Source organism: Notamacropus eugenii, chromosome 1 (genome assembly GCF_028372415.1).
Source record: "Notamacropus eugenii isolate mMacEug1 chromosome 1, mMacEug1.pri_v2, whole genome shotgun sequence".
Taxonomy (NCBI): Eukaryota; Metazoa; Chordata; class Mammalia; order Diprotodontia; family Macropodidae; genus Notamacropus; species Notamacropus eugenii.
In genome coordinates this window covers 246621429-246688689 of record NC_092872.1, presented here as the reverse complement: position 1 = coordinate 246688689, position 67261 = coordinate 246621429, and the positions used below count along the sequence as shown (strand labels likewise).

The window sequence follows — 67261 nt, the reverse complement described above, 5'->3', positions numbered from 1 at the left end:
TGAACACCCTGAACTTTGGATTCCCTTATTCATCTGTTTCCTATTCTTGTATACGGTGGCCCTCACTGGCAATGTCCTGATCATCATAGCCATCATATCCAACTCAAGCCTCCATAGCCCCATGTACTTTTTCCTATTTAACTTGGCTACAATGGATATCATCTGCACCTCTTCCATTCTTCCCAAAGTGCTGGTGGGGCTGCTCTCAGAGGAGAACACCATCTCCTATGGGGGCTGCATGGCCCAGCTCTACTTTCTCACTTGGTCTGCATCATCTGAGTTGCTTCTGCTCACTGTCATGGCTTATGACCGCTATGTGGCCATCTGCTATCCTCTACATTATGGCACCATGATGAGCAAGACACTCTGTAGTGCATTAGCATCTGGAGTGTGGGGCCTCTGTGCCATCAATACTGCAATACACACAGGTCTGATGACTCGCTTGTCTTTCTGTGGACCCAAAATTGTTACTCATTTCTTTTGTGAGGTTCCCCCCCTTTTGCTTCTCTCTTGCAGTCCTACATATGTGAACACAATCATGATTGTCCTAGCAGATGCCTTCTATGGAATATTGAACTTTGTGCTAACATTGGTGTCCTACTCTTTAATTATCTCTAGCATTCTGAAAATAAGAACATCAGAAGGAAAGAAGAAAGCGTTCTCTACCTGCTCTTCCCATCTTATAGTGGTGTCCATGTATTATACCGCTGTGTTCTATGCCTACATAAGCCCAGTCTCAAGCTACAACCCAGAAAAGAGTAAACTGGCTGGTGTGCTATACACGATGTTGAGCCCCACCTTGAATCCTCTGATCTATACTCTGAGAAACAAGGAGGTGAAACAGGCCCTCAGAAAAATCCTCCTTTTTTAAAAAATTAAATGAAGCTGTAAGAAATGAGAAAAGGGATGGTTTTAGAGAAACATTGGAAGGCTTGTATCAACTAATGCAGAGTGGAATAAGCAGAACCAGGAGGATACTTTAGATAATAAAAACATTTCAGAGACAAAAGTCTGTAATTGATTTAAGAATTTTAATGGAGGCCATGACCAACTATAATTCCAAAAGATTAATAAAGGAACTATGCTACCTACATTCTGTAAAAAGAGATGATGGAGTCAAGATACAAAACAAGACCTACAGTTTTAGGAAGGAACAATGAAGGAATTGATTTTGTTTGGTTAGGAATATTTTCTACAAATATTTTGCTTTGTTTCCTTTAAATAGGGGTGGGTTAGAGGAAGAGCAAATAAATTTATTACTTGAAAAATTCAACAAAAGAGTAAAAAAAATGAAATAAGTATAAAGTTCTTCTTGTTTGGTAAATATGAACTCCTTGAAGGTAGACCACCTTCATTCTTGTCTTTCTATACCTAGTCCCTTGCATAGAGTGTAGCAGTTTAAAGGTGCTTTATGGAATTGTATTGAATTGAACAGAGATGAAGGGACTAATATGAAAGCTGATATTCCTATGCAAGTCCTTACATAGATAAGTCTGTCTCCCACTTCCTGACCAAAAAAAGAAATATGCACAAATATAAATTGAATTCTGGGATAGAACAGATAAGGAGTGAAAGGAGAAACTTGTAGCAGATTGGAGCCTGGAAAGACAACACTAAGTTTCAGGAAATTGGGAGTGACTAATCTCCAAAGATTAGATTTGCTTGAAACAAAGGAATAAGTGCTTCAGAGAGAAAATAAAGTAAGGATAAAGAATCTGAAGAGACAAAGGGGAAATCACAAACCATGTTAAAATACCGAAGGTGGAAAAATATGATGAAAATAAAAGATTCAAGGACCATTGAATCTTTAGAGAATCGTTGTAGAAAGGGAAGATCTAGGACCTTCGGTAAGTCAGTAAATCAGTCAAACAATATTTACATTTCCTACTATATGTTAGGCACTATTCAAAGTATTGAGGAGGAGTTTCTTGTTCTCTAAGGAGTTATGATGTATTCTTTTATTTAAGGACAATGTTGAAAATGAAACTTTAAGTAAATCAGACCTCCATTCAACAGTCTTTCACCCATTTTCCAAACTACCATAGTCCAAAAATCATAATCGCAGAGACACATGGCTTATTGCTTTAAATAAGGAGCGAAAGCCTACTTAGGGAAAAAACTATCTAGAACTCGGTAATCTGTTCAGCATCATTTCCCTGTGTCTTCATTTCATTCCCAGAAAACTTTCTATCAAGGAGTCAGTGACCTTGTAGTCACAGAATCCAAATGATTAAGCTTCTAAATTACAACTTAAACTCAGAGGAGACATAACTGAATCTTTTGGGTCTAGAGATAGAACACACTATGGCAAAGTATCTCCTATTATGTCAGCTCCCCAGGAGTAGTAATCAACTATTTTTGCATATAGTGCAAACGGAATGGTAAAACTCCTCTCCACCCTAGTCTTTTCAAACCTACTCCTACCCAGTTAAATTACAAACATTGACTAAGCCATAACCTTGCCTATTATGCGTATAGTGAACTATTATCTTTATCCTCAAACTTTTCAGCCAATAATCCCTCCATATACCCAACCTGGGAAAACCTTTCATTCTATATGTTGATGAAAGGAGAAGACAGTCTCTGGGAATCTTAACCCATTCCTTAGAACCTGATCCCAGGCCAGTTGATGTTTTTATTTACTCAAAATATGTTTTCCTTGTTCTACATACCCATGGATCAATCTGGAAAGAAAGGGGATATCTGACAGAAAAAAACTCCCCTATCAAACATGCCCTTCTATGTTTTGACCTTGCCACAGTCATCTTTAATTCTCTCCAGAGAAATTATCTTTTATGCCAGGGAAATTGTCTTTTCTTTATACTCCTTTTGTACCTGCTTAGTGTGTGTTTGCCTAACCTCCTTGCCAGGTTTGTCTTTTCTAGAGTGCAAGCCATCAACTTCCAGATGACAGCTCATGCTGCATACCAACCTCCATCTGAATAAAGGGCTCCAGCACACTGGACCTGGCACTACCCAGGTTCTGAAGTCTGACCCCTTGAACAGGACCCATCAAGGCAGGGACAGCTCTGTGCCCCTTGCCAGCAGGAAGAAGTTTCAGAAGCTGAGACCTTCACCCTTTACTCCAAAAGAATTTGGGTTCAATCTTTTTGAGGGGGGAGATGAGGTTCAGACTCTGAGAGCCTCCTTGAGCTCCCCTTGAATCTTCCCACTTAATCTGGCCTTTCTTACTCAAATCTAATCTTCCCATTTGTTCAGGCAGTCTCTGGAAGCTCATCAAGATCTGTATTCATTCCCATACTGCCCCTATCAAGATCTCTGGATTGCCCCACCTGCTTCCCACCCACACCCTCCATTGTCTGATATCTCCTGATAGCCTCCAGCTGTTTCCAGCCTTTGACCCTCCTTGGATTCCCTCCTTGGACTTCTCCTCAAGACCCTTCCTAAACCCCTCCTCCCATCACCCTGGACTACCAGACCACCCCACGCCCCCCCCCCCCCCCGATCCCTCCGATACTCTTTTCTGTATTTAAGTTCCATCTTGCCCGCATGCGGGAGCTCAGATTCAATCCAGCTCAGACTCTGTCTAGCTGGGATTCTATCTGGCCTGCTTGTGAATACAAGCGTTACAAATGCTTAGGCTCCTTAAGAGGCAACCTAATTTGATGAATCTTTAATAAACTGTTTTCTTTGGCTTTAAAAAAAAAATAATAATCCCTCCATATTCCACCTTGACAGAAATGTAGCTCTGTTACTAAGGACTCTACATCTTTTTCAACCCATTACACAAGTAGTCACTTCCCATTCCTCTAAACTGATGGAGTCAAGAGGAACATGAGGTTATATCTTTAGTCCTGGAAGGGATACTGAAGGTCACATATTCCATCTACTAATTTTGAAGATAATAGTGAAATAACTGATGGCCAAAGTCAAAAATCTATTAAGCAACAGAGCTAGAGCATAGATATTCAACAATTTTTTCCACTACAGAAGAACACACCTAGTCTCTGCTCCCCAATTTCTTTTTCAGACCATATGACACCATGATTCTTAACGACTTTTCTTCTATTGAAGTTCTGTTGAGGTTCATTAAAATATGTTTTACCCCTCTTCCTTTTTGATTCTCGTTGTTAGCTACTAACTTCACATTCATTCTTTATTTTTTTTTTAATTTTGTTTGTGGTTCATATCCTCCCTCTCTATAACTACCAAAGCAATATCAAGGCAGATTAAGTTCCCACCGTATGCCACCTTGGCAGCATTCCCTATCTTTTCTGTCATCCAGTATAACATCTCTCTCACCAGGATGTGCATCATGGTACAGAAGATGAAATGGGGTAGCAAAGAGGTACTGTCTTTTTTTAACCTTGTCAAATATCCCAATGTAATTTTTCATAGTTCCAACTGAAGTTTTTTTCCCCTTTGATATATCAAGCCTAAATTTATCTTTTGGTAACTTCCAGTCATTGATCCTTTGTCTGTCCTCTGAGGTCACAAAGATGACCTCCTTGATTTCCTTCTCAGGGAAATCAAATCACATAACTGAACTGGAACTCATATTCACCAGTATCTTGAATTGAGTGTAGAGGAAATATTCAACAGAAAACCTGCCTGATCATACCTAAGCAGAAAACATGAGTTATGTACTATAAAAGGTTTCCTTTTGTTCGAGAATCATTGTTTTTTCTATACAAAGTCTGATATACCCACATGAAGTAAATGTTTAAAGAGATTGAATTAATTATAGAGAATAAGAACTAAGAATACTTCTCTCCTGGGAGACTGAATTTAATTCTAATCTTGTGAAGAAATATTATGAAGAGAATTCTTTAGAAGAAATTTTGAGTGCTATACTGAGAGAGAAGTAAATAGTTGTACTTTTTGCAGGATTGAGGAGAATTAACAATATCAGGATAATTAGAAATTATCTTTCTCAGATATAATACACTGTATTTCATTATAAATAGATTTGATTTATTGGTTATTAGACAATAAGTTTTGTAGTCCATTACCTTGGCAAGGTATGTCAAGACATATGTGCCCTGGCCACAATGTGTTCCACGTAGGTGTGTCACTATATGTGTGCCACACATATAAGCAAAAGCTACGCATGTTACCTAAGTGAGTGACTGGTTGCTTCATGTTTCCTATATGAACATATTTCCCAATTATGGTGTATGTGTTTGTAAGACAATGTGCCCCAGGTTTATATTGAAAATGCTTTATTCCTACTTTTGTTACTAAATTATTTCAATAAATTCTTTATCATTGATGAAAGGGTGTCTTCTGAATGACTAGTATAGATAAGCACATTTGTGGAGGCTCATAAACTATCTTTTTGAGTAGATACACATCTACAAAGTACCTCCAATCAAAAGTAGCATTTTCTGGTGGATTTTTGTGTAACATGGGGAGGGTAAGTTGGAAAGACCCAAGTAGTACTGGGCTAATAATAGCACTATCCACTTCAGAAGAGAGTTATGAAGATTAAGAACAATAAAATATGAAAAAGGGGAAGTCAGTGCCAAGAGAGTGGAGTGAAGGCAGCTGAGCTCTCTCAAATTCCATTCAAACAACTTTAAATAATGTTACAGAATGAATTCTGTAGCAACATAACTCACTAAAGGATGGGGTGAAGAAATTTTCATCCCAAGACAACTTAAAAAGTCAACAGGAAAGGTCTGTCACACCAAGCTGAGAATGGAGCACAATTCAGTGTAGGCTGCAGCAGAGCAGGCTGCACCCCAGCAAGCTTGCAACAGGCTTTAGAGACAGATATCTTCATAGCAGTAGCTTTCAGAATAAATATATGGTACACCTGGTCAGAGGGAGATTTCATAAGACTGTTTGCTAGAATTTAGTGGACTCTGTTACATTTCCGATACACAGTTCTAGGTCACAGTTCCAGGGTAAGAAGAGACACTTATAAAAGTGAGGGCCTTGGTCTCAATTCCAGGAGAGAAAAGAGTGTCTGAGGTCATTCACAGCTAAGAGGACAGGCCAGGAGAATAATAACCAACCACACATCTCTTTCGATAATACCACCTTGAAAGAATTGAAAACTTACGCACTTGGAGAACTAGCTCTGAAAAGTAGCTGCACATGCACATAAAAAAAACTTGAAGCTTGGGAGAGTGCTCCTTTACCCTAGGAGAAGTCAATGTTAGCATTAAGTTAAAAGTTATAAGTCAAAAAATAAGCTGCAAAAATGACCAAACAACCAAAACAAAGCAAAACCTGAACACAGAAAGTTAGCATGGTGATAAGGAGGTAAAAACACAGACTCAGAAGAAGAAAACAATGTTAAAACAGCCACAGATAAACAAAAAATGTAAACTTTTCTCCACTTCCCAAAAAATATTCTTGGAAGAGCTCAGAAAAGAACTGTAAAAATCAATTAAGAGAGGTGGGAGCAAAATTCACCAAAAAAATGATAGAGATGCAAAAAATCATGAAAAGAGAGTCAAAAGCTTGGTAACAGGCACAAAAAAATAGTGAAGGGAAAACAACTTAAAAAACAGAATAGGCCAAATGGTAAAAAAAGCACAAAAATCCGATGAAGAGAAGAACTGTTTTAAAAGCTGGATTTTTCATGTGGAAAAAGATGGTCAAAAGTTCATTGAATAAAATAATTCCTCAAAAAGTAGAATTAGTCAAATGGAGAAGGCACCAAAGCTAACTGAAGAAAATAATACCTAAAAATTGGAATTGGGCAAGTGGAAGCTAATGAGTCCATGAAATATCAAGAAATAATAAAACAAAATGTAAAGAATGAAAAATAGAAGTAAACTTTGAAATATCTTATCAGAAAAAAGAACAACTGACTTGGAAAATAGATCCAGGAAAAGTAATTAAGAATTATTGGATTATCTGAAAGCCATGATAAAAAAAAAAAAGAGTCTAGGAATATTTTAGCCAAATTCCAGGGTTCCTAGTCAAGGAGAAAATATTGCAAGCATGCAGAAAGATACAATTCAAGTATCATACAGCCACAGTCAGGATAACAGAAGCTATTTCTACATTAAAAGACTGGAGAGCTTAGAATATGATATTCCAGAGGGCAAAGGAGCTGCATTTAAATCCAAGAATGACTTACCCAGCAAAACTGAGCATTATTCTTCATGGAAAAAATGGGTATTTAATGAAACAGAGGACCCAAATATTCCTGATGAAAAGACCAGAGCTGAATAAGAAAACTGACTTTCAAATTCAAGACTCAAGAGAAGCATTAAAAGGAAAAAGAAATTATAAGGGATTCAAAAAGCTATTTATGTCCTACATGGGAAGATGATACTTGTACCTTCTAAGAACTTTAGCATTACTAGGATATGCTGAAGTACTATACATAGAGGGCCTGGATGTGAGTCAAACACTGTGGGATGATATCCTCAAAAAAATTAAATTAAGGGGTTGAGAAAGAGGGATACCTTGGGAGAAGGGGGAAAGGAGAAGTAAAATGGGAGTGAATTATCTCACACAAAAGAGGCACAAAAGAATTTTATAGTGGAGGGGAAGATAGGGGTGAGAGGTAATGCTTGCACCTTACTCTCATCAAAATTGGATCAAAGAAAGAATAAAATATATTATAAAGGAATAAAATATATAATAAAATATATCACTTGAGTGGATGTAGAAATTTACCTCATCCAACAGGGATGTGGTGGGGTGACAAAAGTATGATGTTTGATAGAAGTGTGGGTGGATTGGGGGAGGCGGTGGTCAGAAGCAGAATACTTTTGAAGATGGACAGAGTGAAAAGAGAGAGAGAGACAGAGACAGAGAGAGACACACAGAGACAGAGAGACCCACAAAGACAGAGACAGAGAGAAAGAGAGAACATCATTCCCTAATTGACAAATGGTCAAATGATTTGAACAGGAAGTTGTCAGATGAAGAAACAATAACTAACTATAGCCTTATTAAAAATGTTCTAAATCACTATTGATTAGAGAAATGTAGACTAGAACAACCCTAAAGTACCAATTCACATCATCAGATTTGCCAACATGACAGAAAAGGAAAACGACAGATGTTGCAAAGGATATGGAAAAATGGGGACACTAATGCACTACTGATGAAGTTCTCAAGAATGGTAGATTCTTGAGAAAATTGGAAACATTCCCAAGATATCTGGGGATAAAACAGGCTATAAAACTTCAGTCAGTAATACCATTATTAAGTCTGTATCCCAAAGAGATCAAAGAAAAAGACCTATATGTACAGCTCTTTTTGTGATGGCAAAGTATTTTAAAATTGAGGGAATGCCCATTAATTGAGGAATGGCTGAACAAGATATGATTGTGATGGAATACTATTTTTCTATAAGAAATGTAAGCAAGATGTTTTCAGGAAAACCTGGAAGACTTAAATGAACTGGTGGAAAGTGAAATGAACAGAGCCAGGAGAACACTCCATACAGTAATAGCAATAGTGTATGAAGATCAATTGTCAATGACTTAGCTACACTAAGCAATACAATGAGCTAAGATAATTCCAAAGGACTGCCACACATCTGCAGAGAAAACTGATGGAGTGTGTATACCAAAGCATACTTTAAAAAAAAACAAACTTGTTTTGCTTTTAATTTTTTTTAGTCTGTCTTCTTTCAAAACATGATTAATATGGAAATATGTTTTACAAAACTGCACATATTACCTATATCAAGTTGCTTGCCTTCACTATGGGGGGAAGGGAAAATGAAGGAGAATTTTAAATATGAAACTTTAAGAAACAAATGTAAAAATAGTTTTTATATAAAATTGGGAAAAGTCAAATTTATATAGTATGAAGTATTTTTGTATAATGTTAAAACTGTATAAATACCAGCTTCTTGAAGTAATAATATTTTAACTTTCCACCAAGTAGAGAAATTGGAAATATTTATTTATAGTGTAACAAATGCTATGTTGGAAATCTTATTTCTGGACTGTGAACTTCATACAAGTGACACATTACATTAGCACCTTTAAATATTCCCAGGAAACCACACCTATTTCATTTCATTAAGATCTTGTTGGGGATCATTTTGGACTTGGAGAGGAAATTAAAACATAATAAAAGGATAAATATAGTCTTGGCAGATGTCCAAAAGTGACCAATTAACTGCTTTAAAATAATTCCTCACTGACCATACTTTGTTTTAACTCATTCTAATTAGTTAAGAGTGTACCTGGGGTTTCCTATGGGTATTTTCTGCTTTGTCATTATAAATAATCAAATGGGTAACATATCAAAAAATGCTGTTGATCTTCAAAGTGGAAAAATCATCATCTTTAGAAACAATGGGGTAAGGCCCTAATTGTAGATACATGGGAAATGAGATCAGAGATTGTAATGTGATGGTTTGGGTCAATACTGTAACAGTCTAGCTGAGGCAAAAAGAGTCTCATGGTAAATACATGGTGCATAAGGTCTCTTCCTCATTTCAGTCCCATGCAAGAGATTCATAGAGCATTGCCCTAAGCAGGCAGGTCAGGAAGGCAGTCAGGGTTTGAAGAAGCAAAGCCAGTCATTTCTGCCAAATCTCCGAAAACATCTTGAATTTGTTAGTGCCAGCCTGGAAATTCAAAAGCCAAGACTATCCTGGAGCAAAAATCCTGAGATCTGACCTTTATCAATGAAAAGATCAGGCATTGTTGGGAATAAAATCAAATGCAAAACAGAAAAGAAAAACTAAGCAAAGGATCAAAGCCATATTAGATTCTGACTGTCTGAAAAATGATTTGTGTATTTTTGTCCTCTTGTCTGTACTTCAGTCAGAAGAAAGCCCTTGACTTGGCAGAAATTCAACACTGCCCAAGGAGAAAAGCAGCACTTCTGAAAATAGCCATTGTGAGAATGTTTTCCCTTGGCCTGTTTTGCTCATTAAAGGTTCCCTGGCCCATCCATCAGCCCCACTTCTGCCTATCCTGAAGGAGAATAGAGGTAAAGTAAAGGAACTTGGGAGCTAGGGCTCCATTTTGTTCAATCATTTCAGTTGTGTCTGACTTCATGATGCCAGTTAGGATTTTCTTGGTAGAGATACTAGAATGGTTTGCCATTGCCTTCTCCAGCTCATTTTAGAGATGAGGAAATTGAGGAAAAAGGGTTAAGTGACTTGACCAGGGCCACACAGCTAGCAAGGTCAGATTTGAACTCTGAAAGATTTGTCTTCTTGACCACAGGTCATTATACCACTTAGCTACTCCAAGGGCTTCATAGACAAGGAATGATGGATTTAATGAATGATAGTATTATTCAGCTGGTACAGAGAATGAAGCCCAAACCAATTTATTCCAAATGGTTTTGTTACTACACAGTGGACAAAAGTGTAGTGGGGAAAGTCAAAGGTTACTTTTGCTTGGTGGAGAAGAGAAAAATGTAAAGGAAAATTAAAAACTATTAGTCAAGCTAAATTAGAAGATAAATACCACAAGACATCTCAATCAACTCTAATATAAGATTTTTTAAAATTTTTCTAGTAATTCATTCAGTCAACAAATATTTAATAAGTACTTATTATGTATGATGCATGGTGCTAAATACTGGGGGTAAAAGGAAAGGCAAAAAACAGTCTCTCCAGGGGCTCATATCCTAAAGAGGGAGACAATGTGAATAAAGCTATAGATATACAGTATGGATAACATGTAAATGTAAAGAAATCTCAGAGGGAAGACACTAGTAGTTATCTACTTACACTCTGTACTCTCAAAGTTGCACTTTCATTTGGTGCGATACTGAAAACCAGAATCATTACAATCAAGCTATCTTCAGTCATGATGAATATTAGCTGTCAAATGTAATTGGGGCAGGGAGAGTGAGGGACAGTAGACTGGGAGTCAGATTGGGTTCTTCTGGTGGCTCTGCAATAAACAAGCTGTGTGCCATTGAACAAGTCACTTATTTGTTGAATTTCCCATCCTGTAATATGGAAGGCTTTGATAAGTTAAGCTCTACTGCTCAGTGGTTATTCCCTATATGTAATAATGACTATCCACTTCTGCATTTTTCCAGACAGTAAAAGCCAGATTATGAAAAGGTTTTCCAATCATACATCTGACGAACTTAATAACTGCAGAGACTAAAGATATGCCAAAGAAAAATTCTCTGTGGACTTAAGAAGTTCCATCCCCTGAAGGAGGTATGGTCATTTAGGTTTTGTGATCTGAATTCCTCTTGCTTAGGATGTAAATGAAATAATAATAATGAAATTTATATAGTGGTTTAATTGCGAAGTGTTTTATACTCATAATAGAACTGAGAGACAGATTTCTTATTTTTCCCCTATTGCACATAAGAAAACTGAGGCAGAGTTTTAGTGACTTGCACAGGGTTACACAGCCAGCAAGTATCTGTGGGCAAATTTGAACTGAGCGTTCCCAACTCTGTGTCTAATGTTCTGTACACAGCACCACCCAGAATTGCAATTTGAGCCAGAAACTATTTTAGAATAAAAATCATTGCATTGAAGAGCGAGTATTTATGTAAAGAGACAATGAGTAGTGCTGCAAAGTCATTCAGAAAACCTAACTCTACACATTAGCTACTTGATCCTAGGCAAATAAGTTATTCAGTCTGAGCTCCAGCTTATAATTTAATCACAACAACCCTAGGAGAGAGGTACTATTATTATTCCAATTTACAGGTAAGGAAATTGAGATAGAGGTTAAGTTACTCATTCAGGGGCACACATCTATTAAGCTTTTAAGATCACATTTGTATTCAGGTCTTCCTGACCAAAGGTTCAGTAATCAATCTACTAGGATACCTAGCAGTCAATCACAGTCCCTTAAAGTTTCATTGCCATACTTAATGAATTCTGGTAATGAGCTTCACCATTAGCTAAGCTAATCCTCAGATGACAGACGCATGGTTGTAATGAGATGTCAGATTCATTATCCAAATATCAATGGAAGAAATATTTTAAAATATGAATTTACCATCAATCAAGTCTGCTAAGGATATAGATTATTTTAGAAACTAAATATTGAAACATTGAAATTTAAGATAACATTATACTCATTTTCATCGTTTTGGTTTAGGTAATTGATCAGTATATGTATATAGTGTCCCCTAAGCAGAAGATAATCTCCCTGAGGGCAGGAACTGTTTTATATTTTAGCTTTATAGCTTCAGTGCATTGCATAGTGAGTGCTTAATAAATGTTTGTTGGATTAAATCACATTAGATTTATTAAAAATACATGAGACAAACTATTGCCATGTATTTAAAAGTATCCAGTTTAAAGATAAAATGGATTTAATAAATTGTGAATTATTTGTTTAGATTAATAAGTTGTGATTTTGCTCTAATAAACCTTTATACTGTGATTTCATAACATGACCCTTTGCACACTCTACACACTAAAGACGTTATTAATTATTATATTCCTGGCACCCAAGGACTGTCTTTTGCCTTTTTGTGTCCTCAATGTTTACTACAGTGCCCAGAACATAATAAATGCTTAATTAATGCTTATTAATTTATTGGTTAATCCCTATGTTATACCATTAATTTCATACTATATCTTGCTAGAGTTAGGCTTATTCATTCTGTCCTCCATAGCGAAAATATCTTCATCCCATATACTCTCTTTTTTGCCCTAGTGCAGAGATTCTTCGTGTGTGTGTGTGTATGTGTGTGTGTGTGTGTGTGTGAGATGGCCTCCTTTGGCAGTATAATGGAGTCCATGGATTCTTCTAAATAATGCCTTTAAGTGCATAAAATAAAATATGTAGGCTGGGCATAGTAGTAGATGCCTATGGTCCCTGCTCCTGGACAGGCTGGGACGGCGATTCATCTGAATTCTTGGGGTTATTAGCTACAGAAGGGCTAAAACTGATTGCTAGATCCAACATCAAGGAGCCTAATACCCAGAATGTGACACACCTGCCTTGGTCAGAAAGAGAGCAGCTAAGTAGCAGTGGAATTGAGCTGTGAGTGATTGCTGAACTTCCATCCTGGGGCAAGATATGGAGGTTCAGTCTAAAAATAACAATTAAGTGAAAAAGAAAATGTATAAGATTGCAAAAGGAAAATAATTATGTTGAAATATTATTGAAATTTACAAACTAAGTTCATGAATACTAGGTTAAGAATACCTAGTAGTGGCATCTTTCTTACTCCTTCAAGGTTCACCTCAATTGAAATGCTACTTCATCCATGTTGGCAAACTTATCCCATTCTCCCACTCCCTTTCTCCAAATATAAAAGGTAATCCCTACATTGAATCTCTCAGGATATGCCATTAGACCACTCCTGAAAACTTAAAAATTGTTCAGCTATATCAATTATTAGAGCATATTTCTCACCCCATCACCCAATTTAAGTAACCCAGCTATCCTCAGGCATGATGGATATTTAGCTGTCCACTGGAATGGAAATGTGATGTTAAAGATCCCTCTTCAATTATAAGCTTTCTGATGCCAAAGACTGAATTGCAACAAGCTTATGCACCCCTATATCTATCATGGTACAATGCACATAATTAGGGAAAATTAAGTGCAAGTTGAATTAAAAGATCTTTTCTGTTTTATAGGTTCCATAATAAGATGGTGAAAATGGGAAATGAGACAAATGTTGAAGAATTCATTTTAGAGGGATTTCCTGCTGACCAGCACCTCGGGAATCTCCTCTTCGTGGTCTTTCTACCGCTATACCTCGTGTCTATCATTGGAAATACAGTCATCATCACAACTGTGTGCATGGACCATCGCCTCCAAATACCAATGTACCTTTTCCTCGGTGGTTTCTCTTTCCTGGAATGCTGTTTTACAACAAGTGTTATTCCCAAATTGCTGGCAATCTTTCTATCAGGTATGCAAACCATTTCCTTTGCTGCCTGCCTGACTCAAGCCTTTGTCTTTCTTTCTCTTGGGGTCTCAGGTTTCTTCCTCATGGCTGTGATGTCTATGGATCGATACATGGCAATTTGTAACCCTCTGCATTACCATACTATCATGACAATGAGGGTCTGCTTCCTTTTGATCCTGTTCTGTTACAGCATGGGAATCGTTATAACAACTAGTGTGGTTGTAAAGGTGTCTCAGCAATCCTACTGTGGCCCCAATATCATCAAACATTTCTTATGTGATCTTGGTCCTCTGACACAACTCTCATGCTCTGACACAAGATTTGTTGAATCATTGGCTTTTTTTCTTGCTCTGTTTATCATTCTGTTCTCCCTTGTTGTCACAATCATTTGTTATATTAAAATCACAGTTACAATAATGCATCTCCCATCAGCCAAGGAACGCCAGAAAGCTTTCTCCACCTGTTCTTCTCACCTCATTGTCCTCTTTCTAATGTATGGCAGTTGCATTTTTATATATATAAAGCCCAATCAAGACAACAAATTGGACACCAACAGAGAAGCAGCTCTCATGAACACTGTGGTTACCCCTGTACTGAACCCCTTCATTTATACTTTACGAAATAAGCAGTTCAGACTGGCTTTGAGAGATGTCATTTACAAGATCAAATTGCTAAGATAGTCAACACTTTATAGCTGAAAGACAAATTATTTCAGGTAACCTTCCATATACTCCATTAAAATGTCAAATGATAAGAGATTCATTTCCTCATTAAACAGCCCACTGTGAGTCAGTTCTAATGAGATAAAGGTACCTTAATCTTTATGGAAAGTGTTTCTGACAAAGAACTCATTTCTCACATATATAGAAAACTGAATCAAATTTATAAGAATACAAGCCTTTCTCCAGTTGATAAATGGTCAAAGGATATGAACAGGCAGTTTTCAGATGAAGAAATCAAAGCTATCCATAGCAATATGAAGAAGAACTCTACCTTACTTTTGATTAGAAAAATACAAATTAAAACAACTCTAAGGCACCACTTCACAACTATCAGGTGGGTTAAGAAGACAAAAACGGAAAATGATAAATGTTGTGACATCAATGCACTATTGGTTGAATTGTGAACTGATCCAACCATTCTAGAGAGCACTTTGAAAGGGCAACCAAATTGTGCAAACCCTTTGATCCAGTAATACCATTATTAAGTCTGTATCCCAAAGAGATCATAAAAGAGGGAAAGGACCTACATGTGCAAAAATATTAACAGCAGCCCTTTTCATGGTGACAAAATGGTGACAAAATATTAGAAAATGAGGGGTTGCCTCATCAACTGAGGGATATTTGAACAAGTTGTGGTATATGAAACTAACGGAATGCTACTGTACAATAAGAAGTGAGGAGGAGGCAGATTTGGAAAAAAGCTGGAAAGACTTGTACCAACTGATTCAAAGTGAAATGAACAGAACCAGGAAAATATTGTACACAGTATCAAGAACATTGTGTGATGATCAACTATGAATGACTTAGCTTTTCCTAGCAACACAGTGTTCTAAGACAGTTACAAAGGACCCATGATCTATATCCAGATAAAGAAGTGATGGACTCTAAATGTAAATCAAAGCATGCCTTTTTATTTACTTTATTTTTTGTGTGTTTTTCCTTTTTGATCTATTCCTTCTTTCACAACTGTGACTAATATTGAAATATGTCTTACATAATTGCACATATATAACTTTTATCAAATTGTTTACCCATTTAGGAAGAGTGAAGGGAGGAAGAGAAAAAATTGGAACTAAAAATATTATAAAATAAATGCCAAAAATTGTCTGTACATATAATTAGGAAAAATAAAAATACTATTTGAAAAAATATAAAAGTTAAATATTAAATGGAAAATGTTAAATGTTATGTTAATGGAAATCCCAGCATCATATATTTTTAGCTGGAATGGACCTCAGAAGTTACCAAGTCCAACTCCCTTATTTTATAGTGAAACTGACATAAACTCATACAACATTACAAAGATTTATAGAGCACATTAATATTTGCAAAGCACAATGCATAAATTATCTCTTTTAAGTCTTAAATTAGCTCTATGGTTGCTTTAATGGGCTAATTATCCCCATTTTTGCAGGTGAGGAAATTGAGGTAGATACAGGCTTAGTGACTTGTTTACAACAGCTAGCCAGGGTCAGAGGCAAGATTTGAACACAGATAATCCCCATGCCACAATCAACACTCCATCCATTGCACCATTCAGACTTCATACTCACTACATAAAGGCCTACTAGTCTTTGGACTTCTTTCCTAAAATAGAGGTGACTTAGATTATATATGTCTTCTTTATCAATCAGAGTAATTTTACTGTTATGTATTTGCTATCAAGTGGATAACCTAGTAAGACACATATGGTTGACAAAAGGCCTGGAAGCATGCTCTGATCTTAGAATTAGAGATCAAGCTATAGAAAAACTTTAAGAGTACAAATCCAAAAGAAACATTAGTATATTTTGTGATACTAGACTGAGAGACTTTGATTAATTGTTTTTCAGATTAAATAAAGACATGAGAGAATGAATTTTTTCTGAAACCACTTAGAACTCCTCTTATAATGTTGTTCTACTAAATAGAGGGTTTATTCAAAAGTTTAATAAGTGAATAAAAAAACCATCTCCCCAGAAAAGGAAAAAAGTTAAACAAACAATAACCATAAAGCATCATACAATGGCGATGTGCCTGAAGGGATTACAAAAAGGACGAATGTGGGTTTAAGTAAAAAATGTATCATTATCCCCCACCAACGTGGTTAACCAGTCTATCAGGTAGTTCAGTACAATTCAGTTCAGATTTAGAAATAATTTGGTAATAGTCTCATTTGAAACTTCCATCTGATTTTGCTTTTTAGAGCCAGGCAAAACATGTCTACCTTTTGAATACCCAAATAAAGAGGCAACAAGATATAATGGAAAGCATGTTCGATTTTGAGACAGAAGAACTGGTTCAAATCCTGCTTTATGAATTAGTTCCTGTGTGATTTTGGGCAAGTCGTTATCTCTCTGAGTCACTGTTTCCCTCTCTCCAAAAACAAACAATACACATCTTATTAAGTGTCAGGCATTGTGGCAAACACTGGGGATACTAAAAGATGCAAAAGATAGGCCCTTCCCTGAAGGAGTTTACAACCTAATGGATGAGACAAAATGCATATAAATATGTACAAAACAATTTATATAAAATATAAATATGAAATAACAAAGATATTGCAGATAAGATGGATTAAGGAAGACTTCATGTAGAAGGTAGGATTTAAGTTGCTAGTTAAAAGACACCAGGAAGGTTAATAGTTGGAGCAGAGGAGGGAAAGCGATTTAAGCATGGGAGACAACCAAAGAAAATGCCCAGAGCTGAAAGATATTGTGTCTTGTTCATGTAACAGTCAGGAGGTCAGTGTCACTGGACTGAAGCATACATGTGGAGGAGTAAGGTGTAGGATAACGTGAAAAGGTAGGAGGGAGCTAGATTATGAGCTTTAAATGACACAGAGCATTTCCCATTTGGTCTTGAAGTCAATGGGAAGCCCCTGGTTTATTAACTGTGATATAGGTGTGGCATTATTGGACCTATTTGGGGTCCAAAACACTTTAGTGGCTGAATGGAAGATGGATCAGAGTAGGGTGAGATTTGTGACAGTCCCACCACCAGAAATTGGTAGTAATCATGGTTTCAGGTGATAAGAGCCTGCACTAGAGTGATGGCAGTGTCAGTGGAGAGAAGGGTCATGTTTGAAAGGGAGTTATATTAAACTACTTCCACATTTTGAAACAATTGTAAATTTGTGGTGTGGATGATGAAGAAAGGAAGATCTATAAAAACAATCATAGTCTCCCTAAATTTTCTCTTTTTTCAACAAAATCATTCCTGGGACCTTTCTTCATATTGCAATTTGCAGATCATTGATTATGCTCATATGTCAATGTCATTCCTCAGATCCAGGCCTAAACACTGTCCAGATGTGGACAGTATACAGTACAACTATCACTGCCCTTAAGCTGGACATTTTTACTTCTCTCAATCTAAATAGAGTTTGCATTGTCTGTTGGGAAGCTACATTGTACTGTTGAACCTCTGACTCCATTCACGCTCATTTACTTGCTTATTTCAGTCTACTGTCTTCTTCTCTACTCTCCTCTATACTGTTGACTCATGTTTAGTAAACTAAAAACCCTTCGAAAACTCTAGGCTGTTAGACAAATTAACTTTTCACACTATAATTATGCAGCCTTTTAAACTTAGAAAAAGTCACCCTCTGGATAGCCATCTTATCATTTATGGCTGTAGAAAGGTATTGCTCTGATACCTGTTCATTGGGTTATCAAAAATTATGACAGTCAAGAATAACTCTGGAAGTTCCTACAAAGATCTTCAGGAAGATCTTCAAGGATGGGCTTAGTCATGTTTTGGGAATCTGCTGTCCAAGACCTAGCCTAGTTTAGTTGGAAGAAATGCATCGCCAGAAGACTAGTCATGAGGTAATGACATTTTTTTGGTCCACAACAAAGTATGTATCAATTAACTATGACAATGAAGGAACTGCATCATCCGTAGATAAGATATCCCACACTAAGGAAAGAATAGGCTTTTGGCAATACTGAAGTATTTTTAGCTCATTGTTCTGTCTTAAATTTACTGTAGCAAATTGAAGAATATTTAAAGCATAGAAGGTAGTAGGATATATATGTGTGTGTTAACAAGTGTGTATAGAGGAGGATGTTAAGCAATTATCAATTATGTGCATGTTGACACATTTTAAGCTCCACAGAAGAATTGTGCTGCAACAGAACTATTATGGATATATTTTTCATGACTACACCTATATTGAATGGCTTGCCTTCTCACATGGGAAGAGAGAAAGGGAGAGGATTTGGAACTTATGTTTTTAAAAATAAATATTAAAAATTGTTTTCACATGTAATTGAGGAAAATAAAATACTAAAGCTAAAAAAAAAGAAGTGTTGTATGCCATTTATTGTCCTTCAAGACAAAGTCAATGTGACATTGTTCACCAAGCCATTTTCAATGATTCCTGTAAAATTAATCTTCTCTCCTTACTCAAAATATTTTGTATTTGCTTATTTTTGTACATGATAGAGCTTCCATCTTCCATTAGAATTAAGCTTCTTGAGATCAGGGACACTTTGATCTGTTGTCTTTGTATGCCTAATGCCTGGTAAGTACTTTTTCATACAGTAGGTTAATAATGTTTAATAAACTTTTATCAAATTGAATGGAAAATTTAACTTCATCTTCATTTGGAAACCAGAAGGCTTCTACAGGGAGAAATGACATTCCACAAAGCTAAATGATAAGAAACCTCTTTGTATTAATTATAATGAAGAAAAATATAATTATTGTATCCTTCTCCCACCCAGAAAATCCCTTTCTGTCATCATCATTGCCACCATCTTCATCACTGTCATCACTAATATTCACATAGCATTTACTGCATGTCAAACACTGTGTTCAGTGCTTTACAACTAGTTACCTCATTTGATATGCTCAAATGACAAACACCTAAATGCCTCTATAGTAGATAACACTTGCCAAAAAGGAGAAAAATATGATACGTGTGTGTGCTTATTTGTGTGTCTGTGGAGAGAACAATTTTGCCAAGTGAATAATTCTGCTGGCAAGGATTATAGAGAACATCAGGTTGAAGTCAATATCTAAGAAGTTCTTCACTTGTAAACTTTCATAGACTCATCTTCTTTCTCTAATTCTGAATTAGTTTATATTTATTCTAGAAGAGGAATTTCAATTCCCAAAACAGCAGATGCAATTTCAGTGTTAGTTCAAGCAGCTTTGCCTATGGGATCCAGGCTATGAAGAAATGCTTTGCTTTTGAACCTTCCAAATGAGGCACAGCCACCTTTGAGTAATAACACTTTTATATTGATATCTACCTCCTCCATCATCTTCTATATTCATCTACGAAAGTGTGTGTACCATACTTACAATATAGAAGCATCTGTTTAGTGATAGATCTGTATGATTTGAATTTGAAGGGCACCAAAAGTGATTAACCCAAACGAGCAGAACCGGGAGAAAATTGTACACAGAAATAGCAATACTGTATGATGCTCAACTAAGAATAGCTATTCTCAGCAATACAGTGATTCACAATGTGAGAAATGAATATTTTTCTCTTGCATTTAATAAATAATTATTGAATAAGGACTAAGGTTTCCCCCCTTTTCTACTTCCTTATCCAGAAGTCAACCAGTGTGGGAAATCTCTCTTAAAAATTTACCAAGGTTAAGATCTCATCAGACAGTAAATAAATTCCAATTCTAGGCTAATGGGTACATTCTCCCTCCTTGTGTTTGCTGAGAGAGTTCTGGGAAGTATTGATTCTTCCTTTTGTCAGACAGATGGTATGGAAATTGCTAAGTCTCCTTGAGTCAAGATTTGGGTGATCAAAGTCAAGACCTTCCTTCTAATATATAGCCCACCTCCCATTATAATATTCACTGTCTTGGTGACTAGTTAGAGCTGATTTTCACCCTTAGCACATCCCTTCTTCCACAAGATTTTGTAAATATCAAAGGTTCAAAAGCTTTGGTCTATTTGTCTATCAATGGGCAAAATGATTCTGGTTTTGTTGATTGTTTTCAAGATGCAGTGAATAAAACTGATTTTAATTTATCCAGAAACTTGATCTCTTGGAATTGTTTTAATCATCACACAGAAAATTTCTGAAAGAAAATTTATGTTGAAAAATGTCATCCATCTTCAAGAAAGAACTGATGGAGTCCGAATGCAGATCACAGAATAATTTTTTTAAAACTTTCTTTATTTTTATATTTTTGTCCATATTTTCTTTTACATCATTGCTAATATGGAAAAATTTTGTGCACAGCTACATAAATACAACCTATATCAAATTGCCTGCCTTCTCAATGAGAGGGGAAGGAATGGAAAAATGAAAAGAGAGAATTTAGAGTTCAAAAATTTTAAAAACTAAGTGTTAAAAATGTTTACATCTAATTGAGGAAAATTATACATACACATATACATATATGTGTGTATATAAAGCATTTATCCTTTTTTGCCTAAAAAAAGAGAAAGGTTCTATAAGCTTCTCCAGACTGCTATAGGTCTGCTATAGGTTTGGTGAGTCATAGACATGACATACCAAAAAGTCATTAAGAACCCGTGATGTAGAGCATATCATTAAATTATTCCCTTTACATTTTTAAAAAGATCAAAAATAAAGTAGAAAGTATCCAGATGGTAGTAAATAAGGTGGTGTGAGTATCATTGAAGTTGGTATAAGTAAGGATTGATTGAAGGAACTAGAGATGTTTGCCTGAAGTTTAGGGAGGATATGACCACTTCCTTCAATTACTTAAAGAGCTGAAATATTGAAAAGAGATGAGATTTGCTTTGTATGGTCCCAGAAGGCCGAATGGGATTGATAGCAATGACTTGCAGAGTAAGAATTGTATTTTCATTATTAAATTTTGATATAAATGAGAAAAAATTACAAAGTGAAAGACAAATTGATTTTCAAGATTACTATGCTTCCAAAAACATCTTCAGTACATTTTTTTCTTTTTTCGTTTCATTTTTCATTTTTAACACAGTTCATATTGCATAAAACAATTCCAACTTTTGGTCAGGTGTACTTCTTTTTAAAGTGTTTAAAACAGATCAAAAAAGAATTTTTTTAAACATTAACCAACTGAGACACAAATAATATTTATGTATGCTAACTTCAAAAGCCCTTGACCTATTGTCTCCACAATATTACTAAGAATTAAAGGATCCTAACTTATTGTTGTTGGTCTAAAATCCTAGGCCTAATAGCTTAATTTTAGACTTAACCTCGGATGTTCCCCTACCAACAATTTATCATTTAATAGATCTGTTATTAAGCTTACAAACCTTTTGACTATAGAAAATTGCCACTAAGAGTAGGGACATTGCAGGGAAACAATATCTCAACAACTTCATGTCAATTTCAGGTAGGAGTAGATTGTCAGCTTGCATTCAGTCAGGCTTAAAGTCTGCCAGGTGTCAGTGGGGAAACTGGGTCAGGAGAATCCTTCCTCAGTCCAGGCTGAACAGCCGCTCTCCCACCCTTTCCATGAGATCACCTTTTTCAGTTCATTCCAGCATCTCACAGGTTTACTGGCATCATGGATTGGAGGCTCAGACTGCCTTTGATGCTATCCATACCTGGAGTTAGACTCAGAAGAACAGTCACATAATAGTCCCATAGTATCTTAAAATAGCAAGTTCCAATATCCAGGTTTCAAATATGACTATAGTTTCACTTTGGCTAATAAACATCTTTTGAGGCAAGTCTTAAGTGGCTTACATGCCTTCCTATACAAGTTCTAGTTCCTGAATCTTTAATACATTTTATAACATTTCATATACATTTAATCACTGTAAGAAAAAAAATCCAATGGATACTGGAAGATGATATCCCAGTAGCTGCTTCAGACTCACAATGCAAAGGGATGAAGGACAGTATTAACATGGAAAATGTGATTCAAGGTTTCCTTTTCTTTAAGGCAGTATGTCAACCTGGCATAGGTGGACATTTGCCACTTTCTGCTCCAGTAACCACCATTTCCTCTCACTTTTTCCTTCTCATTTGCAGTAATGACCACTGTAACATCAGAAATACATTTGTCACTGTCCACTGTCAGGCATCTGTAGGCAAAAGAAGAGCTGAATAAGGTCTTGACAAAGATAGTATAACATAGAGACCAGCTAGTTATTGGAGAAGGAAGACCAGATAAAGCTGGAGATGTCTGGGGACTATGATGACAGAGAAGTGCATAAGTAACTAGATGACAGAAATGGCCTTAAAGTAGCTTGAAGAAATGAACAACCAAGGTTCAAAGACTAAAGGTTAGTACTATCAGTTAATTAGTTTTATCTAATACCCTGTCCACCAAGAAGAGTTGAAAGCACTAGTTTTTAAAGTCAAAGAGATAATTTATTGGACAACTAGTTGGTACAGTGGATAGCATGCAAGGCCTAAAATGAGGAAGACCTGAGTTCAAACCCAGCCTCAGATATTTACTAGTTGTGTGATTCTGGGCAAGTCACTTCATGCTGTTTGCTTTAGTTTTTCTCATCTATAAAATGAGCTATAAAAGTAAATGACAAAACACTCCAGTATCTTTACCAAACCCCCCCAAAAAAGTGGGTCATGAAGAGTTGGACATGACTGAAAAATTATTAAAACAGATAAATTTATTAGAAACTTTTCCCCCTAGACTTTCAACTTCATTTTGGGTCTTAACAGATCTCCTGGGCTATCATGTATATTCCACTATACATCTTGTCAGAAAAACATGGAAACTAGAACAAATATAACCACAAATAATAAATAATAAAAGTGCAAAGCCTTCCGTAGTATTGCTATTTCCCATTCAAAAAGTGATCTTCTAACCACTTCTGGAGAATTCCCATTGACTTTTGGTTCAGTCATCCTTTACTTTAGCTTATCTTAAATATTCTTTGGTATAAAGTTATCAAGGGGACAGCCTATTGGTTGTGGTTAAAGAATATCTCATTTTATCCTGTAATTACCAGATGAAGAAACTAAAAGATGTAATGATTTTCAGAAGGCAGATTTTTTTTTTTTAAGGATAGATCCAGAACTGGATCTCAATTCATACATTCTACTTCATAGCTTTTTCCTCTTTTCTCAGCTATAAGATTTATTTTCTCCTCCTTTACTTCTACTATGTAACCACTGACTAAAGAGTTGGGGAGCAAAGCTGACTACTAAACTACAATTTAGTTATTCTAACCCAAGGGTGGGGAATCTGCAAACTCAAGGCTATATGTGGCCTTGTAGGTCCTCAAGTGTGGTCCTTTGACTGGAAAACTTCGCAGAACAAATCCAAAAGGAAGGATTTGTTTTGTGAAGTTTGGATTCAAGTCAAGTGGAGGAGAGACAAGAATTGTTCTATTTTACCACATAAAACAGAACTAGAAGTAGTGGGTTAACATTGCCAACAGGTCATTTTGGACCACTGTTGTACTGAAAGGTCCAAGGAGAAATAAGACCAGAAGACCAGGCATTTAAGAATGGCTCAGGAAAAAATTGACAAATAAAAGCATGTATAAGAATGATATATAGATTATATATGCATATTTGTGTCTAATGGTGTCCATCTTAGGTGGGAAGAGGTAAGAAAAAAAGAAATTTGCATAATTTTATTATATATTTAAAGTTGTACATAATAGATTAATTTAAAGCTGTACATAATAGATTAATAGTTTCATGTACTATAATCTTTTTATTATGCTGTGTTATGGAAATGTTTGTTTTATTTCATAAATTAAAAATAAAATAAATAAACATTTTGAAAGAAGAATGGCTGTTTGCTGAAGAGTTTTTAACTAAGTTGAAAGAAATTTATTTGACAGAATAACTTCAAGAAGAGTTTAAAGGGAAGACTTTTTTCAGCCAAGATGTCTGTGTGTTCTGAGACCTCCTGGCTAAGGATAAGAAACTTTTAGAAATGCTGGATAAAAATACTGGTTGGGGAGGGCTGTAGTCCTTTCTGCGTAGGAGAAATTTATTAAGATTCTCAACTCCACTAGGTCGAAGAGTGGATTATAGATGGATGTAAAGACATGACCTCAGAGCAAAACCAAAGCTGAGGTATAGGAGGAGGCTGAAAAGGTTGACTGAATGAGCTACAGCTTCTCTTCATCTGAAAAGGGTTTATTAACCCCAGATACTAACAGTGGATGGTGGAGGCAGCTAAAAGAATTGTAATCACAGCTCCCATAGCTTACATAGGGTATTAGGTAATCCTTTAAAAATTGAGTTAATTACCAGCTGAATTGAAGAGCCCTGGAGTGCTAAAGCAGTAGACAACAATATGTGATGGGGAAATAGATCCAGCTGAAAACAGTAAGATGATTTCTGGAGAATACACCAATAGCTTTGTAGTGTTAGAGTCATGAGCTGTCCATACATGTGGTTGCCTTGTCATATGTGTTCCCTGTCTGTTGATCCTCACACACATATATATGTCCACCTATTCCCCCAGTATGACTGTCCCACATATAATTTGGAAAAAGATCCATTGTTCTTTTCACAAAATAAATAATAAATGCTTGCTGATCAATTAGTGAATTTTCCCCAGTGAGTTCGTATGCATTTGTGATAGAGTAATTTCAAGGTATACGTAATAAGGAATATATTGTGTGCTCCAGGCAAAGCTGATCTAGTGGTTTTAGACTTCAGTTTGGAATGCCTCTTCCTAGAGTTTCACTGACTCATTGAATATACAGATTTTTGGAAACTTTACCCCAGTATTCAGGACCATGATCACAGCTAAATCAGAGACTTTAGTAAATCAATTTGAGAATTGTTCACTTAGAAAATATTAAAAAATGAGTTTAAATATAACATTCTAATTTTTTAAATGTAAATATCCCAGAAATACTAAAAACACCATTGAATCAATGAAGATATTTATTGTCTATCATCTGTGAGATACTGTGCTAGTTCCTGGGAATCCAAGTAAAAAAAAAAAAAACAATCCCTACTCAAGATGAGTTTATATTCTAATGGGCTGACAACAAGTACGTATTAAAATGTGTACTTCATAGCTATAAAATTAATAATATGTAATACATAAAGCAACTACATAAAAAGCAATTCAGGAAAGAAAATGCTAGCTTTGGAGGACCAGAAAAGAATTTATGCAAAAATTGTGGATAAGCATGATCTTAAACGAAAAGAGGTTTTTCCTGAGGCAGAATTAATGATGTATTCCATTCCAGGTATGGGACATAGATAACGTAAAAGTACAGGAATAAAAGATGGAGTTTGTGAGTAGATAGAGTGATGTTTATAAATATTATGTTAATAATAATAAATATTATGATAATGTTAATTATGTTAATAACGTTAATAAATGTTAATAAAGGACAGTTTGGCTAGATTCAAAAGTACAGGACAGAGAATAATGTTCAATGATTCTCAAAGACGGATTAGACCATGTTATTAAGAACTTTCAAAGCTAATCAGAGAATTTTATATGTTATTCTAAAGATAATAAGGAGTCTCATAGAGAGATTTGCACTCAAGAAAAACTACTTAAGTAGCAGTGAGAAGGATGGACTGCAATGTGGAGAGATGTGAGTCAAGGGGACCAATTAAGAGGCTGTTGAGATAGTCTAGAAGAAAGAAGATGGGGGTCTGGACTAAGTTGTTAATTGTGTGTAGAAAAGGAATTGGAAATAAGAAATATTATAAAGATAAAAATGGCAATATTTGGTACCTGACTGAACATGTAGGTTGAAGGATAAAGTGAAATCCAAGATATACAAAGATTACAAATCTGAGACTATAGAAGGATGACAGTGATTTCAAAATAAATATGAAAGAAAGGTACAGATTGATAGAATGCAAATAGAAAGGAGTACCAAATTTAACCTACAAATGAATTTGTCAAATTCCAACATTCATATGGCAAGGAAATTTTACGGACAGTCAGGAAAAAAATCATGTAAAAAAAGCAATAATTCCAATCATACAAATGTCCAGCCTTGAGGCCAAAGGGCTACCCGAGTCTTTCCTTACCTGTCGTCCAGGTCTTCAGTTGGCCAAACCAGAAAAACGTATGAGAGAAGAGACTTTCCAGAGTCAAACAAGGGTTAGGCTTTATTCAGGGTCTTGGTTACATGTGCAGGGTGAATTCTTCCTCAGGAGAGAGGAATCCTCCTCCTCCCAAGGAGGCAAAGATCTTACAGCAAGAGAATGGAAGCGGGAGAGGGGAGGGACCCTCTGCCCTCTAAGGGCCCTTTAGCGCAAAGAGCGCCTTCAGGCTTTCCTGACCCTACTTAAGCTCTCCCGCTGCATAGTTTGCACGTGAATACCAGGCGTGCTCTCAGCCTTTAGTTAGTCAAAAACAGGTGTGCTCAGACCCCGGGCCAATCTCAAGGGTGGGATGCTCTCCCCAGCATGTATCCCACAGAGAAGAGGTGGAGATGCATGAGACAGCCGTGTCTCACACCTCAATTCCCAGCTATTCCCTGGGGGGCCTCATGAGAACTCTAAGGTTTAGAAGTCCTCACCTTTACCTGCCTGAGACTGTCCACCTGAAACTGAGCTTACACCCCCAACATACAAAGTTTCTTTATTAGGCTGAAAACTGAAAGGAAAGATGGAAATTTGATATAGCAAAAAGGAAGAAAAATCAACCATTACCCTCAAATTAACTATTCATATAAAGAATTTGCCATTCAAAATTGGCTATTCAACCATATTATTGCATGAGAAAACATTTATTTTAACACAACAAATGACATCCATATCTTCCTGGAAAAGAAAGCCACTTGATCAGCCTTTGACAATGTAAATTAACCTTAAGAAAGGCTGTTGTTGGGGCAGAGCCAAGATGGAGGACTAGAGAGACACACTTACGCAGGGTCCTCCCCACAGCCCATAAAATACCTGTAGAGAGGAACTCTCAACAAATTTTGGAGCAGCAGAAGTGGAGAACAAGAGAGTGGAGGAGATTTGCAGCTCATGGTGACCTGAAAGGCCCACGAAAATGTCAGTAGTGCTGGACACAGAGCTGAGTGCGGAGCCCAGCCGAGCCTTGGCTGAAAGAGACTCTGGGAGGAGGACACCTCAGGGGTGAAATCTATTCGCAGTAGTGGGTCCTCAGATCCCTTGGCCCACAGGCCCCAAAGGTCAGTGACAGGGTTTAATCAGCTGGCCAGGAAGGGAGAAGGGCTTTCTCATAGCTCCAGCAGCAGGCAGCAGCCACAGAGCCTGCACAGCAGCCCATATGGGAAGCTCCTTTGTTAGAGCATAAAAACCCCTGGGGGCATAGAAGAGCTGAGTCTTGCCTCCGTCCTGTGTGGAGGCCCTGGGCGAGCTGGTCTTTGTCTCACACTGAATGGCTGCCCTGCCCATCCAGGTTATCTGAAAACCAGCCCCCAGTGCTGACTTAGCAGAACTGGAGGCCAAGTGGCTGTGGAGAGGTATCTGCTAAGATTCTGGGCACAAAAATCCCTCTCTGCATCCAGACCAGTACACGCTTAATTGTGTCACCTTGGAGGAACTGAGATCTCACAGATTCCCAGATTATACCCTACTCTTGACAAAGGACCCAAAAGTCAAGTAACTGGTTGGGAAAATGTCCAAAAAAGAGGAAAAAAAGTAAGAACATAGAAGGCTACTTTCTTGGTGAACAGATATCTCCTCCCATCCTTTCTGATGAGGAAGAACAATGCTTACCATCAGGGAAAGACATAAAAGTCAAGGCTTCTGTATCCCAAACACCCAAAATAAATATTCAGTGGGCTCAGGCCATGGAAGAGCTCAAAAAGGATTTTGAAAATCAAGTTAGAGAGGTGGAGGAAAAACTGGGAAAAGAAATGAGAGAGATGCAAGAAAATCATGAAAAGCAAGTCAACACCTTGCTAAAGAAGACCCAAAAAATGCTGAAGAAAATAGCACCTTGAAAAATAGGCTAACTCAATTGGCAAAAGAGGTTCAAAAAGCCAATGAGGAGAAGAATGCTTTCAAAAGCAGAATTAACCAAATGGAAAAGGAGGTTCAAAAGCTCACTGAAGAAAATAGTTCTTTCAAAATTAGAATGGAACAGATGGAGGCTAATGACTTTATGAGAAACCAAGAAATCACAAAACAAAACCAAATGAATGAAAAAATGGAAGATAATGTGAAATATCTCATTGGAAAAACAACTGACCTAGAAAATAGATCCAGAAGAGACAATTTAAAAATTATGGGACTATCTGAAAGCTATGATCAAAAAAAAAGAGCCTAGACATCATCTTTCATGAAATTATCAAGGAAAACTACCCTGATATTCTAGAACCAGGAGGCAAAATAAATATTGAAAGGATCCACTGATCACCTCCTAAAAGAGATCCAAAAGGAGAAACTCTTAGGAACATTGTGGCCAAATTCCAGAGTTCCCAGGTCAAGGAGAAAATATTGCAAGCAGCTAGAAAGAAACAATTCAAGTATTGTGGAAATACAATCAGGATAACATAAGATCTAGCAGCTTCTACATTAAGGGATCGAAGGGTGTGGAATAGGATATTCCAGAAGCCAAAGGAACTAGGACTAAAACCAAGAATCACCTACCCAGCAAAACTGAGGATAATACTTCAGGGGAAAAAATGGTCTTTCAATGAAATAGAGGACTTTCAAACATTCCTGATGAAAAGACCAAAGCTGAAAAGAAAATTTGACCATCAAACACAAGAATGAAGAGAAGCAGGAAAAGGTAAACAGCAAAGAGAAGTCATAAGGGACTTACTAAAGTTGAACTGTTTACATTCCTACATGGAAAGAAAATATTTGTAACTCTTGAAACTTTTCAGTATCTGGGTAGTTGGTGGGATTACACACACACACACACACACACACACACACACACACACACACCACAGAGTGAGATGAATAGGATGGGATCACATCTTAAAAAAATGAAATTAAGCAGTGAGAGAGAAATATATTGGGAGGAGAAAGCGAGAAATGGAATGGGGCAAATTATCTCTCATAAAAGAGGCAAGCAAAAGACTTTTCAGCGGAGGGAAAAAGAAGGGAGGTGAGAGAAAAACATGAAGCTTACTCTCATCACATTCAACTAAAGGAAGGAATAAAATGCACAGTCATTTTGGTATGAAAACCTATCTTACAATACAGGAAAGTGAGGGAGAACGGGATAAGCAGGGTGGGGGGGATGATGGAAGGGAGGGCAATGGGAGGAGGGAGCAATTTGAAGTCAACACTCTTGGGGAGGGACAGGATCAAAAGAGAGAATAGAAGCAATGGGGAACAGGATAAGATGGAGGGAAATATAGTTATTCTTACACAACATGACTACTATGGAAGTCATTTGCAAAACTACACTGATATGACCTATGTTGAATTGCTTGCCTTCCAAAGGGAATGGGTGGGGAGGGAGGGATGAAGAGAAGTTGGAACTCAAAGTTTTAGGAACAACTGTCGAGTATTGTTCTTACTACTAAGAAATAAGAAATACAGGTAATGGGGTAAAGAAAGATATCTGGCCCTACAGGACAAAAGAGAAGATGGGGACAAGGGAAGGGAGGGATGTTAGAAGACAGGGCAGACTGGTGATAGGGGCAATTAGAATGCTCAGCGTTTTGAGGAAGGGGAAAGAGAAATGGAAAGAAAATTTGGAACCCAAAATTTTGTGAAAATGAATGTTAAAAGCTAAATAAATAAATTTAAAAAAAGAAAGGCTGTTATTGTTGTTGTGCTTGTCCTTCCTTCTCAAAGAGGACCATGATATCAAGATGATGACATGACTTGCAGTTGACTTTGATTTGAGCAAGGGAGGACTGTGCCAGGTCACCAACCTCACTTTCTCCCTCTGAGCCATTTGGATCCAGTGACCAGATATTCATCAGGATGACTGGAGATGGCCCAGGATGCCATGGGAGACCCTGGCTTTTTCAGCCTAAGGTTTTATCACATTCTCACTTTGAGTGAGACACATTCATTAAAGGAATAGGCTTCTTTAAGTTACTCAAGGGATGGACTTTTTAACAATAAAAAAAAAATCAAGAACTTTGATTAGCCTCTAAATTATCAGAACTTTGGAAGCAAACTAACTCCTCCCATTTGAAAGTCTTTCCCTTTTTGACTAGGGGTGCAGACAAGGGATTAAGATGGCAGGAACACAATGGAAAAGATAAATTCACTGATAGTTTAGAAACTTCATTTATAGACACTAGATTTTAGAAAATTTCACCAGCACTGCTAGTATAGGAAAATTGACTAGTTAAGTTTTATCTCTTACATCTTCTTGATTAACCTAAGGTAGGAAGACAGCATGGTGTTAAGGGGTTCCCTTCTTGAATTGCCATATTTTCCAGACACACTGATAATGATTTCTCATTTGGGTTATTATAATTATCAAGTTTTTCCATCTTCTACACACCTATAAAAATTGTTTCTCTTTAATTGACACCTAATCATTTTATTTACCTACTCAACAATTTCCAGTCTTTCCCTGTTACTTTTAGGATAGAATTATAAACTCTATTTGGCATTTAAGAGGCTACATAGTAGGCCCCCATACCAATCTTTCCAGAGTCATATATTACTTACCTTTCAATACTCTAATATCCAATCAAACTCATTTTCTTTATGTTGCTTATTTCCTATCTCTGTGCTCCTGTACTCATCATGCAACATTTCCAGAATGGATTTGTTATTCTCCTCCACATCTCTCTTCCTTCAACATTAAGCTTTCCTAACCAATGCTTCAATTGTTAATTCCATATCTCCCAAAACTAAACTGCATATATTCTATATTCATTTACTTTGGTGTGGGATTTTCTTAGGACAAGTAAAAATTTTAGTGTCATTCCATGTAGCTATAAGAATAAGTAAGCATATCTTCTCTGAATCGACATCAAGAATGTTTTAAATCAGGAATTTATAATGGCATTTAAACAATGTTGTACACAAATTAATAAATAAGACAGTTGATAACTGGGGGGGGGGGGGGTTGTGACATACTCATCACGTCATAGGAAAGTAGACAAAGCCTTTCTGATAATTTAGAGGCTAACCAATTAGCTCAGTCATGTGACCAACAAGATGGAATACTAAACTTTTTTTCTGATTCTTACAACCTCTCAAACTTCTCCAGAATAGATATGTTATACAAAACATAAAGCAATTTCAGTTACCTATATGGCCTAAGAAAACAAGAACCCAAACAATGTAATAAAAAAAAAGCTATTGACCTAATAACAGAGAAGGCTAAAAATTCCAAAAATACTTAATAAACAAGCCCTCATACTCTGCCAATCATACTGTGGCATGAGGGTGGTATAAGTCAATCAAAAGGCTTGCAACAGAATTCAAGTCTATACCCATTCAGCCTCCTTTACCCAGTTCCTCAGTGATGCAAATGACAGAAAATTGTTTATGCTATGAAAGCAGTACATAGCATATTAGATCTCTGTGCTTCAAGACAGTTTAAAGGGGGGAGGAGCCAAGATGGCAGAGTAGAAAGACACATATACTCTAGCACTTCTCCCCCAGCCCACAAAACACCTGTAAAAAATGACTCTCAACAAATTCTAGACAACAGAAGCCACAGAACAACAGAGTGAAAGAAGTTTCCAGCCAAAGGTAACCTGGAAGGGCAACAGGAAAGGTCTATCTCACAGGACACTGAGCAGAGTGGAGCCCAACCCTGGCCACATGGTATTGGGAGGAATAGGACCTGAACACACCTCAGGGGCAGAATTCCCAGCAGGGAGGGTCCCAGATCCCTCAACTCACAAAGGACAAAGAAAGCTCCAAAAGTCAGTGCGAGAGGGCTTTCCCAGCTGGATGAGAGGGGAGTGGGCTTCCTCCAGCACTGACTTGAGGAGGCAGCAGAGGCAGGGGCAGCAGCAGCAGCAGCAGTGGGCAGCAGGCAGCTACAGTGGCCACAGAAGCAGCATGGGTCCATTGTCCAGGCAGCTCAGCTTAAAGCCTCTGGGGGAATTGAGCAGCTAATCTGAACCTCAGCCTTGAGCATGATACTGGGGGGAGGAGGAGCAGTAGGACCCTCCTCTCGACAAAGGATTCAAAAAGGCAAGTAGCTAGTTGGGGAAATGCCCAAAAAAAGGAAAAAAATAAGAGTATAGAAGGTTAACTTCTTGGTGAACAGGTATCTCCTTCCATCCTTTCAGATGAGGAAGAACAAGGCATACTGTCACAGGAAGTCAAGGTCTTTGCCTCCAGTACTTCCAAAATGAATATGAAATGGGTTCACATCATAGAAAAGCTTGAAAAGCAAGTCAGCAGTTTGCTACAGGAGAACCAAAAAAATGCTAAGGAAAATAACACCTTTAAAAAGAGGCTAACTCAATTGGAAAAAGAGGTTGAAAAGGCCAATGAGGACAAGAAGGCTTTAAAAAGCAGAATTAGCCAAATGAAAAAGAAGGTTCAAAAGCTCACTGAACAAAATAGTTCTTTAAAAGAGAGACTGGCATTCAGGGAAGCTAATGACTATGACATAAACCAAGGAGTTAAAAAACAAAACCAAAAGATTGAAAAAATAGAAGATAATGTGAAACATCTCAGTGGAAAAATAACTGACTTGAAAAATAGATCCAGGAGAGACAATTTAAAAATTATGGGACTACCTGAAAGCCATGATCAAAAAAAAGAGCCTAGACATTGTCTTCCATGAAATTATCAAGGAAATCTGCCCTGACATTCTAGAACAAGAGGGCAAAATAAATATCAAAAGAATTCCCCCATCATCTCCTGAAAGAGAATTGAAAAGAGAAACTCCTAGAAATATTGTGGCCAAATTTCAGAGTTCCAAGGTCAAAGAGAAAATATTGCAAGCAGCCAGAAAGAATTAATTTGAGTATCGTGGAAATACAATCAGGATAACACAGGACCTGGCAGCTTCAACATTAAGGGATCAAAGGGCTTGGAATAGGATATTCCCAAAGTCAAAGGAACTGGGATTAAAATCAAGAATCACCTATGCAGCAAAACTGAGTATAATACTTCAATGGAATAAATGACCATTCAATGATAAAGAGGACTTTCAAGCATTTATGATGAAAAGACCAGAACTGAAGAGAAAATCTGACTTTTAAGCACAAGAATCAAGAGAAGCATGAAAAGGTAAACAGGAAAGAGAAATCATAAAGGACTTTCTAAAGTTGAACTGTTTACATTCCTACGTGGAAAAATAATATTTGTAACTCTTGAGACTTTTCTCAGTATTTGGGTAGATGGAAGGATTATACAGATACAGACACACACACACACACACACACACGCGCGCGCATATAGACAGAGAGTACAAGTTGAGTTGAATCAGAAAAGATGATATCCATAAAAAAAATAAAATTTAATTAAGGGGTGAGAGAGGAAAATATTGGGAGGAGAAAGGGAGAAATGGAATGGGGCAGGCTATCTCTCATAAAAGAGATAAGAAAAATCTTATTCAATGAAGGAGAAAAGGGAGAAGATGAGAGGGGAAAAGTGAAGCTTACTCTCTTCACATATGGCTTAAGGAGAGAATAACATGCTCACTAAATCTGAAAATCTATCTTACACTACAGGAAAGTAGGGGATAAGGGGAAAAGTGGAAGATAGAAGGGAGGGCAAATGGGAGAAGGGAGTAACTAGAAGTAAACACTTTTGGGAAGGGACAAGGTCAAATGAGAGAACAGAAAAAAGTGGGGGGGGGGAACAGGGTAGGATGCAGGGCAATATAGTTAGTCTTACACAATATGACTATTATGGAAATCTTTTTGCAAAATGACACATATATAGCCTGTATTGAATTGCTTACCTTCTCAGTGGGAATGGGTAGGGAGGGAGGGAGAGAGAGAAGTTGGAATTCAAAGTATTAAAAACAAATGTTGAGAATTATTATTGCATATAACTAGGAAATAAGAAATACAGGTAATGGGGTATAGGAATTTATCCTGCCCTACAAGAAAAGAGAGAAGATAGGGATAAGGGAAGGGTGGGGTGTGAAAGAAGGGAGGATACATTGAGGGAAAGGGTAATCAGAATGCAGGTTATTATGGAGTGGGAGGAGTGGAGAGATGGGGAGAAAAACTGGAACTCAAAATTTTGTGGAAATGAATGTCAAAATCTAAAAATAAATTAATTTTTTAAAAAGATAGTTCAAAGAACTGAGGATCAAAGGCAACTGGTACAGGACATGTATGTGGGTAAGCCTAAAGGAAAGAGTTTACATGGTGCCAGTTCTGTCCCTCCTGGATTCATATGGTGTAGAGACTCAATCTAGTGAAAGACAAATTGTCCACTTGAGAGGAATCAAAGACTAGTTTTGAGGACTGGTTCTCACTCAAGCCACTATCAAAATGAAAGGAATAAGAAAGTGAGTAATAAGGGAAAATAAGGTAAAAGCTGAAGATCTTGAGGTTAAGTAGAAGAATCAACAGGAAAAGTAATAACAGAAGTGAATGTGGACTATTGATCACATGAACTAAAGAAGTTTAAGCATCTATGAAAAAATATTGCAAGGTAAAGGTAATAAAGCAATACCTGATGAGCCAGAGGAGAACATGGAGTCACAGCAGAATGTTCCTGAATGGTTAAAAGAGAAATAAGAATTTTGAAAATTGAATCTATGGCATGCACAGCATTAATATTTAGTAGAATATAAAAACCAAGTCACCAGCAGAACAAAAAGGAGGATAATTGATAGTGCACACAAAGGATAATCTGTAAGAAGAGAAGGAAAAATATTAACAATTAAAGAAAACTTGATCTTCATATGAGCAAAACCTTTTGATGTTGTAGTCAGGATACAGAAATAATGTGAGGATTATAAGGTGCCCAAAAGAATATGTCAAGTAAAAAACCCAAATACTATAAGGCAAGAAATAGTTCAAGAAAACTACCCAGAATATCTGAATGAAGAAAATAAAACATACAAAAGATTCTAACCATCACCTCCAGAAAGCCAAATCAAACAATCAACAAAAAAGAAACCATGTTGTAAAATCCAAGAAACATAATGGTTAAATTTAATAATTCTACCGAAAAACAACTTCTTCAAGGGATCAAGACAAATACTTCCACATATGATGGAATTTGAATAATACTACTAATAAATAATAAGACTATTCCTACATCCTCCAGAAATTTCATGAGGTGAAGAAATAATGTGTTCTAATGAACAAAGTAGTTGTAACTCAATGTAAAATGTAACCCAAGGTGACCTACCCTGCAAACCTCAGCCTGACAATTAAAATAAAGAGAGACATGCAATACATAAGAGGCAATGGAAATATTCACAGGGGAAAACCATGATTGAATGAATTATTTGCTTTGCATACACCCTAGACAACAGACCTGCAAGAAAGATAAACTTATACAATAATCAAGGGCAACAATAATAACAACAAAATAACAAAATAGAAACTATTAAGAAATTTCTCTTGGAATACATATGGAGATGAGGGTGAATCCCTTGTGAAAAAGTAGTGATGGTAGAAAAACAGGCCTAAAACTTCATGAAATTAATATCACAACATCTTAACTACAAAAAAAAAATCAATGCAGTTCTGTGATGAAATAACAGAATGGGAGGTGGAATAAAAGAAAATGTGGAAGGAAGAAGATAGGAGGGAATTTATGATATACTCTAATCAAGTTAAAAGTGAGAAAAAAATGGGAGAGTTATTCCTGCAGTGCCACATGAAGAAAAAAGGCTTACAGAGGAATGGATGTGGAGGCAAAAGGAATGACTGAAGCAGTGGGGATCTTGTTTCAGTGGTGGAAGATGATATCACTGATGAATGTTCCATGGGAGAAAAAATATTAGTTTTTAGGAACTAGTTTTTGCCTCTTTGTGTGTCTCTAGTGCTTAGCACAGTACTTGGTACGTAGGAAGCACTTAATAAATGTTGATTGATTGATTATTATTCTATAAAGGGAGATTGAGAACTTGCAATGACTTGCAGGGATTTGGTACATAAGGAGACCACTTATCCCTTTTCAGGAGAAAAACTATTAGAGCCTCTGAGGGGCAACAGACACCCAGAAGAATGAAAAGACATGGATATAGGGAGGAGATTGAATGGCAAATAGGAGGAAATGATCATAGGGAGGGCAAAGGCTAGTAATGAACTGCATAATTATGGACCTCATGAAGCAATAATCTCACTTTCACCGATAGGAATTGTTATGTCTAAGAGTGAGGCACAACAGAAACAGAGCGACCAGAGGTAATATCCCCAGTTCAGCAACAAAGAATCTGTTTAGAAGATAGAGCACCACAGAAATTTAATTCCATGCGTAGATACTAAGGATCAAATTAGCATGAGGTCTATGAAAAAAAGAATAGAATTCTAGAATAGAGGGAAGATAAATAATGAAGAAAGTGAGGGAAAGAAATTCTTTTTTTAGGAAAATTTTTTAAAAAGTAAAATTTATGGGGAGGAAAGGAAGAGGGGTTTTGCTTAACTGAGAGGAAGAACGAGGGAAAGAATAAAATAGAGAGGAAAGGGAACAAAAAGTTAAGCAAAACAACAAAATTGAGGCAAAGAGTAACAAATAGAAGGGAGGAAGAGGGATGAAAAGATGGTTCAGGATCTGAAAAACAATCCACATGATTAATCATATTAATATTCAAAGCCACATTATCTAAATAGATGCAAAAAAGGTCTTTGACAAAGTACAACACTCATTTATGCTATAAATGCTCCGAAATATATACAGCGATAGATTTTCTTTAAATATCTTAAGACATACCTATCTAAAATGAAAAACAATCATCATATGCACAGAAATACACTAGTGCCTTTCCCAACAAACACAAGAGTCAAATTGCCCTTTCCCTACTATTATTTAATATAGTTCTGGAAATACTAGCAACAAGAGAAAAAAAATAAAGATTTAAAGAGAGGTAAAGAGAAGATAAAAACTACTCTTATTTATTGATGTTATGATGACTTTACAAGGAAACCCTAAGAAATTATAGAGAAAATTCAGTTTTAAGGTCAAAGAAAAAAATACAAGCAACCAGAGAGAGAAAAACATTCAAGTAATAAGGAGCCCCTGCAAGGATCATATATGATTTAGTAGCCACCACTACAAAGAGCGGAGAACTTGGAATTCAATATCCCATGAGGCAAAGGATATGGGTTTGCATTCAAGAATAACTTACCCAGCAAAACTGAGTATAAGCCTATAGGGAAAAAGTGAAACTTTAAGGAAATAAAGGACTTTCAGTAATTCCTAATGAAAAAAAGCAGTGCCATATAGAAACTTTGAGGTTCAAATAGAGGTGTAAATCAATAGAAACGTAAAAAGTGAACATGAATGAACAATGCTAAAGGACCAAACAAGAATGAACAGCTTAAATTCAAATATGAGGAGATGATGTATATGTCTCCTCTGAACCCTATTGGGGGTAATAGAGAGTGGTCTAATTAGACAAAAGGCCTAGAAAGGTTTCGGTTACTATTGTGATCTTAAGAAAAGAATGTAAGGAGGATAGAGCAAGAAGGCAAAGGAAGGTTAGGATGTAAAGTGAAGTATATTGAAAAGTTTGGAAGTATAGATAATGAAGGGCCTTCAATACAAACAGATGATTTTATATTTGATCCCACCAATGACAAGGAGTCCCTGGAGTTAATTGGGTGGGTTGACATGGTTAGATTAGCACTTCAGTAAAATCACTTTGACAGATGAGTGGAGGGTCTAGAGAATGGGAGAAGCTTGGAATAGGGAGACTAATAAGCAGACTATGGCCATGGTCCAGGTAAAAAGTCATAAGGGCCTGCAGCAGTGTGGGGAAGTGTCAGAGGAGAGAATATGGGTACCAAGTACACGAGATGTTATGATGGTAAAATTGACAAGCCTTGGCAGAAGACTATATATGGGGAGAAGGGTGAAATCGAGAGTACTGGAAGTATGAGGGGTTTTAGTCAAACAAAGTCTAAACCAGAAATCTCTCTGGACTCCAGATCTCTTGCTGAGAATATAATACAGTTTAGGACTTAAGAAAAACCCTTGGGTAAGCTTGTATTTTTCCTATTTTTAAATCTTGGTAAGGAAACAATGCAAATCTTAGAAGCAAAGGCAATGTGTATTTTAAAAAAAGTCTAAAGAAAATCTTGCTGCTCCAATTCCCAATTTCAAAAAATGACCAATTAGTTGTTTCAAATTATTCCCCCCTGACTTTAGTTTCTTGAATCCTTTATTCTCACTCATCCTCATTACTCTTCTACAAATCTACCCAGTGGCAATAATATTTTCTCCTGGTAACAATACATAACTCAGGAGGGAAACGTGTCCCAAAGGCCATAGGTCTCTAGTTTGGATAAACACATCTCTGAAATCAATGGTTTGTTGAATCTAAGTTTGGAAATTTATATTACAAGATTAGAAAAACTAATTTAATCAAATGTCCTGGAGAAACCATGGAAAGTATTGAAAGCAAGTGAACTAAGAGAGACATATCCCCCTTTTGAAACACTTGCAACTCCTAAAATCTATTTTTTCATGCAGGCAAGGAATACATTGGGCATTGACCTGAACAGACAAAAATGGAAGACATTTAGGATATGGGTCGGGGTTTGGTGAGCCAGTCCTTCTAATTAAAACTCAAAGATTTCTAACAGTTGTTTTGAGCTATCCTGGAAATTCAGTGCTGATGCTGCTATATGATTAAAACTCTGTGATTTAGGTTTCTTCAAGAACTAAGAACAATCCCGGCTTTGTGGGAATGACTGGAAAAAATAGCCATCATTAATATTGAATGTCTAGAAGATATGTTTTATGGCACCCTTATGCCAACATAAGAGCATCTCAAATGCAAGGTTTTGCTCCTCTTTCATTTGTCTCAATTCGAGAAAAGCATTTGACCTGACAGAAGATTAAAGCAGGGAGAGGATTAAGTTCTAACCACTGGGACCTGCCTCTATGTGAGTGCCTTTCTTTAGCCTTGTTATGTACTCTTTCCATCCCTCTGTACTAAAGCATCAAAAAGTACCTATACTTTTGGTCTCAGCTGTGATATCACTGGCCAGTTATAATGGTATAATACATCAAGTTCAGACATTGATACCCAAACAAATTCATTTCTCATCATATTGTCATTTCATAACACACGGTTTAACATTAATATAATTAGGTCAAAAGGGGACATAAAATGATTTGGATTACATTTCCAAAATAGGAAATTGAATTTTCCCAATGCAAAATAAGAAAGAGGTGTGAGGGGGAAAAAAACAAAACTGTATTCTCTTTGAGTCAAAGCATCTGCAGTCTAAATACAAACTTTGTTAGTCATCTCTCTCCGTTCATGTTCAGGCAGATTGGGATAAATTATGTAATACAGACCAGAAAGATCATCTGCTGTGTTTCTGGAGATCCAGGTACTATTGCTCACCATTTCCTTTATGACCCTGTCACTGTCACTTCATCTAAACTGAACACATTTTCCAAGTATGTAAAATGAGGAAATTGGAATAGATGATTTTTAGCTAAGATTCTTTTCATTATTCTATTAATCTACCCTGAGCATAGGATGGGCTGACCTTTGGTGCTCAGTAGAACTTCTGATGAACAAGGCAAATTGAATCATAACAAATTATCAGAAAATGGCTTGGGGCAAAGGGGAATGACACTGGATTTGGAATTGGAGGAATTCTTTTCATGGTCCACTTCCTATTTATGGGACTGTGGGCAAGCCATTTAACTCATTTAACTTTTTGGGGTGTCAGTGTTCTCTCTTATATGCAATAAGGAAGTTCAATTAGATGATCTCTAAGGTCCCCCCTAGTTATAAAGTTTATAATCTGTTGAAACAAGAATTTCTTTAAACTACAGAAAGACTATTGAATGTATCCTTACCAGGAAAAATTGTGATAATTTGAGGTACATGATATTCTTATACAGGAATAAAATGATTTTGTTACTTATAGGTTCCAGTGTATAGAATAAGAACACTTCCTTGAGAGCAAAGACACCATAGATCAGTGGACAGAATATTGGCAGTTGTATGAAAAAATTAGAGATAAAGTCTGCAACTCAGTTAATGAGTAGGCTTCAGTAAGTCACTCAATGTGAGTTTTTGCCTCCCTTTTCTTTAGCTGTGCCCAAAGCCTGGAATGTTCTCCCTAATTATCTCCACAGTCTGACTTTCCTGGCTTCATTTAAATACAAATTAAAATCCCATCTTCTACAACAGAGGTGTAAAATTCAAATAGAAACAAGAGCCATTAATCCATACATAAGGTTTCTCCTAGGCTGCATGTTGATTTACTTTTAAGATGCAGTGTTAACTATTCTTTGTACTTTTACTTATTTTTCTTGATTATATATTTTTTTATTTCTTGATTATATTTTAATCTGGTTCCTGGGCTGTAGGCAAGCAGAATCGGACTCTTTGATAGGAAGCCTTTTCCAACCCATTTTAATTTCAGTGCCTTCCCTCTTTGCATTATTTATTTATCCTATTTAGTACTTGTTTGGATATATTTGCTTGCTTGTTATCTCCCACATTATATTGTGAGCTCCTAGACAGCAGAGTCTGTCTTTTGCCTTTTTTTTTCTGATGCCCAGCACCTACAACAATTCCTGGCACTTATTAGGTACTTAATAAATATTCATCGATTTACTGATTTTCAGAGTTAAAAAGAAGTAACAAAAGGCTTTCTTCAAGTCACAGAGAGTGGGTGTTCAGAGGCAGTATTTAAATCGAGTGATTCGTGGCTCAGGGGATGTCTCTCTCTCGAACCACTCCACTATGCTTCTTCTTGTTAAAATCTTTTATAAATTCAGAAATGTGATCATTTAGGTTCTTTTACAAACACAAAATGCTGAAAAATAGTGGGTCCCTTCACAGTGTTTTAAAATATGCAACAAAGGTATTTAAACCTAGGACGTATCACATTTTAATCCATTAAATTCACTCAATGTTAAATTAGAATTAAACAAATTACACATACAGGTTTTTCACACTGGGGTGAAATAGGAGGTTTCTAGGTTACTCGCAGATATATTTTGGGAAGCTCTACTTTACAGATTAATAGGATTTAATGAATTCTGACTTCTTTAATCAAGACTTTTCATTTGGATAAATTTCTTCCTCCTGCATGAATATTTAATTATAACGTTAGTTTAAAAAACAATATAACACATGGGAAAGACAATTAAAGTTGCCTATTACTATTTATTAGATATGATGGGTTTTGGGGTTTTTTTTTTTTCAGTTTTACAGGTCAAAGAGGGGAGATGGTACAGAAAAGCAATGAAACAAGGGTTGAGGAGTTCATCCTGAGGGTTTCCCTGCTGTCCAACACCTGGGCAGACTCCTCTTTGTGGTTCATTTAGTGCTATACTTGGTGTCAATGACAGGAAACACAGTCATTGTCCTGCTCACATGGACTGACCACCGTCTCCAAGTACCAGTGTACTTCTTCCTCAGTAATTTCTCTCTTCTGGAAGGCTGCTGTATGACAACCATTATTCCCAAGCTCCTGACCATCTTCTTTCTGGTGCACAAACAATCTCCTTTGCAGCATGTCTTACACAATTCTTTTTCTTTATTTTTTGGGCATCAACTGGTTTATTTCTGTTGAGTGTATTATCCCTTGATAGGTACATTGCAATCTGTAGCCCACTTCATTACCATAGCATCATGAACAAGAGGGTCTGTTTCCTGTTGGTTTTATCCTGTTATATTTTGGGTTTCATCCTTGTCTTCAGTCTTACTTTAAAGATGTCTGCCTTATCATTCTGTGGACCTAATAACATTCATCATTTCTTCTGTGATCTGGGTCCTCTGACCCATGTCTCATGCTCTGATGCTATTGGGGTGGAATCATTGGGCTTTTTCTTTGCTACGTTTATTGTTCTCTCTTCTCTTGCTATATCTGTCATCTTATATCAATATAGTAAAAACAATAGCACATCTGCCTTCAGCCAAAGAACGACAGAAAGCTTTCTCCACATGCTCTTCCCATCTCATTGTCCTCTCTGTAACATATGGAAGCTCCGTTTTTATGTATGTGATACCAAAACAAGCAAATAGGTTAGATTCTCGTGGAGAATTGGTTCTTGTGAACACTGTGGCAACCCCTGTGTTGAACCCCTTCATTTATACTCTAAGAAACAAGCAGGTGAAACAGGCCTTAAGAGACGCTTTGTACAAAATTAAACTATTAAGATAGAATTGTAGAAACTTAGAATTGGCCACATTTACAATTTATCTTGTCCAACCCATAATCTGAGACATGAATTCTCTCTAGAAAATCTCTGACATGTCTAAAATCCTTGAGTGTATCCCATACCCTCTATGAAAACCTCTCACTTAAGGAAATTCATTGCTTCATTAGATAGATGCAACCTGGTGTGTCCCCAAGAAAATCTGAAGTGGTTTCACTTTGCCCTCTAGATCTACAAAGAATTTCTTACTGTTTTCTACACAAAATAACTCTCAGTAACTGAAAATAAATTCATTTTATAAGGTAACATGTCTTTTATACATATACCCCTACACCTAAACATCCCTATTTTCTATAAAACGATAAGCGCAAATGGACCTTCGTCTCTCATTTCTTTCCTTTCCTACCCAGCTAAAGGTGCCACACATATCTCTAAATATTCCATTCCATTTACTTTGCAGATATTTTGAATGTACTAAAATGAATACATGTTGTTTGTCCTAATGTAAGACAAACTGTCAATGTAGGGACTGTTTATTTTCTTTTTATGTCCCACTTCTCCAGATATAGCTCAGTGCCTGGCAGAGAGTGGGTGCTTTAAAAAGGTTGTTGATTGATCAGCAAACTACTGTGTGAAAACTTCGTGGTGGCTATAACAATATGGCCATCCAGTTAGAGCATCTCTTTAGGGAAGGGATAGAAGGGGGAGAAAACATTTATTGAATGTTTATATTTTTTGGCATTGTGCTAAGTCTTGTACAATTATTATCTCTACCTGGAGTAGAAACAGGAACAGCTCAGAAAAAAATCAATTCCAATTATACAGATGAATGGTAAGGAAGAACAAAAATAGAATGGTGGTAGTTGATGTGGAAAAGAAGGATTAAGTAAAGGAAACATTGTAGAGATAAGACATTCTTAACATGAGGACCATAAACTTATTTGTAAACATTTTGATAACTGTATTTCTATGTAATTGGTTTCCCTCCTAATCCTGTGTATTTGACCTTATGAATGTAAAAGCATTATTCTAAGAAGGGATCCGTAGGTTTTTACTTGACAGCCAGACATGCTAAGAAGGGGTAGGAGAATTTGAGGGAGGTAAATATAGAACTTTCTAGAAAAAGGGAGGTGGTGTTCCTCGATAGTTTGCTCTGGTCAGATCATATCTGGACTATGGTGTTCAATTCTTAAGGTCACAGTTTGGGAAGAATATTGGGAAGCTGGAGAATATGTAGAGAAGGGCAACCAGGAGAGTCAAGACCTGAGTAGCATACCATATAAGGAGAGGTAGAAGAAATCTTTGCTGGGATGGGGGTGGGACATAGGGAATAAGCATTTATATAAGACCAATAAGTGTGCTAAATTGTATATAAATAAAATAAGTAAATAACTCGCATGATGATCACGACAGCCTTCCATCACACACTAAATGTCAGAGAGCAGATTTGAACTGAGGTCTTCATGACTCCAGGCCCAGCACCCTATTCACTATGTCACCTGGCTGTCTGCAGAAAAGAAGAGCCATAGGACATGAGCTCAGGCATTTGATATTCTGTCCCATGGAAGAGAGACTAGAATTGTTTTATTTGGCTCCATGAGACAGAACCAGAAGCAGTAGGTGGATGTTGCACTGAGATCAATTTGGCCAGTGGTTGAACTGAAAGTCCCAGAGACAGACAAAAAAAGACAAGGCATTTCAGACTGGTTGGATTCACTGGAAAGTTCATCTAAGTTAAAAGAAGTTGAGAGAGACATTTATTAGAAAGGTATAAGTTTCAGTCTAGACATCTATATCTTCTGGAAGCACTCTGGATAAGGAGAAGAGGGCTTCATAAATACTAGAAGACAATACTTGTTGAAAAGAACTGTAGTCCTCTCTGCACAAAGTAGACCTCAGAGCTGAATCAAAACTCAAGCACAGGAAGAGACCTTACCTCCTGGAACAACAGAAAATATCACATAGTAGGGAACAGATCCAGCTGAAAGCAGTGAGATGACATCTACTGAATACATCAGTAGTTTTGCCGTGTTGTAGACATGAGATTTGGTTTCCCTATCACATGTTTCCTATGTGCTAATACCTACAGATGTTCACATATCCTGAAAATGTAAATATTCCAAACGCTATTTGTATGAAGGTCCAATGTTCCTTTCACTTCATAAACCTCTAATAAATGCTTGGTGATCAATTAATTAATTTTTTCTTAGTGATTGTGTGTATATTTGTGACAAGATAATTTCAAGGTTTGTATAGTAGTGCAAGATCTATGAGTTCTGAGTAAGGTCAATCTGGTGGTTTAAGCTCCATTTTAGAATAAAATGAGATACTATTAAATGATATAACAATAGAACAAACCTTGAATAACAAGGAAAATATACTGTCTCCTCAATGGTATAAGATTGATTCAGTTAGCTGCAGTTATTCTGTGTTTTTATTTGTGGACAAGGCATATTGAGTCAGCAAAGAACTTAAACTCCTCCTGGACTTGACTTTTTATTCCTTAGACTATCAAGATATTACTTAAAAGTTCAGGCTGTGGTTTTCTGGACCAATTCAATCAAAGGTTTCCATTTCTTCTCAAAGAGACTTTAACCTACCCTAGGGGAAGCAGATATCACTCTTAGCCACATCTCTCTCATTGAGGACAATGTCTTAAAAGTTTTCTAGGGGACATTTTACCACTTAAATGGACTTAAGGTCATGATTACTGGACAACCCTGACTATAGAGATGTCATTGTTGTTGCTTGTCCTTTGTTTTCAAGTTGATATTCATTAAATACATACATACATATATATATATATATATATATATAATATATATACACACATAGAGAGAAAGAAAGAAAGGAAGGAAGAAAGAAAGAAAGAAAGAAAGAAAGAAAGAAAGAAAGAAAGAAAGAAAGAAAGAAAGAAAGAAAGAAAGAAGGAAGGAAGGAAGGAAGGAAGGAAGGAAGGAAGGAAGGAAGGAAGGAAGGAAGGAAGGAAGGAAGGAAGGAAGGAAAGAAAGGAAGGAAGGAAGGAAGGAAGGAAGGAAGGAAGGAAGGAAGGAAGGAAGGAAGGAAGGAAGGAAGGAAGGAGGAAGGAGGAAGGAAGGAAGGAGGAAGGAAGGAAGGAAGAAGGAAGGAAGGAAGCAAAAAAAGAAAGGAAAGAAATCTTTACTGTAATTGTACCCTGAAGGACTGACTGCAGGACCAAATGAATTAATATATATAAAGCATTTTATAAATGCTAGTTGTTTTTGTGGTTGTTGTTACTGTTGTCGTCCTTGTTGACCAAGTATAGAGGAAAACCAAGAACAGAAAAAAAGGTTTTGTTTTCTCACTTTACTATGACTGAATCTCTGACCCAAATGATCTAACACAAGTGGCAGAAGATTGGAAGCACCAACATAATATTCGCCACACATGCAGCAGTCAGAGATTTCTTGCCTGCAATTCTGAATCAAGAAATATAACAGACTCTTCACAAGGAAGACAAAATCAAAACATTTATTCAGACACTAGAAAGCTAAATCCATCGTAGTAGCAAAGAAGTCAATACACAATAACGATGCAGAGGCCCCAAGCCTTCCCTCTGTTAGGTTTCCCACAAACCAACTCCTTTAAACAAATCATAAACAGGTTCCCTTAAATGAAATCACAAACAAGCTCTCAAACTTGCTAGCCAGCTGCTTATTTTCTCTCTCCCTGAGTTCTGACAGCTCTGATCAATTTCTTCTCAGCTCTGCCCCAGCTCCATCCCTTCCTGTTCCACCCCTTCCTCCCACCACAGGCTCCATGTGACAGGCAAGTCACATGGCCCTATTAATGGATGGGAAAGATCTTCCCATTTAGAAACAAAATTATGTTGACAATAAGTAAAAATACATGATCAATACAAAGATGTCAAATCTTTGTATTTCAGAGGCTGACAGGTGGTAGTAGATAAAAGACTGAGCCTGGAGTCCAGATAACTTTATTTAACTTCAAATCTACCCTCAGATACTTACAAGCTATGTGACCCTGAGCATATCACTAACCTCTGTTTATATTTCCTCTTTGGAAAATGAGAATGATAACAGCACTCACCTCCCAGGGGTTTTTGTTAGAATCAAATGAGTTAGTATTTGTAAAGGGTGTTGCACAGTAGTAGATGTTATATAAATCCTTATTCTCTTTTTCTCTCCTGCAGACCCCAGTTTACAGTGGATTTCCTCATGGAAAATGTAGCAAATGAGTAGAAAGAGTACTAAAATTTATGCCCCATTGCAGGTGATCACACTTCCATTACTATCACCAATCATCATCAGAGGTCAGGAACATCTAGAGTAACATACCTAAGAATACTCCTAGAATCTCTAACAGATTACTATAATTATAATTATTACCTCTTTACTTAGAGGTGGCAAGGTTTTCCTTGAATTGTCATTCATATAATGTTCCCTATTACCTGAGCTAGAACATCTCTCACCTTGAGAGTGATGACAAATCTCTGCCCATTTGGACACCTCTGCTGAAGGACTACCCTTGTCTTCCATGGAGGCTATGAGGCTCAGGCAAGAAATCTCTCTCATCTTCATCCAGGAACTCAGATTGTCACCAAGTTACCTAAGGATTCCTCTCTATTTCAGTCACATGTTCACCTTAATTATGCAGAGATATTTTCAGCTCAATGTTTTAAGAAAGTAAGGGTCTTAAGGAAGTCAATATAGCAGAACAGCAAGAAGAATTAAAGCCCAGAGACTCAACCATGCTTCCTCTACAAAGATGTGAAAATGACACCATACCAAATCATGACTGGAAAATAGAAGAAAAAAGTCACAGTGAGTGATTTTTTCCAACCTACTTTGGCAGAAGCAGGCTGACAGAGAGATCCCTAGAGACAGGGAACGGTTCTAGCTAGGAGCTCTACTACCTAAGAAATGAAAGAGAATCAGGCTACACACAGGGCAGGAAGCATCAGGACAAGATCATGGTGTTCCCAAGTGTTCCTGAACTGGTACATTATTCAGGAATAGGTGCTATATAACATCTCTGGGCTCACCACCTGTAAGGGAATTTGCTTGCTTAACTACATAGGCATTGAAATATATTTTGTTTCTCTTGCTTTTTTAATAAAAGCATTGGGGAAAGATAAAAACTAAATAGATAAAAAAATAAAATTGAATTTATAAAATTTAAATTAAAAAGAAAAGAAAATGCTTAAAGAAGGAACTCAAAATAGATATCTTAGAAGCTCTAATTCCATGAGAAATACAAAGACTAAAGAAGGAGCAAATAAATATAAATACTACAAATCAATGAATAGAAATCTATAGTAGACATAAAGGAAAGACGAATATGACAAGAATGATAGAAAAATATTTTCTTACAAAAAGTGCAGAAAATTAATATTTAAAAACAAACAAAATAATTTGTAGGGAACAAGATGAAGTTGAATTTCTGAATCGAGGGGAAAAGAAGGGAAGAATTAAATAATTTTTAAAAAGTAAGCATGAACAATAAACCAATATCAATGTTATATGAATTCTCCCAAAGCGTTAGCACCTAAATTCATAAAGGAAAAATCACCTGAACTACAAGAAGACATAAAGAGCAAGAAAGTGATTTGAAGAGGATTCAATGTCTCTCAATTTTGAGGTAAAACTAAGAGAAAGGTAAACAAAACAGAAAATATGAAATTGAGCACATAATTAGAGAAATTAGAGGTAAACAAATAGCATTTTCTAAAGGAGTATTTCTTAGCACTACATGAAACTTTTTTTTAATATATTAGGGCCTAAAATATCGTTTGACCCAGAGATATCACTGTTGGACTTACACCCTAAGGAATTCATTGATAAGATAAAAGTCTCTACAACAAAATATGTATAGGAGCAATTTTTTTTATGGTAACATAGAATTAAAAACAAAGTAGATGCTCATTGATTGGGGAAATAGATAAATAAAATGTGATACATAAAGGTAATCAAATATTATTGTGCTCTGAAAAAATGACAAGTGTGATAAATATGCAAAGCATAGAAAGTTCTGTATGAACTATTTGTATAATGAAGTAAGCAGTCAAAAATAATATAGATATTGTAAACAAATGTGAAAAAGAATTAATAAATGCATTCTTTAGAGATCATAACTCAATAAAAGTAGCAATCAGTTCAGGGGCCACAAACAAAAGACAGACTCAAATGTTGACTTGACAATGGAATACTAAATAAGTGAAAGAGTGAGTAAATGAGCAAATCGTAGAAACAATTTTAAAAGTATGGGAAGCAAAATTATAAGGATGAAACAACATACTGAAATGTGTAGGAATGCAACTAAAGTAGTCCTCAGGGCAAAAATCATATTGCTATAACCATATATTAATAAAATATATAGAGAGAATTAGAAAATTTAATATGAACTTTTAAAATTACAAAAGCAATAAATAAACTTAAAATGAGCACAAGTAGGAGTTATTAAAACCGGAGAAGAAACAAATGAAACAAAAAATATAGAAATGATAGATAAAACTGAAAGCTAGTTCTTTGGGAAAAATTAATAAAATTGATAATCCTTTAGCAAATATAATCAAAAAGAACAAAAGGTTACATCAACAAAATAGCAAGTGAATAAGGTAAAATCACAAAAAAAAAACTGGAGTAAGAAGAATTTTCAGAACCTGTAATGCACCGTGAAATGCTAATAGAACTAAGAATACAAAAGAAATAGAGGAATGTCTTCAAAAATATAAAATACTCAAACTAATTACGTAACCAAATTCCAGACAATTGAACAGAATTTTAATGGTAAAGGAACTACCAAAAATCCCTCCTTATTCTGAAGGATTCAAAGGATAATTCAACCAAACTTTTTGAAAGGAAAATTAAGTTTATGTTTAATTTAATTTAAATGAAAATCCATACCACATAAACTATTCTCAAAAATCAAGAGAAAAGCTTCCTGAAAGATTTCTTTTAGGGGACAACTACAGTCCTGATACCTAAAGGAAAAATATTCACAGAACTGTAAACCAATGGCATTAATGAATATCAATTTAGAAATTTAAATAAAATCCAGTTAACCATATTCCAAGAATTCAATATATCATTTATTTTGACCAAGTTGAATTTGTATCAGGAATATAAGAATGGCTCCATGTTTGGGGAAAAAATCTACAAGATAATATCTAGACAAAAACATTCAAAACATCATTATTATCTATATATAAGAAAAATCTTTGAAAATGTATAATACTCATTTGTGCCAAAATTCTACAAAATATAGATATAGAGAGACATTTTTAATATCATAAAAATCATCTAAGTAAATTGCTTACCATGTTGGGGAGAGAGAGAGGGAAAATTTGGAACTCAAAATTTTACTAAAAAAATGAATGTTAGAACATTTCCCATTAAATAAAGCAGTAAATCAAGGATGTGCACTTTGCCAGTATTATGTAACATAGGTCTAGAGTAGCAGAAAGAGAAGAAAAGAAAAAATTAAAGGTATAAAAATGGTGAGAGAAGATAGAGCTGTATCTGTTTACTGATGACATTCCAGTTTATTTAGAGCATCCTAAGGAAATCAAAAAACGCTAATTAAGGCAATAGCTTCAGGAATTTTTCAAGCTATAAAAGAAACTCTCAAAAGTCAATAACATTTCAGAATAATCATAACAAAATCCAAAATGAAATATTAGAAGGGGAAATTCCAATCCATAAAAGTGTAAATTGCAAAAAATATTTCTAGAATCAAACAACATATCCCAAAAAAGTTAGTTGTAGAGAATTCATTGCAAAGTGTTCCTAAAAAAAAAAAAAAAAATTTAAATAACTAGAAGAATATTCAGCACCCATGGCTAAGTCTAGCCAATAAAATAAAAATAAAAATGAAAATACTGCCAAAATTAAGTATTTGTAATTGTATAAATATAAAATTATCAAAGAAACACTTTATAGATCTTGATAGAATAATTACAAAATCCATTTGATAAAACAAAGTATCTTTACATGTATGGAAATAATGAAAAAGAGACAAATGGGGGAGACACCAAATTATACAAGAAAAGCATTCTTAAGAAACATATGATGTTGATTATAAAAATAGAGAGGTATATCACTGGAAGAAACTGGATAAGAGAGAATAAAAAACAATGACAACCAAAAATTCAGTGTTCAATAAACTAGAAAACAAATTGCTTTAGAAACGATTATCTGTTTTATAAAAAATGCTAAGAAAAGGGGGAAATAGTCTGGCACATATTATTAGGCTTGGACCAACACCATGTACCATATATTCTACAATATATCTTAAATGGATATATGACTTTAGTATTATGGATCAAATTATAGAAATAAAGAGAAACATATCACATACCTTTTGCAGCTCTGAGTAAGAGATATAGCCTTAACCAAACAAGGAATAGAGGTAATTACAAGTGATAAATAACTTTGGTTACATGAAATTGTAAAAGCATCTACACAAGCAAAAGTAATGCACCTATGATACGAAGAGAAGCAGTTGGATGGAAAATATATGTGTATGTTTCCATCAGATTTCTTTGATAAGAGTTTGGTATTCAAGACAAATAACAATTAAGATGTATACACATATGTGGGCATTTATACATCCACAGATATACACACACATACGTAAGTATTCACAAAGTACATTGTTAGTGTAGATGTGAATCACTGCAACCATTTTGGAAAGCAATTTGGAATTTTATGCAAGTAAAGTGCTTAAAAGGTCTATATCTTTTGATACACAGATACCATTACTAGACATATCCCAAAAGAAGTCATTAATAAGAAAGAAGTTCCATAACAAAATATTTATGGCAGTACTTTTTGTGATATCATAGAATTAAAAACAAAGTATATGCCCACTGACTGGGGAATAGTTCAACAAAATGTATACATGAATGTAATTGAGGATTATTACACAATGAAAAAATGGTAAATGTGATAATACAGAGAAGCACAGAAAGTTCTATATGAACTATTTGCAGAGTACAGTAAGCAGTGTCAAAAAACAATATTCACAATGACAATAACAATATAAACAGAAATACAATTATACTCACACAAAAATAAAAGTGAATGTTGCACAATTAAAAAAAATAAGCATGACTAAAAAAGAATATACCACCACCTCATTACTTTGTGGAAGTAGATGGTCCACAAATGCATATATTTTTTGACTATTGGATTTATTAATTTATTGATGTTATTCTGATTTTCTCCTCTTCTTTTTCTTCTTATATCTTTAAAAGTCATACTTGTTATAATAATTAACTCTATGAAGGGAGGGGAGGGGTACTATGAGAAATTGTGGTGATAGAAAAAAATTATCATGAAAACTTTTTAAAAGGAAAAATAAATTGGAGATCTAAACTCCTTAGAGTCATTAGTGTACTCACATGAATTGTCTGACATTGGAAATATTTTGGATTAACATGTTATAATAATTCTAAAATGTTATATTAACTCAATGTGACTGGTCCTGTTGAAGTCCAGGGGTGCTGGGAACCTCAAAATTGAAGGGCAACTGACTCAGGTCCTGCCTTGAATGAATTCAACCCAAGTCTTCTTTCAGTAAGAGACAAGGTTTATTAAAACACCAGTTAGGTAAAGAAAGATTTTAAGAATCCACGCTATTGATCAAGTTTTAAGAATCTGAGCATTTGCAATGATTATATTGACAAGCAGGACAGATTGAATCTGAACAGTTCAGCCTAAGGGCAAGCAAAGTAGGATCTTTTTCTATTTTTGTTTTAGTACAAAGTGCCTCTGATTAAATTATGTGAGTAAAGAAAATCTTCCCCATCATTATGTGCCTAGGAAGATTTGTAGGGAGGTCCACACCTTTTGTTAATGAGGCACTGGTTCTCAAGGGTTGTGATGCACTCTGGCTCTACTTTAGGGCTTAGTTTTTAGAAGAAGGTTTGCATGACAGATGAGATTCTGAGAAACCACTGAGCAACCCCTAGCTTTGAAAACCCAGACGCTGATGGTTCCCTCTCTGGTAACTATATATGTATGGTTAGGCAGTTTGGAATTGGTCTGTTGATTTTTGATTTCTCTCAGGTTCAGGGTAGTGACTTTTTCCCCTGAACTAAGTGAATAATGCATGTGCTTGATTAAAGTTATTGTTCACCCCTCAAAAGTTGCCTTTTCTTTTATAAATGCAGATCTAAGAACCTCTGATAGCAAGGCCCCCTGTGTATGTCGAGGTGCTTACTGATACATTCAGTGAGGGGCCAGATGGAGCTTATATACAGTGGTCAAGGAGTGGGCTCTAGATAGAATCAAAGAGTGGTGGTCTAGAGTGGGGCCAGGTGCAGACAATGAAGGCCACGGTGAAAGGGCAATTAAAAAGATTATATTGAAAAGAGCTTCAGGCTAATGCTAGACACTAGGCCACGTGGGAAAGTTCAAGGAAAGTTGGGGGAGGAGGAGTTTCTAGGGTCCATTCCCCATCAGTTCAAAGTTATCAACTTATAAATGTCAGAGTTGCACAGCTTCAGTCAACTATGTAGGTCACATAGTGTCTCAGCAAGGAGTTAGCAATGAACCAGAAATAAAACAAGGAGTTTTAGGGGAGAAAAAAAGAAAAAAAATCTCACATATGAAATAATTAGAAAGAATTTTTCGTAATTATAGCTTTTAAACACAAAATAAATTAATTCAAGGATGATTTTAAAAAGTAAGAAATGAATTTAATGAAATTTTGTTGAATCATATGATGAGTAAGAATTCAAAGACATATGGGAAGACAGTAAGCAAAATGAGTCACAGAGATTATAATAATTCAGATGAAAATAACACTGAAAGCCAGATGAACTCAGTTGTTGTAATAAGCAATATTGACATGGGAGGACAAATTATAAAGTATAGTTGTCACCCTTTGATAGAGATGAAGGGAAAGGTGCACATACTATCATAAATGGTAATTTGTCAGTTCATTTGTATCAACAGCCTCTCCCTGTGCTTATGTTAGAATATTATGCAATAAGACAACAGCAACAGCAGAAGAAGTGTTGAGGCTTACTTCAAAGTCAGTTGCCATTCAAGTGATGGTACAAAGGGGGAAAGATACAACTTTCCAAGAATTCATCCTAGAGGGATTTTCTGTATTCTGGGGAAACTCCTCTTTGAAGTCCATTTATTCTTGTACTTGGTCTCCATGACAAGAAACATGGTCATTATCACTATTACATGGACAAACCATTTTCTCCAAGCACTAATGTATTTTTTCTTCTTTAGCAGCTTCTCCTTTGCGGAAGATCAATTTACAACAAAAATAATTCCTAATCTACTGAGCAACTTTTTCTTGGGTTTGTGAAAAAGCTCCTTTGGGAGTTTTCCTTTCTTTTTTCTTTTTTTAGGTGGGGGTTATTTACTTCATTTCTGTAGGAGTATTTTCTCTGGATCACTACATGGCAACTTGTAACCCTCTATATTATCACAGGGTCTATGAATGTGAAGGTCTGCCCCTTCCTGGTTTTATTATCCAGTATTGTTTTGGCTTTCATGTTAATCTTTAGCCTGATCTTAAAGTTCTCTGAGTGATCTTTTCTGCAGCCCTAATGTTATCCATCTTTGTTTTCTTGTGATATTGGGCCTCTGATCCATCTCTCAAGATCTAGCAATAGTCCAGTGGAATCATGTAATGACAAGTAAAATAGAATCTTTTGATGTTTTTGTTTTAGTATAATCAAGAAGCATAATGCCTCTATTTGAATGTGACTGAGGAGGATCTTTCCCACCCATTGTTGGGCCTGGGAAGATTTGTAAGAAGGTCAATGCCTTTTGTTAATGAGTTCTCAAGGGATGTGATGCCCTCTGACTATAAAAAGTGCATAAAGACTCTGAGGATGAGGTTTTACTTTGGGGTTTAGTTTTTGGAAGAAAGTTTGAATGCCAGATGAGGACTCTGGGAAGCCACTAAGGAGTCCCCCCTGGCTTTGAGAACCCAAATGTTGTGTTTCCTTCTCTGGTAACTATGGTCAGGCAGTTGGGGTTCAACTGTCTGTTGAATTCAGGCAGAGGAAGCCATGTCTGTTGAATTTTCATTTCCCTCTATTTTCTTTTGAAGTTCAGGGTGTTGACCTAGGTGAATGATATATGTGCTTGACTGAAAGATTGATAAATGTGCTTGATTAAAGGTGATTGTTGACCCCTCAGAAGCTGCCTTTCCTTTTATGAATGCAGGTCTAAGAACCTGTGATAGCAGGCCCCCCTGTGTATGTTGGGGTGCTTACTGATACAAACCATTGACTATTTTTTCTTGCCATATTGATTGGTCTCTCACCCCTCACTATAACAATCATAGTATATATCAATGTAGCAATAACAATAGTGACTCTTCCCTCCAGCTAAGTAAAGACAGAAAGCTTTCTCTACATATTCTTACCTCATCCTCTAATTGATGTAAGCACTATTGTCATGTATGTGTTACCAAAGTAAGCTAATAAATTAGTCACTAACAGAGAGATTAACCCTTGTGAATACTGTAGTGATCCCTTTCTTAAACCCCTTTACTTATACTTTAAGAAACTCACAGGTGAAACAGTCCTTAAGAGATGTTCTGAACAGAATGAAACAACTGACACAAAACTGTAAAATCTGAGAATTAACAGAAAACTTAAAGTCACCTAATCTAATTCACAATTTCAAGCAGGAATGAGATTAAGAAAATCTTTGATTCCTGTCTTTCATAGTCTCTTAGAAAATCTGGAATCATGAGATGCTTACTACCTCACTAGACTGCCCATTCTGTGGTTTCACCATATGCTTAAGAAGTTCTTTGTTTTGAGCTGATATGCCTCCTGGAAACTGTTGACCAATCAACCAACCAATAAACATGTATTAAGCACCTATTATGTGTCACACACACTGTGATAATTTCCAGCGATTAGAAAAGGAAAAAAGCAAGGAGTTTACAGTCTAATGGGAGTGACAATTTGAAAATTAATATATACAAAGCAAGCTATATATATTGACCATATATATATAGGTTGATAGGAAATAACAGATAAGAGAAGTTGGTGGGGGCTTCCTGTAAAAGATGAGATTTTAGCTGAGACTTAAAAGAAGTGAGAGAGGTCAGTAGGTAAAGCAGAAGAAGGAGAGCATTCTAGGCATAAAGAACAGCCATAGAAAATGCATGGAGATATTACAGATGCACTTCACACACAAAAGAATATCAAGGAAAATTTATTAAAATTTATTAAAGTAGAGTTCAGAGTAATTGAGCACTTTGGTCAAAGCTGACTCCAACCCTCTTGAGGAGGAGAGAGTACCTTCTATGTTCATTATGAATGGGTAGCTTCCAGTAAGGCTATAGGAATACTACAATATGTTCAGATCAATGGAAGTTTCTTATACTGTTCCTAATTTTAGACCTCCTGGAACACCGTCCACTGCTGCGTGGCTTCACGTTCTTCTCTCTGATAGGCTTTCCCTTAAACAGCTCGTCAAGCCTGCCCACAAGTTTCTGACCTCTAACCTGACTGTGCTGGGTCACCACCCTAGTCATCCAAAACTGTGAAAACTTGTTTCCCACAGAGATGAGAGATGGAGTGTCTTGTTCATGAAAAAGCCAGCAGGCCACTATCACTGGATCAAAGAATATGTGTCAGTCCGTCAGTTGATCCTTGTTCTCTCTTCCTTGATCTACATCAAATGCCTCATTATTCTTCATCAAAACAGCTATACTAGCAATTAAAGAAAGGTAAATCATTTTTTTTTCCAGATGAAAAATCTCCCAATTCTTCAATCATTTACTATTGTGTGAAGGCATTACCATAGCCCAAAAAAACACAATACAAAATGTACCAGTGAACAGTATTTCTTTACTCAACTAGGCTATCCTTTGGCCCACAATGAGTCTTTCACTGATAATTTGTCCAAGACCTTTTCAACTTGATAGGAGTAACTCAGAGATTTCAATCATTCTCTCATGAATATACTCTAAGTTTAGCATTATTATACATTTATTTTACATTTTATTTTTGTTCTAAACCATAAATAGTAACATATGCATATTAGACAAGCAAATAAAAAAAACGAACTGCAAATTGCATATAATTTGGCTTTTGTTGTTGTATATGTTAACTCTATAAAAATAACAATTATACATGGTTTCTTTAAATGTCCTCTTTAAATAGTTATTTAGTTACACTAAAGAGGTACTTACTTGGGACAAGCAAACAAAATTACATGGTTTTATTTTATGATGGCAATAAACAAGCTTTGAATCATCAAAACTTTTTGATACTGGGAGGGTCTCATGGCAGTGAAATCAATGCTATAGGCATATTGGTCAATAATACAGAGAATAATTTTGGGAACTCTCAAGTGTTTATTAAACATCACAAGAAAGCAGAGACTACTTAATTGGATTGAGTCACATGACTAACCAGATAGGAGGTTAGATATTTTCTCCAAACATCAGGACCTCTCAAAGTTCTACAAACAAGAATTGTGCAGAAGAAAAACAATTTTCTCTCAGAATAGAAATAACTACAGCTACATCAACAAAAAAAATAAAATATCTATATCTCTTTTTATAAATATATATTTGCAATATATATTTATAACACATCTATAAATATATATTTTATATTTGCATATATGCATATTTTATATATGAAAAAAGTTCTTGAAACAATTGTAGACTATTAACAACCACATGAAAGAATACTCCAAATCATTAATGATTAGACAAATGCAAATTGAAAAAACGTTGAGATTTCACCTCACATTCTGCATATTAATAAACATGACAAAAGATGGCAACAATCAATAATGGAAGGGTTGTGGGAAGATAAGTGCAATAGTGTATTGTTGGTGGAGCTGTGAATCAGTGCAACCCTTTTGGAAAGCAGTTTTAAATTATGCAAAATGAACAAAACGTCAATATCCTTTGACTAAGAAAGACCATTACTAAGATTATTCTCCAAGGACACTATGGATTAGAAATCCCAATGTACACCAAAATGCAGCAGCATTTTTTAGTAGCAAGGAATTGAAAACAAAGTAGATGACCTTTAACTGAGGGTGAATAAATAAATAAACAAATTGTGGTAAATGAATGCAAAGGAATATTACTCTTCTGTAAAAAATAATGGTGAATATGATGAATACAGAGAAGAATGAAAAAATCTCCATGAACTGATGCAGATTGAAGTAAATAGAGCCTCGAAAATAATATATACAATGACTTCAACAATTAAACAGAATGAATAACCATACACACACACAAACTCACACATCAGAAGTGTGCTGTTGCTGTTGCTGGCAATCCTTCATTTTTCAAAGATCAATGACATCACAAGGTGATATCTTGACTTCTGCGTGAGTTAGATTTAAGTGAAGCAGAGCTGCACAAAGTCATCCATTCATTCTCCACTCCAGCAGCATCAAAGTCTAATGACATTTCAAAAGTCAAGATAATTAGAAATGGCCTAGAGTACAGTGGATGACTTTAGTCTTCCATGTTTGACTGAGCTCTAAGTATCTTACAGCACCCGCTTCAGCCACCTTCATGACTGTGGAACAAGCTGTTTTCATCCTCCTATTCCACAAGAGAAGTCTTTACAACCTTGAGATAGAAGCCCTCTAAATCATCACAAGGTCTGAGGCCCGTCAGATACCCCCAGGTTGGTTTAGCCCATCTGCCAAGATGATTTCTGCTTCACATGCTACAGCTTCCTGGAGCTACAGATGATAGCTGAGTGCCAAGTAGACACAAAGGTGGATAAGCAGCCCTGAAAAGGGCTTGCCAGGCCTGTTCACCAGAGGTGCTAGTCCTCCTTAACTATTTATGTAAAAGAAGAATGAATCAAAATAAGAGATATGAGAAAATACTCCCAACTAAGCCATTTGGAGAGGTGGGAATGATGTACATTACATATGTTTGTACTTTTTTCAATTTATCAGTTATTCTGATTTTTCCTCTTCTTTTTCTTTAAAATGATATATTAGGTGACTCTATGGAAGGAAAAAGAGGAGAGATACAGGGAAAAATCACCATGTTATTTTTAAAGGAAGTCAATTAAAACATAACGATTAAACTCTCCAGGTCATATCATTATTACCCATACTTTATTTATGCAGAGGTACCAAAAGATGTGCACTTATTATTTGTTCCTTTCCTTGATTTTGTTTATAAAATATCTATCCCACTTTGTAAGACTGACAAGGAAACATGTTGAAATGTGAGGAAAGCTTTTAAAAAATAAAAACAGTTGAGACAAAAGTGCAATCTTAATGTTGTACTTTCAGATTTTCAAAAGTGACCAATTAACTTCCTAAAGCTAATCTCTGCTATCTCAAGAGAATCCTCCTCAGACTTTGGGTTCTTCAACATTTTGTTCTTACCAATCTTAATGACTTCTGGGTGTGTCAAAGATCTCCCTGTTGGTCTTGGTGTTTTCTTCATGGCCTTAATAAATAATCTAGCAAGAAACATATCATAGATGCTCAGAACTGCCAGTGAAGATCAGTCCTTACCTCTGAACATAATGGTGTGAGTCTAATTCTGGAAAATGGGGTATGAAATTGAAATCAAAGAATGTATAGGTATGTATCATAGGAAATATATGTAAAGGAAAAAGTAAATCTTGCTGAGGGCACTCTGTTCTCCTTTAAATAGGCATTCATCATTTGAGCTCCCCTCATTTCACAGGATGCATTGCGCTGAGGGGTGGGAAAGGAGAATTTTCAAGACATGAGGAAAGGGAGTCAGGTCTTCTTACTAAAGTTTCAGCAAATAGAAATGTCTGATTAATCTGTCTGGATTTCAAGAACCAAAGTGTGTGTGTGTGTGTCTAAAACTGTGATTACATATGTTTTAAGTATTGTTTCAAAACTTGACTTGGGAATTGGGAGGTGGGGGAAAGGAGAAGCAAAAATAAAAATAGGCCTTGTTATCCCTGTCTGTAAGTGTCTCTCTAAAATCTTCCTCTCATAACACAGGGATATCAGAAATGCAAATGTTTTCTCTTTTTTCCCTTTATCTCAGTCTAGGTGATAGAAGATAAAAAGAACTAACAAAAAACTAGAGGAACTCAAGATTCTAACTTCTGGGTCCTGCAAACCCAGATGTGTGAGTATCTCTCCTCAATCTGCTTACTTATCTAATGGTTCCACCCTTATGGTGATATAGACTAGAGGTGCCAAACCCTGACTGGGGGCCACTGCTGCCTGAACCAGATTGAAATGTAATTCGGAAATATTTAACAAAATAAATAAAAATCAATAGACCATGGATATTGTTAATACGTGATTTTCTAAGCCAATATTCAGTCAGTAGAGATCCTTTTGGAAGGTTTAACAGGCCCCATTTTATTTGAGTTTGACTAATGCTAACAGTCCTTTCAAGCAAGAGCGTCATTGACAAAGCAGAATGGGGGCCAGAAATCTGGATGGATTTGATAGCCATTTCCATGTTGTTCTTCGGTAATTTCAATGCTGTTCAACTCTTCATGATCCTGTTTGGGATTTCTTTGGCAGTTGCTGGAGTGGTTTGCCATTTTCTTCTCCATCTCATTTTACAGATGAGGAAACTGAGGCAAATGGGTTAAGTGACTTGCACACCACTAGTAAGTGTCTGGTGCTGGATTCTGAACTAAGGAAACTGAGTCTTCTTGAGTTTGGACCCAACACTCTATCCACTATGCCACATGGCTGCCATTATTTTGCATAATGTAGCCCCATCAAGTAATTCTCAATAGCATAGTCACTGTACTACAGACTTCTGATTCACTATTAATATGATATGTTCCCTTCTACTAAAGATTTATTCTAATGCCTCATCTTGGAACAAAAGTAATCCTTGGTTCTAGAAGACTATTAGATGCCAGTTCTTATTATAATAAATAGTAAGTAATAAGTGATGGAGACTATGTGTATGATTTCACTAGTATATCAAAATCCCAGATGGGGAAATTCCATCTACTTATGCAGGTCAGCACCTTCTCTGAAACTTATAGTTTTAGAGAACCATCTAGAATAGTGATTTCAAACTCAAATAGAAAGGGGGGCATTAAATCATACATAAGGAACTCCATGGGCCACACATTGACTTAGAAAACCATGTTTATCTACTGCTTTTCTATTAATACACCAGTCCATTAAAATCAGAGAAGAACTGCATTTTAATCTTGTTCCTGTCACATTCAGGATGGCCATGGACAGCCTGAAGCCAAGGGCTGTGGATTTGACACAGTCCAGGGCACTGAGACTTTTGAATGGCTTACACGCAGTCACACAGCCCATACATGCCAAAGATATTTTCTAAGTCTCTCTGAGTTTGAGGCCAGCTCTGTCTGCCCTACATTATATTGCCTCTCAACTAATAAAACTAAGTATAAAATAAAGTGAAATTGATACTCCTTTGACTATTTTCTGGAAGGATTTATTATTATTTTGGTTAAATATTCTTCATATTTTTCAACATTAGCATAAATTATTATTTGGATCAGATATTTTCTAACAAAAACTTTCCTTAAGGATAGAATATTAATTACTTAAATAAAAGAAATATAATGATGTGATTTAAGAAAAAGGCGCTGGATTTTATATCAGCAGACTGGGACTCAAGGCAAAGCTCTTATACCTTATGACTTTAAGCAAATAACTTGATCTCTGTGAAGCTCAGCCTTCTCACCTATAAAACAGTAATAATAATACCTCCTTATTTTATGTGTCTCTGATAAGAACCTTTTCAATAGGAATGGTAAAGTATAAAGCAGTAGGGAAATGTAAGTTATTGCTTGAAAAATACCAGGAAAAAGTTTAATTTTTGTCACATCTAAAATTAGAGACAGTGGTGCAGTAGATAGACAGACAGCCTTTAAGGATGGAAGTCTTGGATTTAAGTCCTGTCTCTGACTCCTACTGACTGTATAACCCTGGATAAATCACATACCCTCGCAGTGCTACAGGAAATTCTCTAATATTATAAGGTACAGAATAACTGCTGAGCTACATTCCCCAGCTCCCTATGTCAGTGAAATCACAAGTCTACATCTGCCTCCCCAAACTGTCTAGAATATGAAATCAACCACTGAGAATGAAAATCACCATTTTTAAATGGATAATAGAAACTAAAATTACAGACCAGGTTTTGCTCCTTTTTCCTACTGAGTTAATCCCATGTTAGTCAATTCAATATCAAATAGGCTAACAATTTCACACATTTAAAATGCATGCTGACTGAGTCCTCTTTCAAACTCAAGTAACTAACTAGAAAATTTTTAGGATTAATGTTCCTTTTTCCCTCTCAGTCAGGAAGAATTCCTTTTAATTTGGGCAAAGTGCCACCTTTCTTGCTTCTCTTTGCATACAGCAAATAAGCATAAGATTGCTTCCCTTTCTTTTCACAAGATCTATTCATCAACAATGATCTTTTATCCATTACAGGTCCAGCAGAGCACATGGTGAATATAGGTAATTTGACAAATGTCCAAGAATTTATCCTGAAAGGATTTCCTGCTGTCCAACACCTGGGGAAACCCCTCTTTATGATCCACTTGTTTTTGTACTTAGTGTCCATCCTGGGAAGCATTGTCATTGTCACCATCACATGGACTGACCACTGCCTTCAAACACCAATGTATTTTTTCCTAAGTAACTTCTCTTTCCTAGAAAGCTGTTTTATAACTACTGTTATTCCCAAACTATTAGCCACTTTCCTTTCAGGAATGCAAACAATTTCTTTTGCTGCCTGCGTTGCCCAAAGTTTTTTCTTTCTATTTTTGGGGTCAGCATGCTTATTCCTTTTATCTGTGATGTCCCTGGATAGGTATATGGCAATTTGTAACCCTTTGCATTACCACAGCATCATGAACATGAGAGTCTGTCTCCTCTTAATCTTATCCTGTTATGCTTTGAGTTTCATATTAATCATTAGTCTAATCCTAATGGTCTCTCAATTATCTTTCTGTTGCTTTAATGTTATCAACCATTTCTTCTGTGACCTAGGTCCTCTGGTACATCTTTCATGTTCTGATACCAGTGGTGTTGAATCATTATCCTTTCTTCTTTCTATAATTATCGTTCTATCTTCACTCACCATAACAGTCATATCATACATCAATATAATAACAACAATAGTCAATCTTCCATCTGCCAAAGAGAAACAGAAAGCCTTTTCCACCTGCTCTTCCCACCTCATTGTCCTTTTCCTAACATACGGAAGTTGTGTTTTTATATATATGAAACCAAAGCAGACTGACAGACTAGAAGCCAACAAAGAGGCAGCACTTGTGAACACTGTCATCACCCCTTTTCTGAATCCTTTCATTTATACGCTACGAAATAAGCAAGTCAAAAAGGCCTTGAAAGATGCTCTATACAGAATTAAATCCATGAGACAGAGTCAATTTTAGAGATGGAAAGAAACTTAAAGTCATCTAAACACAAACTGATATAGGACCCCCCCCCCACACACACACACACACACACACACACACACACACACACACACACACGTAATACTGGGCCAGTGATCCTCTATACTTTCCCTGGAAACTTTAAGTGAAAAATATCTCACAACCTCCCTGAATGGCTAATTCCATTTTGGGACACCTTACATCCTTAGAATATTTCTTCTATTGAATTGAAATGTACCCTTATTAATCTTTCACTTGGTTTGAGTTTTATCTTTAGAATCTATTCTGAATAAGTATCATACTTCCATACAAAAGGCCATTATTGATTGAATAATCTTCCCTTTGTTGAGATAGACATCTAACTTAGCCAAGGAAGCCAAAAGCTAGATGGGACAAAGGGGAAGTCTTCCCAAAGTTATGTTGTATCATATAGTTTTCAAATCCTTCACTGTGCTGTAATTTGCTAACTAGCCAAGGCAATTGCAATGACCAGTGGATTCATTCCCTTATAGCCAATCTGTTCATGGTGAGCATTTTCCATAATATGTTTAGGATGATTCTTGGACACTGTTCCATTTACTTCTACTATCATACTCAAAGGTCTTCACGCTTCTGCAACACACCAGAACTTAAGCTTTACTAACTTAGCCAAATAATAACTAGATCACCTCAGTGCTATGATGAGGCAGCAGACTAGAATGTCCTTCCTGAAATGTGTACTTCAAGATTTAAGCAAATGATCAAGAAGTAATATGACCATTGGCTAAGTTCAGCAAAATTGCCACCTCTCTTCATTGAGGCACAAACTTTTGTTAGTATGTAGTAGCCTGTATTCTCATTTACTTTTTATTGCTTACTTGATTTTTTTAAGTATACTATTTCTCACCAAAAATGACTATTGTGAAAATGTGTTTAACAAAAATGCATGTGTAGACCCCATATAAGATTGCGTGACATCTTGGGGAGGGAGGGGGAAGGGAGAGAAAATGTAAAATTTATGGAAGTGATTGTTGAAAAATGAAAACAAATAAATTATTTTTTTTAAAAAAAGTAGATATCTGCAAATGAAGTTAATTTTTTGAATGAAATAGATCAGGTTCTCAGTTGAAAAGAAAGGAGAGGAGTAAACTGTGAGAGGCTTGAGGCAGAATGAAAAGGGCTTGGAAAAGCCATTATGAATTATTTATTCATAAAAAGTATCATAAGACATATAAAGGACATGCATGATCAGAAAAAATGTTGGTCATGTAGTAAGAGAAAAGGATAATGGATTGACACCCCAAGTGCTGCAGTAGTATAAGATCAGAGGAAGGCTTGAAGTATGTTGGGTTGTATTCAGTATTTGAACAAGAACTTTATAGATTGTGAAATGAGAGAGGAGTTGCTTACGTATTTCAGAGAGCTATAATTTTGTTTGGAATTAGTCTGTGGAATTAGGGAGTGAGGTGGAGCAGTGAAGTGTCAGGCCGGAGTGAGGAGGACATGAGTTCAAATCTGGCCTTAGACAAGTAGTAGCTATGTGGGTCTGGGTAAATCATTTAACCCTGTTTGCCTTAGTTTCCTCATCTGTAAAATGAGCTAGAAATGGAAAGCCACTCCAGTATCTTTGCCAAGAAAACCCCAAAGAGGTGTTGACTATGACTGAACAGCAGCAACAACCAAGTCTGACCTTACTAAACTCATTGTATTGTGCAATGTGTTAAGATGTGTTATTATTGTAGAAGGAATTTCATAAACAACAGTGATGGGAAGGCATCCATATAGATGTTGAAGTGAGAAATGAAGACTGTGATTGTTTCCTTTGTCTTCTGGAATGATTCATAGAGAAAATGTCGGACTGATACATATAAGTTACTCCAGTACTACTTGCAACTGGCCATACTATAGGAGGCATAATATGGGTAGCTAGGTGGCACAGTAGACAAAGTACTGGGTTGGAAGTAAGGAAGACTATCTTCCTGAGTCCGAATCTGTCCTCAGACACTCACCAGTGTGACCCTGGGCAAGTCACTTAACCCTGTTTGCCTCAGTTCTTCATCTGCAAAATGACTTGGAAATGGAATTGGCAAAGCATTCCAGTATCTTTACCAAGAAATCCACAAATGGGGTCCCAAAGAGTGAAACACAATGAACAACGACAGCAAATAGTGTAAGTGATAAGCTACTCCATGTGTTGCTAAGTTGATCTTTGAAAACCAGATGTAGTCTATTTTCAGGACTATGCATTCCCTAATTTTTCTGTTAAGGAAAGTAGATTAAACTGAACAGAAAAAAAAATGAATTACTTACTAAAGGAGGCAAGAAGACAGGACAGGAGTAATCACTGATAATCATCTGTTCCTGTCAATCCAGTCCTAATTGGTCTAAGCTCTACTATAAATATGAAGACAAAAGCAATAGAGTTCCATCAAGATGCATATTTGTCATTTCCCATGATTAGGAAATTACAAATAAAGTTAATAGGGATGACTAGGGTGTTAGCAAAGACAATGAAAATATAGATATAACTGCTAAAAAAAAAGTTGGAAGCCATTTCCCAACGGAAAAGTAGTCAAATTATATGAATACGTTCCAAAAGCAGAATTACAAACTATGAACAATGCTTAAAATCACAAATAATCAGGAAAATGCTATGGTATGCAACACTGAGCTTGATAAATGCCTTCAAGCTATTCAACATATATTTTAATATTCTACATTATCAGTGCCAAAGACAGGCATAGGACAGGGCAATAAATGATTGAAAACTTTTTTGGAGGGGCTGTGGGAAGGTAGGTATTTTGTTTCAACTCTTTTAAAGCTGTGAATTATTTCAACTACTTTGGAGGCACTTTTGAATTATGCAGAAAAGTTATTAAACTGTTTTTGTTCTTATGTTCTTTTACATAATAATTTCACTAGTGAGATAACTCACCAAGAATAATAATAGTAACAAAAGAAAGTACAAAAATGTTCATAGTAACATCTTTGATGATTTCAACCAACTAGAAACAAAATATTTGCAATACATGACTAAAAGGTGACTAAAGAAATAAATTATTGAATATTTAACCACTAGAGGGCACTACTGACCAAATATCTCACCCTTTCAGTGATAAAAACCAAGTGATAGCGCAATCAAATGTTCACAATGAGTGCTTGCTTATTCATTCCAGCCACCCAGTGGTTAAAAGTGGGAACTTCACTCTGGAATTTGTTTTTTTAAACACCGAATTATCTAACCGCTTAAGAAAATTCTAAGAAAATCCCTGGAATTCATATATGTAACTATAATTGCAATTTTTAAAGAAATTTTATTTTTGAAAATATTTTTTTCTGTTTTTGTATATGAATTAGTGGAAACTCTTTTCAACCTGAATTGCTATGCTTCATTAGCTCTTTTATTGTATGCTGGCATTCTAATAATTTTTGCTAAAATGTCAGTTTGCTTTTTTATCTGCATTACTACGTGCTTGTATATTGAAAGCCATTGCACAGTCATGCTCATTGTGATTATTATTTCAGCTAAGGTAAGTCATGTAGATGCTCCTTAAAACATTGATGTGAATTATTTGAACTGAATTATCATGAAAGACTTTGTTTATCTTAAGAATGCTTACTAGAACTGAAGATGAAGTTAAGGACAAAGCTTTCCATGTTGCTATGAATGCCTGGATAAAGTAGGATAGCTATTAAATGTCATAGGAAGGCAAAAAAAAAAAGCCCTAAATATTTTTAATCGGGGGTATAGCCTGCTGATATAAAGATTGGGAGGGTCAGGTGAGTGGAGCACAGAGAGAGGAAATAATCACTGACTTTTCACAAAAGATGAAGAGAAAGAAATAAAAACCAATGGCTAATAAGGAAGCCTGTCACATTCTACATCCAGGACTCTTGCTCACAAGAGGGACATAATTAACATTGAATGAATGAACAAAACAGAATTCTGATTTGGTAATTCCATCTAATGTCTATTAGTACAAAAATGAACAAACTCCAAATATGTTCTCCTGAAATATTTATTAGTGGAATCCAATTCATAATCAGAAAAGTGCTTTTATAAGAGCAGAACCTGAGCTGTGTTTTAAAGGAACTGCTCTTTGTAAAAATGAGGAGTTTATTGAAAATATTGAGAACTAACATGAAAAAACATGGATGTGTGAGACAGAATTATATTTATGGGAAATAGCTAGCAGTCAGTTCAAACTATAATGGAAAGTACATAAATGGGAAAATATGAAAAGAAAAAAAGGCTAGCAAAGTAGGTGTGAAGCCAGATAGTAAAGTATTTATATGTCAGCATAAATTTTTGCTTTATTTTATTCCCTAATTGATGGACATCTACTTTGTTTTGGAATAGCTATCATAAATGTTTAGCAGGTATTATGGTGTTAGACTAGAGTTCAAGAAAAAAGTTTG

At 36.0% G+C, this 67261-nt stretch overlaps 3 protein-coding genes and 1 pseudogene across 3 annotated transcripts in view; all 4 read left to right on the top strand.

The window, feature by feature from the left end:
- LOC140524824 (olfactory receptor 13A1-like) overlaps positions 1-871 on the top strand; it is a 924-nt gene extending 53 nt beyond the window's left edge. The window contains exon 1 of the mRNA XM_072639630.1: positions 1-871. This exon is cut by the window's left edge and continues 53 nt beyond it. Within this exon, the coding sequence (XP_072495731.1) occupies positions 1-871 (871 nt within the window).
- A 12619-nt stretch (positions 872-13490) lies between these two features.
- On the top strand, positions 13491-14432 carry LOC140524817 (olfactory receptor 6E1-like). The gene has a single exon (XM_072639619.1). The coding sequence runs from the start codon at positions 13491-13493 to the stop codon at positions 14430-14432; it is 942 nt and encodes a 313-aa protein (XP_072495720.1).
- Positions 14433-41562: 27130 nt separating this feature from the next.
- Positions 41563-42500, top strand: LOC140524813 (olfactory receptor 6C3-like; annotated as a pseudogene).
- Positions 42501-61897: 19397 nt separating this feature from the next.
- LOC140514391 (olfactory receptor 6M1-like) lies at positions 61898-62860 on the top strand. Its single transcript, XM_072624718.1, has one exon. It carries the CDS (start codon positions 61907-61909, stop codon positions 62858-62860), a length of 954 nt encoding a protein of 317 aa, XP_072480819.1. The 5' UTR covers positions 61898-61906.
- Positions 62861-67261: the final 4401 nt, after the last annotated feature.

Excerpts from the sequence above, each read along its gene's own strand:
- LOC140524817 (XM_072639619.1), top strand. The coding sequence starts at position 13,491 with ATGGTGAAAATGGGAAATGAGACAAATGTTGAAGAATTCATTTTAGAG.
- LOC140514391 (XM_072624718.1), top strand. The coding sequence starts at position 61,907 with ATGGTGAATATAGGTAATTTGACAAATGTCCAAGAATTTATCCTGAAA.